General features: G+C 47.8%; 3 protein-coding genes and 1 long non-coding RNA gene across 14 annotated transcripts; 2 read left to right on the top strand and 2 right to left on the bottom strand.

Moving 5' to 3' along the window:
* Positions 1 to 14258: 14258 nt before the first annotated feature.
* On the top strand, positions 14259 to 34924 carry LOC106049245 (centromere protein J). The gene is given in 16 exon segments (XM_066993184.1): positions 14259 to 14292; positions 16915 to 17188; positions 18602 to 18806; positions 20681 to 20732; positions 20735 to 20821; positions 27263 to 27432; positions 28256 to 28367; positions 28832 to 28930; positions 29192 to 29238; positions 29240 to 29353; positions 30566 to 30634; positions 30636 to 30692; positions 32261 to 32398; positions 33128 to 33212; positions 33572 to 33696; positions 34505 to 34924. Coding segments are annotated over 16 exon segments (1854 nt in total). The 3' UTR covers positions 34691 to 34924.
* Positions 34925 to 37248: 2324 nt separating this feature from the next.
* Positions 37249 to 43605, bottom strand: TTLL2 (tubulin tyrosine ligase like 2). Of its 7 annotated transcripts, none has more exons than XM_066994126.1 (4): positions 42942 to 43605; positions 41889 to 42096; positions 41453 to 41497; positions 37249 to 39515 (listed from the first exon to the last, which is right to left on the bottom strand). In XM_066994126.1, exon 4 carries the CDS (start codon positions 39505 to 39507, stop codon positions 37849 to 37851), a length of 1659 nt encoding a protein of 552 aa, XP_066850227.1. In that variant the 5' UTR covers positions 39508 to 39515; positions 41453 to 41497; positions 41889 to 42096; positions 42942 to 43605; the 3' UTR covers positions 37249 to 37848. The 7 variants fall into 7 exon arrangements, with proteins under 7 accessions (XP_066850227.1, XP_047901882.2, XP_066850225.1 ...); XM_048045925.2 differs by lacking the exon at positions 42942 to 43605 and adding an exon at positions 42711 to 42864; XM_066994124.1 differs by lacking the exon at positions 42942 to 43605 and adding an exon at positions 42327 to 42683.
* Positions 43606 to 43979: 374 nt separating this feature from the next.
* Positions 43980 to 64617, bottom strand: UNC93A (unc-93 homolog A). 5 transcript variants are annotated; one of them, XM_013201449.3, is made up of 10 exons: positions 64352 to 64614; positions 63724 to 63783; positions 60933 to 61082; positions 58699 to 58880; positions 57881 to 58110; positions 54783 to 54908; positions 51998 to 52215; positions 50732 to 50867; positions 49086 to 49217; positions 43981 to 44520 (listed from the first exon to the last, which is right to left on the bottom strand). In XM_013201449.3, the coding sequence occupies exons 3-10, from the start codon at positions 61017 to 61019 to the stop codon at positions 44255 to 44257; spliced, it is 1377 nt and encodes a 458-aa protein (XP_013056903.1). In that variant the 5' UTR covers positions 61020 to 61082; positions 63724 to 63783; positions 64352 to 64614; the 3' UTR covers positions 43981 to 44254. The 5 variants fall into 5 exon arrangements, with proteins under 5 accessions (XP_047901888.1, XP_013056903.1, XP_047901890.1 ...); XM_048045933.2 differs by having other exon boundaries at positions 44437 to 44573; positions 64352 to 64617; XM_048045932.2 differs by lacking the exon at positions 43981 to 44520 and adding an exon at positions 46914 to 47184 and having other exon boundaries at positions 64352 to 64617.
* On the top strand, positions 56200 to 59763 carry LOC106049247 (uncharacterized). The gene is made up of 3 exons (XR_001214413.3): positions 56200 to 56592; positions 58431 to 58472; positions 59209 to 59763. It is a non-coding gene; the product is annotated as an uncharacterized lncRNA (long non-coding RNA).
* Positions 64618 to 69853: the final 5236 nt, after the last annotated feature.

Below are 69853 nucleotides of genomic sequence, written 5' to 3'. Positions count from 1 at the left end.
AGAGCGGCTCTGGTGCCCCCGACCAGAGCGGCTCTGGTGCCCCCGACCAGAGCGGCTCTGGTGCCCCCGACCAGAGCGGCTCTGGTGCCCCCCGACCAGAGCGGCTCTGGTGCCCCCGACCAGAGCGGCTCTGGTGCCCCCGACCAGAGCGGCTCTGGTGCCCCCGACCAGAGCGGCTCTGGTGCCCCCCGACCAGAGCGGCTCTGGTGCCCCCGACCAGAGCGGCTCTGGTGCCCCCGACCAGAGCGGCTCTGGTGCCCCCGACCAGAGCGGCTCTGGTGCCCCCCGACCAGAGCGGCTCTGGTGCCCCCCGACCAGAGCGGCTCTGGTGCCCCCGACCAGAGCGGCTCTGGTGCCCCCGACCAGAGCGGCTCTGGTGCCCCCGACCAGAGCGGCTCTGGTGCCCCCGACCAGAGCGGCTCTGGTGCCCCCGACCAGAGCGGCTCTGGTGCCCCCGACCAGAGCGGCTCTGGTGCCCCCCGACCAGAGCGGCTCTGGTGCCCCCGACCAGAGCGGCTCTGGTGCCCCCGACCAGAGCGGCTCTGGTGCCCCCGACCAGAGCGGCTCTGGTGCCCCCGACCAGAGCGGCTCTGGTGCCCCCGACCAGAGCGGCTCTGGTGCCCCCCGACCAGAGCGGCTCTGGTGCCCCCGACCAGAGCGGCTCTGGTGCCCCCCGACCAGAGCGGCTCTGGTGCCCCCGACCAGAGCGGCTCTGGTGCCCCCCGACCAGAGCGGCTCTGGTGCCCCCCGACCAGAGCGGCTCTGGTGCCCCCCGACCAGAGCGGCTCTGGTGCCCCCCGACCAGAGCGGCTCTGGTGCCCCCCGACCAGAGCGGCTCTGGTGCCCCCCGACCAGAGCGGCTCTGGTGCCCCCCGACCAGAGCGGCTCTGGTGCCCCCGACCAGAGCGGCTCTGGTGCCCCCGACCAGAGCGGCTCTGGTGCCCCCCGACCAGAGCGGCTCTGGTGCCCCCGACCAGAGCGGCTCTGGTGCCCCCCGACCAGAGCGGCTCTGGTGCCCCCGACCAGAGCGGCTCTGGTGCCCCCCGACCAGAGCGGCTCTGGTGCCCCCCGACCAGAGCGGCTCTGGTGCCCCCGACCAGAGCGGCTCTGGTGCCCCCGACCAGAGCGGCTCTGGTGCCCCCCGACCAGAGCGGCTCTGGTGCCCCCGACCAGAGCGGCTCTGGTGCCCCCCGACCAGAGCGGCTCTGGTGCCCCCGACCAGAGCGGCTCTGGTGCCCCCGACCAGAGCGGCTCTGGTGCCCCCCGACCAGAGCGGCTCTGGTGCCCCCCGACCAGAGCGGCTCTGGTGCCCCCGACCAGAGCGGCTCTGGTGCCCCCCGACCAGAGCGGCTCTGGTGCCCCCCGACCAGAGCGGCTCTGGTGCCCCCGACCAGAGCGGCTCTGGTGCCCCCCGACCAGAGCGGCTCTGGTGCCCCCCGACCAGAGCGGCTCTGGTGCCCCCGACCAGAGCGGCTCTGGTGCCCCCGACCAGAGCGGCTCTGGTGCCCCCCGACCAGAGCGGCTCTGGTGCCCCCCACCAGAGCGGCTCTGGTGCCCCCCGACCAGAGCGGCTCTGGTGCCCCCGACCAGAGCGGCTCTGGTGCCCCCCGACCAGAGCGGCTCTGGTGCCCCCCGACCAGAGCGGCTCTGGTGCCCCCCGACCAGAGCGGCTCTGGTGCCCCCCGACCAGAGCGGCTCTGGTGCCCCCGACCAGAGCGGCTCTGGTGCCCCCGACCAGAGCGGCTCTGGTGCCCCCGACCAGAGCGGCTCTGGTGCCCCCGACCAGAGCGGCTCTGGTGCCCCCCGACCAGAGCGGCTCTGGTGCCCCCGACCAGAGCGGCTCTGGTGCCCCCCGACCAGAGCGGCTCTGGTGCCCCCCGACCAGAGCGGCTCTGGTGCCCCCGACCAGAGCGGCTCTGGTGCCCCCGACCAGAGCGGCTCTGGTGCCCCCGACCAGAGCGGCTCTGGTGCCCCCGACCAGAGCGGCTCTGGTGCCCCCGACCAGAGCGGCTCTGGTGCCCCCCGACCAGAGCGGCTCTGGTGCCCCCCGACCAGAGCGGCTCTGGTGCCCCCCGACCAGAGCGGCTCTGGTGCCCCCGACCAGAGCGGCTCTGGTGCCCCCGACCAGAGCGGCTCTGGTGCCCCCGACCAGAGCGGCTCTGGTGCCCCCGACCAGAGCGGCTCTGGTGCCCCCGACCAGAGCGGCTCTGGTGCCCCCCGACCAGAGCGGCTCTGGTGCCCCCCGACCAGAGCGGCTCTGGTGCCCCCCGACCAGAGCGGCTCTGGTGCCCCCGACCAGAGCGGCTCTGGTGCCCCCCGACCAGAGCGGCTCTGGTGCCCCCGACCAGAGCGGCTCTGGTGCCCCCGACCAGAGCGGCTCTGGTGCCCCCCGACCAGAGCGGCTCTGGTGCCCCCGACCAGAGCGGCTCTGGTGCCCCCGACCAGAGCGGCTCTGGTGCCCCCGACCAGAGCGGCTCTGGTGCCCCCCGACCAGAGCGGCTCTGGTGCCCCCGACCAGAGCGGCTCTGGTGCCCCCGACCAGAGCGGCTCTGGTGCCCCCCGACCAGAGCGGCTCTGGTGCCCCCGACCAGAGCGGCTCTGGTGCCCCCGACCAGAGCGGCTCTGGTGCCCCCGACCAGAGCGGCTCTGGTGCCCCCGACCAGAGCGGCTCTGGTGCCCCCCGACCAGAGCGGCTCTGGTGCCCCCCGACCAGAGCGGCTCTGGTGCCCCCGACCAGAGCGGCTCTGGTGCCCCCGACCAGAGCGGCTCTGGTGCCCCCGACCAGAGCGGCTCTGGTGCCCCCGACCAGAGCGGCTCTGGTGCCCCCCGACCAGAGCGGCTCTGGTGCCCCCGACCAGAGCGGCTCTGGTGCCCCCCGACCAGAGCGGCTCTGGTGCCCCCGACCAGAGCGGCTCTGGTGCCCCCGACCAGAGCGGCTCTGGTGCCCCCGACCAGAGCGGCTCTGGTGCCCCCCGACCAGAGCGGCTCTGGTGCCCCCCGACCAGAGCGGCTCTGGTGCCCCCCGACCAGAGCGGCTCTGGTGCCCCCGACCAGAGCGGCTCTGGTGCCCCCGACCAGAGCGGCTCTGGTGCCCCCCGACCAGAGCGGCTCTGGTGCCCCCGACCAGAGCGGCTCTGGTGCCCCCGACCAGAGCGGCTCTGGTGCCCCCGACCAGAGCGGCTCTGGTGCCCCCGACCAGAGCGGCTCTGGTGCCCCCCGACCAGAGCGGCTCTGGTGCCCCCGACCAGAGCGGCTCTGGTGCCCCCCGACCAGAGCGGCTCTGGTGCCCCCGACCAGAGCGGCTCTGGTGCCCCCCGACCAGAGCGGCTCTGGTGCCCCCGACCAGAGCGGCTCTGGTGCCCCCCGACCAGAGCGGCTCTGGTGCCCCCGACCAGAGCGGCTCTGGTGCCCCCGACCAGAGCGGCTCTGGTGCCCCCGACCAGAGCGGCTCTGGTGCCCCCGACCAGAGCGGCTCTGGTGCCCCCGACCAGAGCGGCTCTGGTGCCCCCCGACCAGAGCGGCTCTGGTGCCCCCGACCAGAGCGGCTCTGGTGCCCCCCGACCAGAGCGGCTCTGGTGCCCCCGACCAGAGCGGCTCTGGTGCCCCCGACCAGAGCGGCTCTGGTGCCCCCGACCAGAGCGGCTCTGGTGCCCCCGACCAGAGCGGCTCTGGTGCCCCCGACCAGAGCGGCTCTGGTGCCCCCGACCAGAGCGGCTCTGGTGCCCCCGACCAGAGCGGCTCTGGTGCCCCCCGACCAGAGCGGCTCTGGTGCCCCCGACCAGAGCGGCTCTGGTGCCCCCGACCAGAGCGGCTCTGGTGCCCCCCGACCAGAGCGGCTCTGGTGCCCCCGACCAGAGCGGCTCTGGTGCCCCCGACCAGAGCGGCTCTGGTGCCCCCGACCAGAGCGGCTCTGGTGCCCCCGACCAGAGCGGCTCTGGTGCCCCCCGACCAGAGCGGCTCTGGTGCCCCCGACCAGAGCGGCTCTGGTGCCCCCCGACCAGAGCGGCTCTGGTGCCCCCCGACCAGAGCGGCTCTGGTGCCCCCGACCAGAGCGGCTCTGGTGCCCCCCGACCAGAGCGGCTCTGGTGCCCCCCGACCAGAGCGGCTCTGGTGCCCCCCGACCAGAGCGGCTCTGGTGCCCCCGACCAGAGCGGCTCTGGTGCCCCCGACCAGAGCGGCTCTGGTGCCCCCCGACCAGAGCGGCTCTGGTGCCCCCGACCAGAGCGGCTCTGGTGCCCCCCGACCAGAGCGGCTCTGGTGCCCCCCGACCAGAGCGGCTCTGGTGCCCCCGACCAGAGCGGCTCTGGTGCCCCCGACCAGAGCGGCTCTGGTGCCCCCGACCAGAGCGGCTCTGGTGCCCCCGACCAGAGCGGCTCTGGTGCCCCCGACCAGAGCGGCTCTGGTGCCCCCGACCAGAGCGGCTCTGGTGCCCCCGACCAGAGCGGCTCTGGTGCCCCCCGACCAGAGCGGCTCTGGTGCCCCCGACCAGAGCGGCTCTGGTGCCCCCCGACCAGAGCGGCTCTGGTGCCCCCGACCAGAGCGGCTCTGGTGCCCCCGACCAGAGCGGCTCTGGTGCCCCCCGACCAGAGCGGCTCTGGTGCCCCCGACCAGAGCGGCTCTGGTGCCCCCGACCAGAGCGGCTCTGGTGCCCCCCGACCAGAGCGGCTCTGGTGCCCCCCGACCAGAGCGGCTCTGGTGCCCCCGACCAGAGCGGCTCTGGTGCCCCCGACCAGAGCGGCTCTGGTGCCCCCGACCAGAGCGGCTCTGGTGCCCCCCGACCAGAGCGGCTCTGGTGCCCCCCGACCAGAGCGGCTCTGGTGCCCCCGACCAGAGCGGCTCTGGTGCCCCCCGACCAGAGCGGCTCTGGTGCCCCCGACCAGAGCGGCTCTGGTGCCCCCGACCAGAGCGGCTCTGGTGCCCCCGACCAGAGCGGCTCTGGTGCCCCCGACCAGAGCGGCTCTGGTGCCCCCGACCAGAGCGGCTCTGGTGCCCCCGACCAGAGCGGCTCTGGTGCCCCCGACCAGAGCGGCTCTGGTGCCCCCGACCAGAGCGGCTCTGGTGCCCCCGACCAGAGCGGCTCTGGTGCCCCCGACCAGAGCGGCTCTGGTGCCCCCGACCAGAGCGGCTCTGGTGCCCCCCGACCAGAGCGGCTCTGGTGCCCCCGACCAGAGCGGCTCTGGTGCCCCCGACCAGAGCGGCTCTGGTGCCCCCCGACCAGAGCGGCTCTGGTGCCCCCCGACCAGAGCGGCTCTGGTGCCCCCGACCAGAGCGGCTCTGGTGCCCCCCGACCAGAGCGGCTCTGGTGCCCCCGACCAGAGCGGCTCTGGTGCCCCCGACCAGAGCGGCTCTGGTGCCCCCGACCAGAGCGGCTCTGGTGCCCCCGACCAGAGCGGCTCTGGTGCCCCCCGACCAGAGCGGCTCTGGTGCCCCCGACCAGAGCGGCTCTGGTGCCCCCCGACCAGAGCGGCTCTGGTGCCCCCCGACCAGAGCGGCTCTGGTGCCCCCCGACCAGAGCGGCTCTGGTGCCCCCCGACCAGAGCGGCTCTGGTGCCCCCCGACCAGAGCGGCTCTGGTGCCCCCGACCAGAGCGGCTCTGGTGCCCCCGACCAGAGCGGCTCTGGTGCCCCCGACCAGAGCGGCTCTGGTGCCCCCGACCAGAGCGGCTCTGGTGCCCCCGACCAGAGCGGCTCTGGTGCCCCCGACCAGAGCGGCTCTGGTGCCCCCGACCAGAGCGGCTCTGGTGCCCCCCGACCAGAGCGGCTCTGGTGCCCCCGACCAGAGCGGCTCTGGTGCCCCCCGACCAGAGCGGCTCTGGTGCCCCCGACCAGAGCGGCTCTGGTGCCCCCGACCAGAGCGGCTCTGGTGCCCCCCGACCAGAGCGGCTCTGGTGCCCCCGACCAGAGCGGCTCTGGTGCCCCCGACCAGAGCGGCTCTGGTGCCCCCGACCAGAGCGGCTCTGGTGCCCCCGACCAGAGCGGCTCTGGTGCCCCCGACCAGAGCGGCTCTGGTGCCCCCGACCAGAGCGGCTCTGGTGCCCCCCGACCAGAGCGGCTCTGGTGCCCCCGACCAGAGCGGCTCTGGTGCCCCCGACCAGAGCGGCTCTGGTGCCCCCCGACCAGAGCGGCTCTGGTGCCCCCGACCAGAGCGGCTCTGGTGCCCCCGACCAGAGCGGCTCTGGTGCCCCCGACCAGAGCGGCTCTGGTGCCCCCGACCAGAGCGGCTCTGGTGCCCCCGACCAGAGCGGCTCTGGTGCCCCCGACCAGAGCGGCTCTGGTGCCCCCGACCAGAGCGGCTCTGGTGCCCCCGACCAGAGCGGCTCTGGTGCCCCCGACCAGAGCGGCTCTGGTGCCCCCCGACCAGAGCGGCTCTGGTGCCCCCGACCAGAGCGGCTCTGGTGCCCCCGACCAGAGCGGCTCTGGTGCCCCCGACCAGAGCGGCTCTGGTGCCCCCGACCAGAGCGGCTCTGGTGCCCCCGACCAGAGCGGCTCTGGTGCCCCCGACCAGAGCGGCTCTGGTGCCCCCGACCAGAGCGGCTCTGGTGCCCCCGACCAGAGCGGCTCTGGTGCCCCCCGACCAGAGCGGCTCTGGTGCCCCCGACCAGAGCGGCTCTGGTGCCCCCCGACCAGAGCGGCTCTGGTGCCCCCGACCAGAGCGGCTCTGGTGCCCCCGACCAGAGCGGCTCTGGTGCCCCCCGACCAGAGCGGCTCTGGTGCCCCCGACCAGAGCGGCTCTGGTGCCCCCGACCAGAGCGGCTCTGGTGCCCCCGACCAGAGCGGCTCTGGTGCCCCCGACCAGAGCGGCTCTGGTGCCCCCGACCAGAGCGGCTCTGGTGCCCCCGACCAGAGCGGCTCTGGTGCCCCCCGACCAGAGCGGCTCTGGTGCCCCCGACCAGAGCGGCTCTGGTGCCCCCGACCAGAGCGGCTCTGGTGCCCCCCGACCAGAGCGGCTCTGGTGCCCCCCGACCAGAGCGGCTCTGGTGCCCCCGACCAGAGCGGCTCTGGTGCCCCCGACCAGAGCGGCTCTGGTGCCCCCGACCAGAGCGGCTCTGGTGCCCCCGACCAGAGCGGCTCTGGTGCCCCCGACCAGAGCGGCTCTGGTGCCCCCCGACCAGAGCGGCTCTGGTGCCCCCGACCAGAGCGGCTCTGGTGCCCCCCGACCAGAGCGGCTCTGGTGCCCCCGACCAGAGCGGCTCTGGTGCCCCCCGACCAGAGCGGCTCTGGTGCCCCCCGACCAGAGCGGCTCTGGTGCCCCCGACCAGAGCGGCTCTGGTGCCCCCGACCAGAGCGGCTCTGGTGCCCCCGACCAGAGCGGCTCTGGTGCCCCCGACCAGAGCGGCTCTGGTGCCCCCGACCAGAGCGGCTCTGGTGCCCCCGACCAGAGCGGCTCTGGTGCCCCCGACCAGAGCGGCTCTGGTGCCCCCCGACCAGAGCGGCTCTGGTGCCCCCGACCAGAGCGGCTCTGGTGCCCCCGACCAGAGCGGCTCTGGTGCCCCCGACCAGAGCGGCTCTGGTGCCCCCGACCAGAGCGGCTCTGGTGCCCCCCGACCAGAGCGGCTCTGGTGCCCCCGACCAGAGCGGCTCTGGTGCCCCCGACCAGAGCGGCTCTGGTGCCCCCGACCAGAGCGGCTCTGGTGCCCCCGACCAGAGCGGCTCTGGTGCCCCCGACCAGAGCGGCTCTGGTGCCCCCCGACCAGAGCGGCTCTGGTGCCCCCCGACCAGAGCGGCTCTGGTGCCCCCGACCAGAGCGGCTCTGGTGCCCCCGACCAGAGCGGCTCTGGTGCCCCCTGACCAGAGCGGCTCTGGTGCCCCCCGACCAGAGCGGCTCTGGTGCCCCCGACCAGAGCGGCTCTGGTGCCCCCCGACCAGAGCGGCTCTGGTGCCCCCCGACCAGAGCGGCTCTGGTGCCCCCCGACCAGAGCGGCTCTGGTGCCCCCGACCAGAGCGGCTCTGGTGCCCCCGACCAGAGCGGCTCTGGTGCCCCCCGACCAGAGCGGCTCTGGTGCCCCCGACCAGAGCGGCTCTGGTGCCCCCCGACCAGAGCGGCTCTGGTGCCCCCCGACCAGAGCGGCTCTGGTGCCCCCGACCAGAGCGGCTCTGGTGCCCCCGACCAGAGCGGCTCTGGTGCCCCCGACCAGAGCGGCTCTGGTGCCCCCCGACCAGAGCGGCTCTGGTGCCCCCCGACCAGAGCGGCTCTGGTGCCCCCGACCAGAGCGGCTCTGGTGCCCCCCGACCAGAGCGGCTCTGGTGCCCCCGACCAGAGCGGCTCTGGTGCCCCCCGACCAGAGCGGCTCTGGTGCCCCCGACCAGAGCGGCTCTGGTGCCCCCGACCAGAGCGGCTCTGGTGCCCCCCGACCAGAGCGGCTCTGGTGCCCCCGACCAGAGCGGCTCTGGTGCCCCCCGACCAGAGCGGCTCTGGTGCCCCGACCAGAGCGGCTCTGGTGCCCCCCGACCAGGAGCGGCTCTGGTGCCCCCCGACCAGAGCGGCTCTGGTGCCCCCCGACCAGAGCGGCTCTGGTGCCCCCCGACCAGAGCGGCTCTGGTGCCCCCGACCAGAGCGGCTCTGGTGCCCCCCGACCAGAGCGGCTCTGGTGCCCCCGACCAGAGCGGCTCTGGTGCCCCCCGACCAGAGCGGCTCTGGTGCCCCCGACCAGAGCGGCTCTGGTGCCCCCCGACCAGAGCGGCTCTGGTGCCCCCGACCAGAGCGGCTCTGGTGCCCCCGACCAGAGCGGCTCTGGTGCCCCCGACCAGAGCGGCTCTGGTGCCCCCGACCAGAGCGGCTCTGGTGCCCCCGACCAGAGCGGCTCTGGTGCCCCCCGACCAGAGCGGCTCTGGTGCCCCGACCAGAGCGGCTCTGGTGCCCCCCGACCAGAGCGGCTCTGGTGCCCCCGACCAGAGCGGCTCTGGTGCCCCCGACCAGAGCGGCTCTGGTGCCCCCGACCAGAGCGGCTCTGGTGCCCCCGACCAGAGCGGCTCTGGTGCCCCCGACCAGAGCGGCTCTGGTGCCCCCCGACCAGAGCGGCTCTGGTGCCCCCGACCAGAGCGGCTCTGGTGCCCCCCGACCAGAGCGGCTCTGGTGCCCCCGACCAGAGCGGCTCTGGTGCCCCCGACCAGAGCGGCTCTGGTGCCCCCGACCAGAGCGGCTCTGGTGCCCCCCGACCAGAGCGGCTCTGGTGCCCCCCGACCAGAGCGGCTCTGGTGCCCCCCGACCAGAGCGGCTCTGGTGCCCCCCGACCAGAGCGGCTCTGGTGCCCCCGACCAGAGCGGCTCTGGTGCCCCCCGACCAGAGCGGCTCTGGTGCCCCCGACCAGAGCGGCTCTGGTGCCCCCGACCAGAGCGGCTCTGGTGCCCCCGACCAGAGCGGCTCTGGTGCCCCCCGACCAGAGCGGCTCTGGTGCCCCCGACCAGAGCGGCTCTGGTGCCCCCCGACCAGAGCGGCTCTGGTGCCCCCGACCAGAGCGGCTCTGGTGCCCCCCGACCAGAGCGGCTCTGGTGCCCCCGACCAGAGCGGCTCTGGTGCCCCCGACCAGAGCGGCTCTGGTGCCCCCCGACCAGAGCGGCTCTGGTGCCCCCGACCAGAGCGGCTCCTGGTGCCCCCCGACCAGAGCGGCTCTGGTGCCCCCGACTCAGAGCGGCTCTGGTGCCCCCCGACCAGAGCGGCTCTGGTGCCCCCCGACCAGAGCGGCTCTGGTGCCCCCCGACCAGAGCGGCTCTGGTGCCCCCCGACCAGAGCGGCTCTGGTGCCCCCGACCAGAGCGGCTCTGGTGCCCCCCGACCAGAGCGGCTCTGGTGCCCCCCGACCAGAGCGGCTCTGGTGCCCCCCGACCAGAGCGGCTCTGGTGCCCCCGACCAGAGCGGCTCTGGTGCCCCCGACCAGAGCGGCTCTGGTGCCCCCCGACCAGAGCGGCTCTGGTGCCCCCGACCAGAGCGGCTCTGGTGCCCCCGACCAGAGCGGCTCTGGTGCCCCCCGACCAGAGCGGCTCTGGTGCCCCCCGACCAGAGCGGCTCTGGTGCCCCGACCAGAGCGGCTCTGGTGCCCCCGACCAGAGCGGCTCTGGTGCCCCCCGACCAGAGCGGCTCTGGTGCCCCCCGACCAGAGCGGCTCTGGTGCCCCCGACCAGAGCGGCTCTGGTGCCCCCCGACCAGAGCGGCTCTGGTGCCCCCCGACCAGAGCGGCTCTGGTGCCCCCGACCAGAGCGGCTCTGGTGCCCCCCGACCAGAGCGGCTCTGGTGCCCCCCGACCAGAGCGGCTCTGGTGCCCCCCGACCAGAGCGGCTCTGGTGCCCCCCGACCAGAGCGGCTCTGGTGCCCCCGACCAGAGCGGCTCTGGTGCCCCCGACCAGAGCGGCTCTGGTGCCCCCGACCAGAGCGGCTCTGGTGCCCCCCGACCAGAGCGGCTCTGGTGCCCCCGACCAGAGCGGCTCTGGTGCCCCCCGACCAGAGCGGCTCTGGTGCCCCCGACCAGAGCGGCTCTGGTGCCCCCCGACCAGAGCGGCTCTGGTGCCCCCGACCAGAGCGGCTCTGGTGCCCCCGACCAGAGCGGCTCTGGTGCCCCCGACCAGAGCGGCTCTGGTGCCCCCCGACCAGAGCGGCTCTGGTGCCCCCCGACCAGAGCGGCTCTGGTGCCCCCGACCAGAGCGGCTCTGGTGCCCCCCGACCAGAGCGGCTCTGGTGCCCCCGACCAGAGCGGCTCTGGTGCCCCCGACCAGAGCGGCTCTGGTGCCCCCGACCAGAGCGGCTCTGGTGCCCCCGACCAGAGCGGCTCTGGTGCCCCCCGACCAGAGCGGCTCTGGTGCCCCCGACCAGAGCGGCTCTGGTGCCCCCGACCAGAGCGGCTCTGGTGCCCCCCGACCAGAGCGGCTCTGGTGCCCCCCGACCAGAGCGGCTCTGGTGCCCCCGACCAGAGCGGCTCTGGTGCCCCCGACCAGAGCGGCTCTGGTGCCCCCCGACCAGAGCGGCTCTGGTGCCCCCCGACCAGAGCGGCTCTGGTGCCCCCCGACCAGAGCGGCTCTGGTGCCCCCGACCAGAGCGGCTCTGGTGCCCCCCGACCAGAGCGGCTCTGGTGCCCCCCGACCAGAGCGGCTCTGGTGCCCCCCGACCAGAGCGGCTCTGGTGCCCCCCGACCAGAGCGGCTCTGGTGCCCCCCGACCAGAGCGGCTCTGGTGCCCCCGACCAGAGCGGCTCTGGTGCCCCCCGACCAGAGCGGCTCTGGTGCCCCCGACCAGAGCGGCTCTGGTGCCCCCCGACCAGAGCGGCTCTGGTGCCCCCGACCAGAGCGGCTCTGGTGCCCCCCGACCAGAGCGGCTCTGGTGCCCCCGACCAGAGCGGCTCTGGTGCCCCCCGACCAGAGCGGCTCTGGTGCCCCCCGACCAGAGCGGCTCTGGTGCCCCCCGACCAGAGCGCTCTGGTGCCCCCCGACCAGGAGCGGCTCTGGTGCCCCCGACCAGAGCGGCTCTGGTGCCCCCCGACCAGAGCGGCTCTGGTGCCCCCCGACCAGAGCGGCTCTGGTGCCCCCCGACCAGAGCGGCTCTGGTGCCCCCCGACCAGAGCGGCTCTGGTGCCCCCGACCAGAGCGGCTCTGGTGCCCCCCGACCAGAGCGGCTCTGGTGCCCCCGACCAGAGCGGCTCTGGTGCCCCCCGACCAGAGCGGCTCTGGTGCCCCCCGACCAGAGCGGCTCTGGTGCCCCCCGACCAGAGCGGCTCTGGTGCCCCCCGACCAGAGCGGCTCTGGTGCCCCCCGACCAGAGCGGCTCTGGTGCCCCCCGACCAGAGCGGCTCTGGTGCCCCCCGACCAGAGCGGCTCTGGTGCCCCCCGACCAGAGCGGCTCTGGTGCCCCCCGACCAGAGCGGCTCTGGTGCCCCCCGACCAGAGCGGCTCTGGTGCCCCCCGACCAGAGCGGCTCTGGTGCCCCCCGACCAGAGCGGCTCTGGTGCCCCCCGACCAGAGCGGCTCTGGTGCCCCCCGACCAGAGCGGCTCTGGTGCCCCCCGACCAGAGCGGCTCTGGTGCCCCCCGACCAGAGCGGCTCTGGTGCCCCCCCGACCAGAGCGGCTCTGGTGCCCCCCGACCAGAGCGGCTCTGGTGCCCCCCGACCAGAGCGGCTCTGGTGCCCCCCGACCAGAGCGGCTCTGGTGCCCCCCGACCAGAGCGGCTCTGGTGCCCCCCGACCAGAGCGGCTCTGGTGCCCCCCGACCAGAGCGGCTCTGGTGCCCCCCGACCAGAGCGGCTCTGGTGCCCCCCGACCAGAGCGGCTCTGGTGCCCCCCGACCAGAGCGGCTCTGGTGCCCCCCGACCAGAGCGGCTCTGGTGCCCCCCCAGACCAGAGCGGCTCTGGTGCCCCCCGACCAGAGCGGCTCTGGTGCCCCCCGACCAGAGCGGCTCTGGTGCCCCCCGACCAGAGCGGCTCTGGTGCCCCCCGACCAGAGCGGCTCTGGTGCCCCCCCGACCAGAGCGGCTCTGGTGCCCCCCGACCAGAGCGGCTCTGGTGCCCCCCGACCAGAGCGGCTCTGGTGCCCCCCGACCAGAGCGGCTCTGGTGCCCCCCGACCAGAGCGGCTCTGGTGCCCCCCGACCAGAGCGGCTCTGGTTCTGTCAGGAACACGATTCTTAAGAACAGTCAACTCTTTCTTTAGCTTTGAGGATGCTGAGATGGTCCAGGGCTTGAAAAGCACCGCTTCTTAGCCTGTCTTTAAAAATAGTTGCTTAGGTCTAAGTGTGCTTTTCCTTTCTGTTACGTGAACACCCACAGAGACTCATCTTCCCTTTTCAGTTGACTTTGGTGCTGCCTAGTCTGAAGATTTTTAGTACTCAGTCACGTAGCCCAGACTCATATTTTGAGAGGGATTGCACTCCCCTTACATTATGTGGGCATCCCATTTTCCTGGGTCAAGGGTGAGTGGTGTAAGGCACTTATAAATCATTGCAGATTGTGGTTGTTGTCAATTGCCATGTAAGTTAAGGCCATGCAAGTATCTTCTACTGTTTCGTCTTTCCTTTCAGTTGTTGTCTGATTACTGCTCAGTATTACGTATTCGGTGAAATGTCCTAAAAAAAATTACTTTTTAATTTTAACAACTTTTGTTTGTTCTTTCTCTAGCTCTGCCAGTAGCTGACAAGGTAGAAAGATGTGCTTTTCTCTTTCATTCTCGTGAAGTTAGAGGCAGTGCCAACTTAAACTGTGACTCAGGCTCTGCAATGGTGCAAGTCTATCTTACTACTTCAAATTCTGCATTGCAACCTGAGTTTCCATTAATTAACTTTCAAGGATTCAACGAATTTAAACCTTTTGGACAATTACACTTATTTGAAAACATTTCTACGGGTTTAGTTTTTTCATTTACATTTCTTTGCTATGTCCATCTCATTCAAAGCAGTCAGGACTGGTTTGCTTCTCTCTTCTCTGGAGATTTGCACTAGGGATCATTGTTAGAATCAGAATCCTGATCTAAGAGTAGGATGAAAGATGTTGCACTCCAAGTTGGAAATTGAAGAGGAACATATTCATGTATATGTAAGAATTGTACTCAAACAGCTGATCACACCTTTTCTTACACCTTTACAGATGCTTACACTTTTTGAGGGAAAACTTTAAACCTGAGAAGCAAGAGGTGGTTTTTACGTTTCCCTTGGGGATAGTGTACTCTTCTGTATTTTGCTTCTATACAAACAGTTCAAAATTTTAAAGTGATGTTGTCTGTCATACAACCAAGCAACCTTGCATGGCATTACATGTCCGTCCCCCTCCCCACTGCCCTCCCCCCCCCCGCAAAAAAAAAAAAAATAGATCAAGCCCTGAATGCAAGAGCAGAAGAGCATACAAGTAAATAATGCCAACATGTAAAACTAACTTGTAAATACCTTACTTGGTGGCATGTTTTTTGGCCCTTTGTGGGGCTTAACTGTTCTTCAGTGAGAAGAATGTCTTCTGGTGTGAACTGAAATTATACCTCTATGCCACACTGTCTCTTTTTTGGGGGGGAGTGGAGGGCATAATTCCTTGTGGACGCCTGAAGGAGTTGCAAAATAATAAAATTTAGGTGAAGGAAAAGTTCCTTCTCTTAATTTTTTTGTTGTTTTTTCTTTTCCATACGGATGCGTATCTGAAGGGGCAACTCTGGAAGTACTGGTTTAGTTTGGGTCTTAAAGCTGAGTAATGCTAAATGCTTTGTGTAAGTTGCGAAGCATCTTCAAATTACTCTGAAATCAGTAAGAGCTTAGGATATTCTGATTTATGGGGTCAGAGCTCTGATGGAGTAAAGGATCAATGTTGGAAGATGATCTCCAGCTGACTGTGATAGGTATTTCAGATGTGAATATCTGTGGGATTTGGCACTTAATAAAATTACTAATGCGACTAGGTGTTGCTTGTACTTTTACTGGTATAAACTTTTGCTGTGGGAGGATGCGTTGGTGCAGAACTACTGCAGTGAGCTCTCTGCCAGCACTGCGTACTCTGCCTGCTGATGGTGCTGCTTCACAGGTAACGTGGCTTTGTTTTTTTCCTAAAAGCGTAGGCTTTTAAGAGAGTTATCACTAGATTTATTCATGTCCTTAGCTATAGTAACCCCCTAATATTTTCACACACATGTTTATCCAAATATACATGCCTAATATTATATGTGCATCTCTTCATTTCCTTTTTCTAATTTGAGTCAAAACTAATTGCGAATGGCAGCTTATCCTCCTTTGCAGCATTGGCCCTGTGCAGATTTATGCAGTCTATTTGCTCTGTATTTTCAAACCAGTAAGCCTATCAGGAACACAAGGTGGCAACTACATCCATAGCATTTCACTTAATGCCATGCTGATGACTTGTGCTCGCTGGAAGCAATGAAAGCTCTTTTGAGAGCAACACAAGGTGCCTGGACCTGTCCAGCCCATCCATTCTTTCATTTCCAAGCACTTTGGTTTTAGACATTTGCAGACACAAATAATATCAGCAAGAAGGTGGAAACAGTTGGGGTGTAGCGTGTGGTGCATATCTAGTGCCTAATGGAGTCCGGAGAGCACTCCAGGCAACAGCCTGTGGCTCTACCACCGTACTGCTGAGGTGCTGCTGGCTCTTGGTGTCAGCCAGATGGTTCAGTGATGGTCTTTTCCTTCAACAAGCACAGCTTGCTTGCTGTTTTTAATATATACTTCCCTTGTGGTATTGAATCTGCACTGTTTTTGGTAGCCAGCAGTTGGTTTTTGTTTGCTTTGTTGTTGGTTGGTTGGGTTTGGTTTGGTATTTTTATTTTTTCTTGGAAAAAGACTTTTGCTCCATGTATGCTTTTTGCCTCACAGCCAATCTGCTGCGATGTGCCTCAGGCAGAGGTATGCTTGGGTCTCATGCAAGAATTTGAGTTGATGCTAAGTGCTTAGCCTTTTTTTATGTTTTATATCTGTGCAGCTAGCTTCTATTTGTAACTTATAGCTGAGGTATGAACATATTGCCTGAGGCTCCAAAGAAGTATTGTGTGTTTGCTCCAGGTGTTCTCAGTTATTAGATTTCTCCAGGCCAGGGTCTGTTTTCTAGTCTTTAGGCATAGAAGCATTCCATAACACCTCCATATGGCTAACCTGTCTTACCCTGCAGACCAGGGAGCTGTGTCCAAGCCACTGGCCAGACATGACCACTGGCTTGCACTGACCTCCAAACCTTGCCCATGCAGTGCTGGCTGGCGTATCCCAAGACTCGAGGTCATGCTAGTGGTATGGCACTGTGAATGACTGTACCCCTGGGTTCACGTTCCAGCTCTGATTAGTTTATTTGTACAGGTGCAACTCTCATGGAGTTCTGAAGAGGTTGAGATCAGCTGAGATTTGGGGGAGAATAGCTCACTGGCTTTTATTTTGCAGAAACTTGAGAAAGTATTGTTCAGTCTTCAGTGGAAGGTGGTATATATAGGTTGTGCATCTTGCTTTTGTTCTAGCATGTTGTATTTCAGGGCAACTGGTCTGGATTTGGAGCAGTGGCTACACATAATCACACAGCAAATATATATATATATATTTGCTAATTTAATCAGATTAATGTGAGAAGAATTAATACTTCCGTTGAATACTGCTGAAATATTTTTCTCATGCATTTAATGAGAATATTAAACAGGCTTATAGAACACAACCAAAAAAGAAAAATTAAGTAATGAATTGTAAAAAGCAGTGGGATATGGGGAGCTCATTTTTTATCTTACTGCTGTTGTGAGCTTTCATGTTTTGCTGTTGAAGTGCTGAACTCCATTACAGAGGGAAAAACATGAGGTCATGGCTGCCTCCTGTAGCTGCTGTTGCCTTTCAAGTGATGGCCAGATGGTGGCTGTAGGTCATGAAGTGAACTGAAGCAAGAAACTATTAAATAATTTGTCATCATATCAAAAACGAACTAAACAGCTGAATCATGGTCATATAAGTGTGCTCTGTTTGGGGCTACATAAAGATTTATTCTCTTCAGCTTCTTCTGAGTTTTTAAGTGCACTTCATACATTGGGTATGAAGAAAAAAAACGCCTTCTGGGTGCTGATCTCTCACATTTAACTCTTGTAGTTCGCTTACCTGTAAGTAAAGTACTTACCTCCCCCATGGCTGTTCTCATTTGTGGGAGTGCCTGGGCTGCTGGAAGTACAGCTCAGTGCCCAGCCTTGCATGATGGAGCACTTCATAGCTACGGTGCCAGGGAACAGGCTGTGCCTTCTGTAGGTCTGGCTTAGTTTAGCTTTTCCTGTACACAGAAAACATGTTTGAAAGCCTCTAAGTTCATAGTCATTGAATTGTCAGAAAATTTCCATTATAATTGCTTCTGTCTGCACAACAGAAAAATTTGCAGCTGGATGTGTATGTGAGTGCTCCAAGTGATGAAGGACCTGAGTTTTGAGAAGTGCTTATTCACAATATAATATTGCCACTCTCAGCAATAGGCGTTTATTTGTGTCATGCCCAAGCCCTCCAAAATTCATGCCCAAAGAAAGAGCATCTAGAGGCAGTCCTTTGTTACAGTCTTTATGACAGCTTCATACTCTGTTTACCCTCTGACGGAACACGAATGGACCAGCTGAAGTCTGCTGGGAGCCAGGACCTCACTCACCCTTTGGAATACAATAAGGAGCAAGTTCACACACTGCAGAAGGAAAAAGTTATGCATAGCAAATTCAAAGGAACAGCTAGAGTCACTGGAGAAAGCGTGAAATCAGAGGAAACACAAGTAAGCTGTCTTCTGTGAAATAAATATGCTGTTCTCTTCAATGAATATCTTTCTGTGCAGGCATCTTATGGTAATACCTGAATCCTTCCATTTGTCACAGGTGGATGATTATTCATGCTACTTCTGGAAGATGGTTGTGTGTACAGTAAAGATATTTTTGTGATAATAGAACATTGCTTTGGTCTGTGTTTTAAATGTACATCCTGCTATCTTTATATAAGAGAAAAAATATGTTGAAGTGCACGATCTATTTTGTACAGAAGGGAGCAAGGTCCCTCTATTCCTTGTACTTCTTTCTTTACACTGGCTTTTACAGCTCTGAGCTGACTCCTGAAATTTTTCTGTCTTCTGCCATAGCCTACTTTACATCTTTTTGATATCAAATGTCATAGTGACAGGGGCCATTACTCTCCATTCTCACCCCCAAGCTGAATTTTTTTTTCATTTAAAAAAAAAAGACAAACTATTCTGACCTTTGGTTTTGAGGTGCTTTGTTGATACCTCATAGGGTATCTAACAGTCTAATCTGTGTAATCACATACCTGATTAATTTATTGTGGTTTCTTCTAAATTCCTTTAGGGGAATTCCATCTGCTTCAATCCTTTATTTCATCTTTCTAAGTGAAAAGTAATCTCTGAATATCAGTGGCTACTGGCCCTAGCAAAAACAGCTATATATAATACGATTTTAAGTCATTTTCTAGAAGAATCACTGATAAAGAGAAGAAAAAGATGGTGAGCCCTGTGAGACAGTGATAAAGGAGATGGGGGCTCCTAAAAGCAATATCCTTATAGGATAAAACAGTAGACAATGATCATGCTCAGAAATGTCTGGAACTATGTTCTGCTGCAAAAGAATATCTACACCAAAGTGAAGGATATCTAAACAAACTAATGCACTTGACAGGCAATAGAAAATTTCAGTGATTTTTCTTGACCAGGAAAGTTTCTGAACAGCAAGAAATCCACCCCAAAATGCATCACATTTCATCACTTCCATGTGTCTGAACTCAGCTGAATATCCCCTGCTGTTTGTAAGGACCATTTAACTAATCATGTGACCTTGCCATGACACGAAGTTTTGATGAACTGCTATTCTTACCATTAAAACACACTTTGTCTTTGCCTTTTTTTTTTGGAAACATAGACATTTAATGGTGTTTCTTTGCATCATTAATTTGCATCTCCTGATTTTCCTTCACACAACAAGGACCTCTCACTGTTACCTTTGTAAGAGTTTGCTTTTTTTCTAAATATAGGAGTTCGCAATTTTTTTTAAGATTTTTTTCAAATGTGGTGTTTCTATATTGCAGACCTTTGAGCAGAACAAAAGACTTCATGGCTCCTTCTGCATGTGTAAGGTGGGAATGCCTAGTCTCGAGCAGGCAATGACATGACACTTTTTTTCCTTCTGGTAGATATTAAAGCAGTAGATTGCGGGGACTGCAGGAGGAGCTCAGGAGAAATGAGACCTGCTGGAACACTGCCTATGGCAAGCTAAGAGACCAGGCTGAAATGCTGACTAGACAGAACATGGAGCTTCGAGATAAGCACAGAGTTTCAGAACATCAGAGGCTGAAAGCAGAAACAAAATGAGCTGTGAATCTTGTGGACAGAAGACCGGAGTCTCCGGTACTGAAAGACACTGTGTGTTTAATACTATCTGAATAATTTAGGTTTAGCTTTTCTTTTGGGCAGGCATGCATGAATACCGTCACTCCACTCCTGCCATGCTTAGCCTGAAGGGGAGAAAAATCAGGTCTGTATTAAGCCATGTTTAAACACATTCTTTGCATGGTCCTCTTCCATTTGGCCTTAGCCATGAGGTGGGTACCTCTACAAGGCAATTCCAGTAGCCTGTCTCACACTTGCATAAGGGCAGATGGTGCCTGTCTCCCTCGTCTAACTATGGAGGGAATCTAGGTAACTAATGTACATTCAGCACATAACTCAGACAACTGACGTCTCCTAAAGTTAATTTTAATTTTCATGTATGTCATTTACCTTTTTATAAAACAGTTTTTTAACCAGATGCAGGCTGGTTTCTAGCAATAAATATGGTGGGACCTTTTAGTAAACCTCATTTCAGTTATTACTTAGTGCAGTAAACTTTCTAGGAAGAGAACACTGTCAGTGGCCTGCCCTGCAAAAGCACAAATTGGACTCCTGATTGGAAGTTACACTGGGCTGGAGCAGGAAAGACAATCAAGGTAGAAAACGTAACTGGCTAGTATAAATGTCTCTGCTCATCTCCTGAAATCAAAGATATTTAATCATTTTAACAGATTCTATTGTCCTTTCCTGTTAATATCTCATTTGTTTAATATACCTGTAGGGTTACTTGTTACCTTACTATGTAACTATGTAACTTCATTTCAGGGATTTAAAAGAAGGGAGAAGAATCCCATTACCCCCCCCACACACACACACACACACAGGAGACAAACATTTAGTTTCCCCAAGACTTGCTCAGACGAGAATCCAAAACACAGAGGTCTGGTTTGAGTGGACCATTTCATTTCCCTGTGTATTCAAGAGAAAAAATGTGCCTTTAACGAGGGATTAATTTCATCCTATGTGAGTTGAGGTGACTGGAACAGATAATTATCTTCTAAATAGTGCAGTGGTAAGATGAAACCTATTTTTCCACAGACAGCCTGCACCTAGGAGAAAATCAAGTTTAGCCCTTTAATCCTAGGTATTTCCCTAATTTGCAAATCTAATTTCTAGTAATGTATCTTTAAAAGATGTTAGGCACAGCAATTAGTCTGTCCCTTGCTTGATGGAGTGAAGACGTTTTGGTCTCTCTTTTTATTTGATTTTAACGCACTCATTAGTGAGATTTTCCACCTAACACTATTAAGTTCCTTTGAAAATGCCATTTCAAGTCATGTTTCACTTTATTTTTAATTTTCTCAAACATACGTGTTAGTATGACTCATTCTTTTACAGATAATGAGGGTCAGGAAAAAAAAAAGATCAGTCGTGCCGAATGAAAAGATTTTAAAGTTGCAATAAAAGTAAGGATAAGAAAAAGCTATTTGACTTCTGTTGCTAGCCAGAATCCTATATCATTTCTACTGCTTTGGCGCATTTGATATTGTAGAACTACTGCTCAAACCTCTGAAGATTTTTGTCGTGTGAGAGTAATATTAGGATGCTGTACGTAAAGATGCTAGGATGCTATATATAAGGATTGTTGTATCCGATGTTGGGGAGTTTCAGTCCTTAGCAGAATGAGACGTGGAATTTCATTCATCGTGCTGAAATATGTATGGTTTAGGTATCAATCCTGAGCCATGCTGGTCCTGGGATTTTCATACTGAGAGACTAGCACTCCGCATTGGTAAGTTACCTACTGCTCAGGTATAGCTGAGTAATGGCTATCATTGAACATAGATTACATTGTTTTTATTAAAACAGAAAACCTGTTGGTTTGAGAGTTATTTGATTGTACTAGCTGTGACTTGAGCTTAAAATTATATGTATAACAAATTCTCTGTTAGGTTGCAGAAGCTATTCTGCGAGAGTCAGCATCTTCATCCAAACAAGAAGATCACGGAGAGATAAACACAAGAGCCCCATCATCTCGCATGTGGGGACAAAGGTAGCTTTGCAGAAACACTCGTTCAAAGATGTAAATAGCAAACTATTCATTTCTACTGCCAGTAGGCACATTTCCACAGCTTCAAGTATTTATTTAAGGCAATGTTCTTTGGAATCAAAATTTGAAAGTGTCTGTATATGCATGTTTGGGTTTTCTTGTAGTGGTCTTGTGCTGTGATTCAGCATGACTTTGCTTCTGGTCTTGCAGTAGCAAGAGGCAAGTCTTGTTTTTCCGTTTCCAGATCTACTTGAATTGCCTGTTGTTTATGGATATGCTTTGAATTCATTGTACCTGCTACTTCAGAGATTGCTTTTACAGAGAACTGCAATACCTTGCCTTGACAAATCATAACTCCAGTATTTTGTCAGTTAAGTCCTTGACAATGAGGACCAGCGGCTTTCTGCCCGATAAAATCAGTGGGAAAATCACTAGTTTTTTCAAGCTGTGACAAGTTAACTCAGTATGTCAAGTGAAATTCTTGTTTCTGGTTGATATTTATGACTCCTCTTCCATAGCCAGCTTACAACATTGCTTAACACATCGTAATGTTTAGAGTATATAGATATCTACATATCTCACATTTTTCTTTTTCTTGGCTTCATATTTCATGCATTTCATTATGGGCATCTTGATTATTACAAGTCTTCCTTCTTCCTTTTGTTAACATTCAGCTGAAATCTGTGCTTTGTTCAAGTGAACACTTTCTCTGACTTCCCTCATATTTATTGGAAATTAGTCTTCTGCTTCCATTGGATAGAGCAAAAATTATCTCAGATCAGCCGATGCACTGCTCTCTCTACCTATTTATGGACAGAAATGAAATTTAAAATATGTCAGGTGAGAAAGGAGGCAACTATTCCACTCTAGTGATAATGAGAGTGTGTGGCTTGAAAGTCACCAGACAGACCAGGCTTTAGTGAATCCCGCATGGTACCAGATATGAAAAGATTCATGATGTATGAATCATGAGAACACTTTTAAGCTGAGTATGCTTAAGTGGGCAGAATCAGTTGTGTGAAATAGTAACTTCAGATATGATGCTGACATTAAGTGTCTGCCTTTAAGGCTGGCCCTATTTCTAAATAATATATGCTACTTATAAGTCACAAGTTGGAGAGTTTAACTGTAGGAAAATGTCTTATTTGTTCTGTACTGATGATGGATCTTCCCAGCCCCTTCTACAGCCAGGATCTCTCCATTGCCTAGTGCTGCAGTGGGCAGTTATAAACCAGCCAAGTGCTGTAGGATAGACTATCTGCAGCTAAGGTGGGCAATAAAGTCAAAAAGCTTTGGTAGCTTTCCCTAGAAGCTTTCAAAGTATGAAAGTATATTTCATCTGAACATCTCAAGCACTCTTGCGAAATGAGTTAAATCCTGAAATGTTTATTTTATACAGGGACTCACTGTGATCTATTGAGTTAGTTTCTCTCCTGTGGCACTCAGCCATGTGCAAAAAGAAAACGGGGCTTCAAATGGGGAGAATGGGGAAGCTGAGGACAGCAGGCTCCTGGGCTTGTCATTATCTGGGCTTTCACCATCCAACCAGCATTGGATCCAATCCAACTGGAATCCAGCACAAGCATGAGCTAGACTGGTGGGCATACTGCCCAGACATCCTGAGTGAACTCTGAAATGTCTGACAGAGACACGTGTTCTCTTTCTGATCTGATGGCAGAGGAAGGCCTTGCAGTGAACTATGTGAATGAAGAATTGGAGGCTCAGGGAAATGGATGGAGCATTAAACAGGAGCCCCAAATCTATGGCATAGTGATAGATCTGAACATGGTGACTGCTGTCTTGTTAGCAGATGGATGTTTTCAATGAGAGATCCTGTAAATTTGGACAGCTCTAAACAGCTCTAAATTTTGGATATAGATGAAACAAACATTCATGCTGTTTTTCTGTGTAGAATTGAGATACCGTGCATGAGAGAAAAACAAAATAGATGGGATCACCCTGACTAACTGAAGCAGAGATATATGCCACAGAGACGTGTGGCAAGCTTTGTAAGATACTTAAGGAGAATCCCCTAGCTAGGGATAGTGAGTTTCCTCAGATGTAACCAAAAAGGCAAAACAACACTTAACATCTGATGTATTTCTGTCAAAGCTAATAGAATTTAAGGATATGTATAGAAATGTTTGGGGAGCAAGTCTGAATAATGACTGGTACAGGTTAAAGAACCAGATTTTGGGAGGGCATGATATTATGAAAAAAAAAAACATATCTGAGAGAAGTATGCCACTTGCTCTACATCTCTGAAAAAGGTATATTCTGTTTGCCTATAATTCTTTTACTAACAATGAATCCTGTTTGTACTGTAGTGTGATCTAATTGGTGAGGAAATGGCCACTTCAAGCCAATCAAGCCAAACTTCAGAGAGACAAGAAAAATGTCCATTTTAACTGCATGTCATTAATGATTCTTTCAGAATGAGGCTTGAATGATGTATAGGTTGGCTAAAATGGTGAACACTTGGAATTCTCTCCGAATTTCTGAATGCATCACATTAAAAATTTGGCAGAAACAAGTTGCTAGTTTCCTGCCAGACACGCAGCTATAGGTGAACGTTAGTGACTTCAAAGAGAAAGCAGTTATTCATTTGTACAGGGGAGAGTTTTACTGAAAGGTGTACCAATATCACTTTTTAAAGGTCCTGTTGGAAAAGTGTCAACTAAGGTCTAATGTTCTTACTTCCAATCCTACTAGATGAACTTGCTGTCTAATTTTGTCATGGATTTTGATGACCTTTGAACATATTAATTCCTTGTCTATGAATATTCTTCCTGAGAACTGACTAATTATGAGGCAGGGAAGTATGACTTCTGAGAACATGTAGACAGCCTTTTGTAGCTTTTGAGTTTTCACTGCTTTATTCATGAGGATTTGTTGATTTCTCACACTTTTTTGATCTGTTAGTCAAGGTCTGGGAATGAAAATTCCACACGACACAAATTGTGATATTTGGAGGTTATGGAAGATCTTTCTTTATGGGATTTGACAGTGAGAGCTTCCTGGGACAATTTGGTTTGTATCACAGAATTATAGGTATTGACATCTTGAGGGAAAAACTCATTAGAAAATTTAAAGGATTACTGTTGTGCATGGGGATCCAGGAGAACATCATATTTTTAAAGTTTGTCTTCTGTACAACGACCCTGAGTAACAGCATCTCCTGCTCTCTGCTGCCTTCCTCACAGCATAGATGTACAGGACTAGAACAAAGCTCCGGAGGTCACCTGGTCCTTCCTTTTGCTGACAGCAGGATCAGTGTCACTGACAGTTATTTAATCTGTGCTTCACCAGCTCCCATGAGAATGATCCAAAATGAGCTGGCATCTTCTGCTGCCTAGCTATTCTTTAAGTTAGAAAATTCATAGCTAAACTCCCATTTCCTTTGTTGTCACAGCTGATTAATTTTCATTCTGTTTTCAATGGAAATAGGAAATAACCGATGTATTTTGTGCATGCTGGAGGGCTGTTTCCTTCTTCAGTCCCTGCAAACTGTTTGTATCATTTACTGGTGATCCCTGTGTTTAAAAAGAAGAAAAATGACATTACTTATTTAGATAATTTGATGATTTTTCTTGTGAAAAGTGGTGGAGTTGAGAGACTCTTTACGAAGAAACTGATCACAAGTACTTGTCTCTTAAAAAGTGTAAAGCTGAATTGCAGTGGTTGCTTGAGTTATGGTGATTGTTATGATTTATGAAATGTTCTCTGAGACTGACATCCAGTTTTATGAGAAAGACCACAGGTAACTCACTAAGCCTGTCCTGATTCCTCTGACGTTCTTGTTTTAAAAACAGGTATGCTAGTATATAACTTAAAAATTTGCAATCTATCCTATGCATAAAAAAAAACAAAACGAAATCAACAGTTTTTACAATGACATACATAGCAATGTGGAGTACTTTTACTAACACTGTTCTGAATAGAAGCTCTCTCTACAGAACTGGTTGTTGTTTAGATACATAGTGTACAAAACTCACCGTGTTCATGGAAATCTCTCTTCCTTCTCTCTGACTTCATCTTACTCATTCACTTCTTCAGTCCAATAGTTCATCCTACTTCATGAGCTCATTAGTTCTGTAAGTTTAAAAACAGTGAGCAAGTGCTGCTCTTATATTTTAAGCTAGAATATTTGTCCCTTGGCTAAGGAACATCATCCATTGCATTGCATCAGTAAATGTTTGATTTCTGAACAAAGGACACTTTTAAGTAGCTCATGAGGCTTTGTATTCTAAAACAGACTTCCTAGACAACTCTGTGTTAAAATCTTGCCATAAAGTATTTTCTATTTACCACTCTTATGAAGGTAGTTCTTTTAAAGCTCCAATTACTGTAGTCTTTCTATAATACACCACAGCAAAGCAAAGAAAAAAACTGCTGCCACATATTAGTGTCTGGCGGAAGCTGATGAAAATTTGAGCTGCTGTGACCCTGTTGACACTTTCTGATGATGGGTGAGATGATTCAAAACTAACCAGGCAGAAGAAAGCAGCTCATTTTTTGCCTGACTCTACTTACTGAACCAGCTCAGTCCTACTCTTTGGTTCCTGGTGCAGTACAAGGGAGGGGCTGGAAATGTGCAGCTGGGGATAGAGGGAGAGGAGTGAGACTTAAGCAATCTGGGCTGAGGTTGGCTTGAGCTGCTGTGAAACTGCACCCTTGGGTTTTCAAGTTCTGTTCAATCTGTAAAAGTTTCAGTCTTAATATTTTTAGCAATAAAATGATGGCTTAGATCTTTCCTTCTTGCAGTCTGCAATTTCTGAATTATATCTCTTCATCAAAAATAGCTTTGAATGTCTTTAGTACTAAAGTCATTTGTCTTGAGCTGAAGGCCCAATCATATTTTGACACTGCCTATTCACTTGTAATTAAAATCATGTTTATATTTGGAGAATTCACGCATATTCACAGAATGTCTGCAAAAACATCTCCAAGTTTAAAATAGAAATCATATTCCTTTAGCAGTGAGTTCTATTCATTCCTGTATCTTTTAGCATTGTTGTCTGAAAGAGCTGATCAGTGGCCTATTTCCTGCTCAGAGCTGTTTTATGCTTGGGGGAAAAGATTTGGCCACTTACAATTCTCCAGCTTTCTGTTGTACAGACAGGTCCTCTTTATTTGTTCTTTCCTTGCACGTATATCCATTAAATTGTAATGTCATTTATTAATATAAATATGGTGAGATCACCATCCACAACAACAAATTTCCTGGATTTTATTGATCCAATAGAGAAAATTTTGCAGCCATCATGGAAAAATGGACATAGTGACCGTTTTTGGAGAAGGAATTGTATTGTCTCTCTGTTTGCAACTTTGCTAGTGCTACATCCCTTGAACAGTCATTCACGGAGCTGGGCAAATTAAGCTGATGGCAAATGTGTTTTTTCCATGGACTACTTAACACTCATCTTCCCAAGCAGCCACTGTCCAGTGTGTAACATTTCAAATTGAGAGGCCACGTAGGCTAAGTCATTGATTTAGATAACTCTTTGATCACTGTTTGCTTCTTCCCTCATATACATTCTAAACCTCGTGCCCTGTCCACATTTATCTGAATGTTTTTGTTTCTGACCATCACCTGCCCACTCCTTTAGTTATTCAATGGCTCAGTACTTTAGAGATTCTTCTGCTATCTGTTCTGATAGGCGCACACATCTTCCCTTGCCATTCCTGGGACTGCTTTAGGAATGTGAACATTGTGACCATACTGTCTGTACTGGCAGGAATCTCTGTGTTAGGCGCAGGACTTTCAAAGGTCTGACTTGAGAGTGCAACCTCAGTTTTCCTGTTATGCCAACATAATGCTTACTTTGCAGGTCTTGGCCCCTGGCAATTGTTCTGTCAATCCAATATCTCTTATGCTGGTTATGCCAGGAATATTTTATGTTTCCTGTGTGATCTGATTTAATGTCTCTGAGAAAAACTGGGGAAGTGATGTTGTGTAATTGGGATCTTCCTAGTCAACTATCTGCTATCGTATGTTTGAAACTCTTGACTTCTCTTTTCCCTTCAGTGGCTTACATCTGTTTTAGGGTCCTATGGGGCTTGCATCAGCCTTGATTGATGGGAAGATAATGAGAGCAAGATTAAAAAGGGTGGCCATCTGGCAAGTAAAAATGAACTCTCACGTAATTTACTGGATCAGCTCAGTCATGGTATCCCAGGGAAGGATATATTTGTCTGTGATTGGCAGGGTGTTGGACTGAGGGACAGGAGCCTGAAAGCAGCTGTTGGTTTTGCGATGTGCCCTGTGCATTATCATTAACTTGCACCACTGTCCAAGTAGAGAGAACTGTGGGAAGCAAGCTAAGAGCCCAAATAGAGAATTATGTATAAAATATGCATGTGTATACCCACACACACAAATATACATTTTCCTAAAAGTTTAAAAATTTAATGAGCCACCTGCTGTAAAAGGATTTTAATGCTATGTTTATATCAACTTAATGCAAATGTATTTAAATCTTTTAGGCAACAAAAAACTCTGTGCAAAAGGCTGATCCTTTGAGATTTGTAACAAAGGAACATCAAGAAAAGAAACCATCTAACTGCTCCCTTGGCAGAAGCACAGCACCAACTGGCAGGAGAACACCTCACCAGGGAAGAATGACACCTTTTGAATCAGAAAAAAGTCAGTCAGTGGCAAGGTGTATTTAGGCAGCCTCTATTTTCTGTTCACAGTATTGTTCAGAAGGTGGATTGGGATCATATTTCTCACAAAGCTGCTGCCTAGTCTTCTTGCCCTGGTATTGCACTGGTTTTGCCAGAAATGATCTTAGGGACTGCTCATACATTAATTTATTTGCGCACCTTCAGGCCAGAGTGTGGGTGAACAATTTGAAACCTGCCCCCCTTGCCCTCAGAAAATGTTCACGGCACCAGGCCTCAGGGCACTGCAGGGGTGAGTGGCTCCTGGGGCCTAGGGGCTGGGAGCAGCAGGGGCTCCCCATGGGGCCTGGCAGGGCAGGACCCCAGCTGCCTGGGCCCATCCCGCCACCCGAGCCAGGGAGCAGGGCTGGCTGGGGATAGGAGTCAGAGCCAGGCCAGAATCCCAATTGTACAAGTCCATAGTGATGAGGCAGGTCATGCCAGGAAGTCAGCCTGCTGGTCAGGGTAGGGGTTTGTAGTGATGATGTGCATGGCCAGACACGGGCGTGCCTGTGATATATGGTGTGCCTTGTTGTGACATGGCAACCTAATGAGCACCAAGAGCAAGAGCCACAGCTGAAATGCGGCTCCTAAGAGGAGGAGGGAGGGAGCCCTGTCTGGGGCCTCTTCCAGCTCTTTCACCCAGGCCTTGTTTTTCACAAAAGCCTGAACCAAGACCAAACACAGGCATTGTATCAGTGATCTGGTTTGCGCACAGACAGCTAAACTGCTAAAAAGGAGGAGCACTCTCCGTCTGTGTCACTGATAGCTCCCAAACACAACAGTGTGTCAGAACTTCTCCATGTTATTTCAGGTTGTACGTCAGCCCTCACCTACTGGGAGGAGAACGGATGATAGGAAATCACCTGGAGCTGGCTCATGTCTGAGTATCTTTAAGGGGCCTAGATCATCTTCTTACGTCAAAGGTAAGATCTGTGGGAACTTCCTGTCTGCTTAGAGTCATCTGCAAATGACTTGATCCCCAACCCTTGGCTAGTAGGCAATATGTTGTCACTAAAATTCTCCTGTGACATGTAAAAAAAAAAAAAGTGACAAGTAAAAAAAAAAAAAAAACGTGTATTTGACAAGAGAGGGAGAATAGATTGCACTGTTGTCTGTGATTACATGCTGAATTTGTTGTCCTGGAAGCCCAGAAGGTAGGAGAATGGAGGTGGTCTGCCCTTCTCTTTGGTCCAGGACAAAGCACCTTCAGAGAGGATGGTGCAAGCAAAAAGCATCGGTATAACAAGCAATATGTTGCAAGAATCTGAGAGCTAGCATCTTCCAAAAACAGACAAACAAACAAAAAGCCTTCTGTGGTAGGTGTGGAAACATGATTGGCAATTTTCTTATCCTTTCAATGATCCCTTTTACTTTGCTTTTTCCATAGGCAAGCCTTTGTCCATTTCAGATAGCTCAGGAGACATGCCCCTCTCAAATAAGCACAGCAATAACACTTGCAGCTTTGCACTCTGCAGTAACAGTGAAGAAACACTGGTATAACACTAAGAAACTGTATAAAATAATTCACTGTCTGTGATCTTGGTTTTCATATACAGCATGCTAACTCTGATTTAGCTGGCAACAGTACTCTCCTGGCTTTATTTTCTTGCCTCTACCCATGATGAGCAGAGTCTTTAAAATAATATTGCAATCACTTACAAATAACATAGTAGATTTCTTTATCAAGATATTCCTGCATGAACACTTGACATTAATAGATTTATGTTGCTAGTTAACATTTTAATTTTGGCTCGGGAAGAAGAGACTCTTAATCTTAAAAAGACAGAAAAAAATGCTAGAATCTCAGAATGAAGTGGCTTTTGTGACCATACAGAGAAAAAGTGGTATAACTGCTTATGACAACAACGTACCTACAGGCAATTCTGCTTTTCTGGATGATGAAGCAAAGGTTTGACCAACTTACAGTTCTAGCTCTTATATGATCAGCAACTGTTTTCTTTCCATTTGTGAAATCAAATGGAACACAGTAAGAAAATCTTCCATTCCCATTTCCTTCATGTCCACTATAAAATTCAGAACCTTTAATCTGAGACTAATGCTGGGTTATAATCTCCTGGGGAAAAGAAACAAAAACAAAGAAACACCACCACTAACAACAACAAAAACCTACACCTTCTGTTTTCTAATGAAATTGAAAATGTTTTTATTATGGAGGCTGAAGGAATACTGCATCTGCAAGTGCCTGTCTCCAGCACAAAGCTGAAATAAGCAGGATGACATTTGATTTTTATTTTTTATTTTTTGCTAGTGTTCAAGTGTCATTGCTGACTTCAGAGTCCTCATATCTGTGGCTTTTCCGTCTGTTGCTGGGCATTGCTAGCGTGCTCTGGAGGCAGCACTGTGAAAGTATGCTCTGTCCTTTGGACATACCTTGATATACAGAGGCAAGCAGCAGATACTTCAAACTGCCTTGGCCTATGCATATGAAGTCTGTATTAGAAAGGGAACAGAGAACTGAAGAAAGTTATATTTAGAGGGAAAAGAGACCACTGTGGAAAACACTGAGAATGCTATGCAACGAACACAGAGCTTTGGGGATGGATCTGGCAACTTAAGAGCACAGTGTTTACAGCTTCTTATTGGAGCATATCATTGCCCTGAGGGGAGCAGTACTCCCAGTTTCTTTGGATCCCACAGGTTAAAACATGCCACATCTTCAGACTGTAATTAACATTAATTAGTAACTGTTCTGGATGCCATGTGCCAGTTGTCAATTAACTTAAGGCTCCTTTACGCTGCCAGACAGTGCAAAGACAACTCATTGTAACAGTAAATTGGAGGTGCAGCATCCTGAATAGCCTTTAGTTGCATAGTTAGCATTACATACAGCTAAGAACCATGTAATTTGTTTAGGAAGAGTGGATCTAACTAATACACACACCTCTCTTTGCAAATCAGTAACCCAGTATTAAGAGAATTTTGTTCAATTGTTCATTCTCTATACTTCCTACAGTGCAGTTTCCCCAGAATACACTCTTATTCCCTGATTTTTCGACTTTCTGTATGCTACCTTTTGCTTTTCTAACTGAAGTTAATTGGAGCTAACATGCAGCACTTCTAGTTATGACTAAAAGCTGTTATGACTGTGATGTTTTCATAGATATTGCCTCCAAAATCAATATTATCTAGAAGGTCAATGTTACATCAAAAAAAGAAAAGAAAAGAAAAAAGAAAGAAGAAAATGTGAGGAAGAGGTGAAGGAAAAAATACAGTATTGTGATGGAAAGGTGAGATAAATTAGGGTGCTTGAAGAGCTGCAATCGGTAGGAATCAGTTTCAAGTAGTCACAGAGAACTAAGTCTCAAAAGAAGAGTCCTTTCCTGAAAGTAGAGCTCAAGTGTAAAGTTCACACTATGAATGTCAAGAAATAAATCATATTGACAGGCTGGAAATCAAGTAAACAAATTCTCTCATCTCCCACCTGGATTTGCTCTATGACTTTCACTGAGGCATTTTTGTTTCAGCTGCCTCCTGGAAAATGTTCTAGTAGGGTAGTGATGGTGTTTAGTAATGTAAGATTTAAGGCCGTTCCTTTCTTTCCTTGAAAGTGAATCTAATGTCAGTGAGCTGTGCCAGCTGGACACCACCTGTGGGAGAAGTCTTTTGTTACACACAGCTGGCCACACCTGGAGTAGCTCTAATGCTGAGATGGGCTCTGTGAAAGTTTCTACCAACCACAGTTCCTTCTCAGAGAAGTAGAAAATACAGTATCTGTTGTTTTGATCCTTGAAAGAAACATAATTAAGAAAAAAGTTCATTCTGACTTTTTTACCACTGGATTTGATTCTTAAAATTGATGGGTGGACTAGACTTGTGCAACTAGAGAGAAGTCAAAATGGGGACTGAGTCATTAACTCTCATTTAAACTAAGTGGAATTTGTGTAGCAGTGCCTTTTGTTTTAAGTAAACCCAAAAGTTTAGACCATGTGACTAAGTGCACAGTGCAATTGCTTCTTAAATTCAGACAGGCTTGGTGCAGTGACTACGTCCCTGGGGAGCCTGTTCCAGTGTGCGACCACCCTCTCGGTGAAGAACCTCTTCCTGATGTCCAGCCTAAACCTCCCCTGCCTCAGCTTAACACCGTTCCCACGGGTCCTATCACTGGTGATTGAGGAGAATAGGTCACCTGCCTTTCCACTCCCCCTCGTGAGGAAGTTGTAGACTGCAATGAGGTCTCCCCTCATTTCTTGTTTGTAGAACAGATACTGATGCCATTAATGCCACTCATTTAATAAGTCTTGATCAGTTTTGTAGGGGATCTCTGCATGCAATCACATTCAATTCTGTAGTACTGATTGTCCATATGGGCTTATGTTACTTGGAATAAAATGGTTCTTAATGTATGTCAGCTGTCTGTATTCATACACCAAGTTCGGTCATTTTGGTTCACACAATTCAGAACCTATGTCTGCTGGGTGACTTTTGTGGGATGTGTACTAGCATATATGAAATTGGTAGAGACAGTAACTAACTGAAGTCAGTCGAGGAACAACCTATATGGCTTCACTATTGCCACATGGCTGTATGCCTTGTCTTGCTTAACAGAAAAGAAGGTGATGGGGTGGGAATTTGATCCAAATGCTTGAAGTTAGATCCTTTTGTAAAAAGATAATGTCAGATTTTGATCTCTTTTACACACAAATGAGGCAAAAAATGTACCTGTGCTACACAGAGAGCTTTTGAAATACAAAGGTATAGAGTGGGTTCACTTCAAGCTCCATTTTCATTGGAAGGCAGGGCAGTGTTACCCATTCCCTTTGACTTCATTTACCTTACATGCTCTATGTTTTTGAAGGTAAAAGAGGTGCTTACTGATGGACGTCACATCATCACTTTCCGTAATGGTACTAAAAAAGAGATCAGTGCTGATAAAAGGATGACAATGATTAGATTTTTCAATGGAGATGTAAAGATCATGCCAGATCAGAGAGTGGTGAGTAGCGTTTTTTTGTTGTTGTTGTTTTGTTTGTTTTTAAGGAAAATTAGATGATTAAGTGATTTTTCAAACAAGTTTGTATCATTTATCTTGATATATCATTTCTGGGAGAAATTGGTGAGGAAGGGAGTTGGGTTCGCAACACTGAACAGGGAGGCTGCTCCATCTACAAGGACAAGAATGGGAAGAGGTGAAGGTAACAGTCATAAAGGGACAATAGGGTAGTTGGCCAAGCAGATCAAAGGAAACTGAAGGAAGGCAAAGTGCAGGGGCAGCCTTCTGAAGGAACGACAGTTTACATTTTAGGGTAGGTAGCACAGGGGGTTCTTCACTCTTGGCATTATGTATATATAAATAGTTAATAAGTGTGAGCTAGAGTGGAGATGAGTAAGGTCTTGGCAGCTATGTGAACATTTTAAATTAATAGTGCATGGATTGGAGCTAGAGCTCCCATCCATGGGGAGGTGGGAAGATCACTCTCATGCGTGCACTGTTCTGATGTGTGCTACCAGAGGAAAGTAGCAACTTCTAGACACAGTCAAAAGGAGGGGGTGAACAACAGGAAAAAATTGAAACGCAAACATAACTATTTATAGGTATGGCAGATATGGAAAATGATCTTGAAATGACTTTTTCAAGTTGGCTTATTTTTAAGCACATTGTTATGGTTGAATCTGCTTATGCAAATATTGTGAGCATGCCGCAAACAGTTCACTCTTCTTCCAGATTTATTATTATACAGATGCACAGACAACTCACACTGCTTATCCAGATGACCTGGAGGTGCTGCAGTTCCCTAATAACCAGATAGGTATGCAAAAGCTCATAAATGTGAACTATATGTACAGGAAGATTTTTATTATGAAAGTGGTGTATGAGTCCAACTCCAGAAGATTGTTTTTTTCTTAATTTGCTTTGCCTTTGCATTTGACTTTCAGTACAGTCCATCACTTTACTCTTTTTTTCTCCTACAAAGAAAGATAATGAAGTGTAAATGCATTTCTTCTATTTTTTACCATCTGATTATTTGATTCTTTAATTTCTTTAGCAGTATCGTTTCCACCCTAAATGTCTAAATACATTCCAATGTCTAAAGAAAATTGGATCTAGTTCTGCGTAAAGCATTGTGAAAGAATTCTAAACAGATTTTTTACATCTTGTTTTCCACAGAAAAACATTATCCTGATGGCGCATAAGAAATAGTGATCCCAGATCACACAGTGAAATGCCTCTGTAGTGATGGATTCGAGGAAACTTTTTTCCCAGATGGTACAGTAGCAAAAGTAGAAAAGTAAGTCTCCTGTTAAAGACAAGAACTATGCACTGGGCATGGGTTCAATGATACCAACATGTAAAACTGGTTAATTCTGCATGACTGGGAAATTCACAGATGAAAGGAGAAGGGATTTGGAAGATAACGAGGGTTTTGTTACAATGAGGCACTGAAAATTATTCACTTCCACCTTGAATCACAGGTGACCATTTATCATTGAGGAAGTGACAGTGAAATATTCCTCATTTAGTTCCATGTAACTTTGCATTTACTCTGTACATCTGGCCAGTGCTGCAGAGTAACTTGCAAGAAAAAGGAGAGCCAGTTGTCTGTGTGAACAGTGTAGGTATTGAAGGACTCGGGATGAGGACTCCTGGGCTCTATTCCTAGATTTTTAGCTCACTTTCTGTTCTTGGGCAAGATATTTCAAATATTGTCTCTCTATTCCTCCTTGTAAAATAAAGACAAATAACAATAGGACAGATTTACACATGCCTCTTCTGTGTTTAGGGAACATACTGTTGTGAAAGGGGTTTCCTGTCTGCAAAATGGCTTAAGATCCCTGCATGAAGAATTCATATAAAACGCAGATCTCATCATCCATAGGGTGGATAATACCATTAGGTATTATCCTATGTACAAAAGCACCTTTGTATTGGAATCATATTGTGATAATTGATCTCCAATGATACACCATGTTAATTCTGAAGTGAATTGTAACCTGTGGAAATTTCCACTTTCATTGTGTCATATTAGGCAGCAGCTTAGTAAGACAGATTAATAACAGACAATGCCTTCTGATCGATTTACTTGTGGCTATTGCTTTCAAGAACGGAGATAGAACAGTGGTATTCAGTAACGGCCAGAAGGAGATTCACACTGCGCAGTTCAAGAGGAGGGAGTACCCAGGTGGAACTGTAAAGACCATGTACTGCAATGGCAGACAGGAAACCAAGTACTCCTCTGGATGGATTTGAATCAAAGATGAGGAGGGTAATAACCTAGATAAGAAGTGATTCCTCCCCTCTAAGGGCTGCACTGTACATAAGTGGTTCAACCCATTTTCTCTGGGGTATTTAATCTTTCTCCTCTAAACATGTATTTCAGTTTATAAGACTCTTTCCTTATGCCTCTGATGTTTTTCTGTTCCTGTTAATTAAGATTAGAACACGTGCAATAGTGAAAACCACTATTTCTATTGAAATAAACTAAGGATAGTACTCCTAAACTGTGTTCTATATGAATTACTATCATATGCCACCAATAAAAATATATAAATAGCTTAACAGCTGGAGACTAACTTATCTCTGTGTCCTGGGGTTATGGAGGAAGAGGAAGGATTAGAAGGGCCATGACAATGATCAAGAGACTAAAGTAGCTGTAATATCAGGAGAGGCAAGAAAGCTGGGGCTCTCAGACCTAGAGAAGGCTCAGTGGGTCTTATCAATGTGTATAAATACCTGATGGGAGGGAATAAAGAAGATGATCCTCAGCAATTCTGTGATTAAAAGGCTGAACATAAGGTTATTGTGCCTAGATATAAAGCTTGTGAAAATGTGTGGAATCTGTACAGTTGAAATTTAATTTGGCTCAGTGACTGGTGCTTATTTTGGAAATAACCTTACCTGGATGAAATGTCTCCTGAGCAAGACTTGAAAGAAATGCAGCCATGCTGTCTTTTTGCAACATTAAAATAAATGCCCATAGTACCTCTCATCAAAGTGTTTGTTTCATGATACTGATCACACTTTCCCTTGATTTCCTGTTAGTTACAGAAGTGACTTCAAGTAGGGATCACAACATAAGAACCTCCACTACAAAGCTTCTTTGGAGTAAAACATTCCAGTATGCATCAAACCTTAGCAGGAGCTGTGTGTTAGGCCAAAACCCGAGCAGTTAAGTGAACAGTCATCCCTCTAGATCTCCCTCCCAACCTAAATTATTGAGTAATGATACGATCCTAATTTAAGAATTCTGCCTAGCACACTTGAAAACAAATTGTAATGTTTATTCCATCCTGGTCATTATTCCAGATGAAACAGATGCTGCTTCTTTCTCTAGAAGTCTTTCCTCAGACCTCCTTTGTGTTGCTTTGTTTTTTAATTAACCTCTCCCACTACTGCCTCTATTTTTCCAGTAGAGTAAAAATATTTCTGGTCAGTGAATCTCTACAGCTTCAAGGCTCTTTGGATTAAACTTAATTCCTAGGGGGATTAATCATTTATCAGATGCCGCTTTCAACTGCCTTCCCAGTAGACTGCCTGTCCATCATCTGTCTTGAATTCTTACAAAGCACTGAAGCATTGCCCCTGTAGAGCTCAGCTCATTACCTGCCCAGTGACTGAGAAGACCAATTATCTCCTCATGCCCTTCAAATTCCTGCAGCAACAAAAACACTTTCAAAGCATGCTGCTTTAGCCTCTTCTCATAGCTATAGTGCAAAATAATTGCAAGATTATGGAGTTGCTCTTTTTTCTCTTCAGTTTCCAGTGGACCAGACTACCAGCAAATCACCATTCAAACTATAGATCATCTTTGGAAGAAATAGATTGAACAGAGAAAGCAGTGTTGTTAGTACTGATCATACACATGCTGTAGTTTAGGAATTATGATGTTTTAAACTTCCATGTAGTTTGATGTCAGCTGGTGTTATAATGAAATTGCAGTTTTTCCTTTACTCCTTTATAACAAAGGAGCAATTATAAACTTGTGCTTTTTACTGCTGAAACATTCATTTTGTGTTTTGTAAAAGGAAAGACTTAAAAAATCCAAGAGATCATTCTTCTCTGTGTTTCACCATGAATTTTAGTTCAGTGCTGCTTTATTCTGACTAAAAAAATACACATTTTTGTGTTTTGTCTTTTCTTTCTCAATTAACAATCATGAAAACAGTGAATGTGATTAATGTTTTCAGATTGGTTGGGAAAATACATGTTTCTAAAGGACAAGTGCTTTTATTCCCAGGAATTTCTTTTAACAAAAGATCCCTGTTCTCCACTTAATATTGCTGACGTCCTCTTTGTTTCTATAGTAGTACAAAAACTTGCCTTGTTATTTGCCTACTGTTGTTTGTTTTACACTTGCCTACTTCACAAAAGCCAGCTTACTATGATTTTTGTTCTGGAAGGTGTATAGTGAGCACACTTTTATGAAACCTTCAGGAAGATGGAACACGGTTGGGAAACCCCACTTCTCTCCATAGGTTTTCTGTCATTAGATGAAGCATGCTATAGCCACTATTTGGCCTCAGTTTTGAGACAAATTTATAATATACTGTAGGTAACTTCTGAACAGAGTTACTTTCCTTTCAGACAGCTGGGGGCAGCAAAGGTGTACAAGGGAAGCATAGTAATTTGACAATTTCAAATGCTTCAGTTCAGTGTTAGTATTTTCCATGCTCAGTTGAAAAGTTTTATTGCAAGCAAAACAAAGCAGCCTAACTGCTGTACCCCTCAAGTGGCTAATTCTGAGTCTGTGAGACAGAGATTTGATCCGGATCTCTAAACAGTATACTTGCAGTTTATATCCTGCCCTCCATTATCAGATTTCTGTCTTACATTGGGAAGCCTATTTTTTTTCTTACTCACGCAGTCTACAAGGCCTTGTTTATCAAGAGTTTATCCGAAAAAAATACTGGAGCACTATATATTTAAACTTACTTTCCGTAAGAATTTCTACAGAGTCCTACAGGTCATAAAATGAAAGTTGTTTCATACAATACAAAATTAACCTGTGGAAATGAATGTCCTCACTGGGTTTTCAAAAATGTGATAGTTTTGTGTCAGTCATATCACCTGCACCTTTGTAAACTGAGGGCATGTTGAATGCCCCCCCCCCCCCGTGTAAGCTGACCAGCTTTTTCAAATTGTAAGGCCCTCTTAGCCAAGAAAAGAAAAGAAGCAAAGATCTCTAATATAATAATAAACAAAGACTGGCGTCTCTGAGGATGTTTTGAGAAATGCAATTCTCCATTTTTATTTGTGGATTACTTTAAAGAATTATTCAGTGCTTTCATTTTCAAAAATAATCTCTGATGGTAATTGCTAAATTACAATTTTTGGATTGTGTATGGTTTTGAGATCTCTCTCTTTCTAAAACAATTTCAGTATATATCAACCTCCTTCAAGCTAACGATGTCATTTATGGTATGTCTATATAACCTAATGTCATGAAATTAAACAGAAGTTAAATAGCCTACCCCCTTCTTTGTATTCTGCTGTTTTGACAGCAACTGTTTGCTCACTAATTTGTTTATTTCCTTTATGATGCTCTTTACATCTGTTCCATCCCTGGAAGCTTGAAGTGCAGCTTCATTGAAAGGAAAAATAAGGACAAAGTCTCCTACCCGGCGGATAGGCCTCTGGTCTTTATCTGAGAGGAAATAGGGATGTGTGCTTATCTTGCAGTTGTGGAAATTAGGTGTAGGTAACCAGTGACTGAGCTGGGCAGAACTGCATGGGTAATGTACAGCTGGGAGTTTGTTTTTATCTTCAGTTTTTGCTTGTGAGGATGTTTTTGGCCTGTTCATCTTTTCCCGCAGCTGGGAAGTCAGTGTTTTCCTTGGATGTGCTCTGACAGTTTTCTTGGTCAGGGAAGCCACCTTATGAATTGATCCTCTTGCAGCCTGCAGGGCAGGTTGTACTGGAGAAGCAGAACTAGATGTAGCCACTTTCCAGCAAGTGAGTAAGCCAGGATCCTCCTCTGGGGTGCTCAGACCAGCTGTTCTCCAGGGCACCCGCCTTCTGACAGCTTTTGACCCAGTCATTTCATTCTGCCTGAGAGTGTCAATCTCCTTGTAGTTCAGCAGTTCAACAATATCATGAAGAAGTCGTCTTTTCACAGTGTCATCAATGGAACAGTCTAAGCACAAGGCCGGATTGTAGTTGACTTCTAAAAGCCACGGCTTGAATTCGTCATCAATCAGGATGTCAAAGCCAAAGAGCTCAAAGCAATTGGAAGCCACTGGTAAAGGGGTTACAGCAAGCAAGGTGAGAATCACTATGTTATTGATCTTCTGCCACAGAAGCAGGTCATCGACCCCAAAAATTCGAAGGTAAGAACGAAATTTGCTGAATGTCCATTTGCAGCCACAGCCAATCCCTTCTTTATATTTTTTATAGGAAGCTCCATATTTGTTGATGCTGGTGTTCGTTAGGTGGGCATAGACATTGTCCAGAGAACCGAGGTCAAACTTCTCAGTCGCAAACCTCACCAGTCCTTCTTCGTAAGTGTAAATGGTAAGGGGACAAAAACTGGTGACACACACATAGAGGCGAAGATCCAATTTATAACCTGAAATGAGTAAGGGGTTGCTAATGTACTTCTGCACAATGACTGTACAGTCATATACCAAGTCTTTAATGTCTTGGAAAATGAGTATGCCCCTTCCACGGGAGAGATCCACAGGCTTGCAAATCCAGTAGCTAGGTCTTCTGCCTACTGACTGTCTCTCCTTGCTGTATTCAGCTATAAATTTGACATAGTCATTGGGCATAATGAATGCCACTGGACTAAATTCATACAGAGCTGATCCGTATGCTCCTTTCATACGTTTCAGATGCCTTGCCAAATAGTCTTTTCTGGTTATTCTGACAGCTTCTGGGTAGTGGTTGAGTCTCTGCCACGGTTTGATGCTGTGGTGGTCTGTCATACGAAAAGGTGAGTTCCGCCAGTACAAGTTCCAGTCTGTGTCATCTTGCTCTTTTTGATCAAATTCAGTCCAGCCACGTTCCAGTAAAACCTCACGGACTATTGCAGGGGCATTCTCATGGAGACGGAACACGAGAGGCTTCAAGATATCTCGTCTATCATAGACATCTGCCATCACTTCCATCTTACTAGCTGAAAGAAAACAGAATTGTCAGGAAGCAAGCAATGCCACAGATTGTGCTAGCAGTCATCAGCCTCACTGTATTCTTAATGCACGTCACTCTGTGTGTTCTCAAAGCATGTTACCCCTGTGTTTCCACGGTCCACTAATGAGAAGTCAGCTGTGTTTAAGCTGAAACATATATTAGAAGGGTATCAATTCCATATAGCTGGTAAGAGAGCGCAAAGCACTGACTGCTGAAAAGTTGTATGTCTCCACTCTTGTATTTACTCCTTCTTAGAGGTAGCCTACTACAGTAGTAGTTGTCCTAAAACTGTTGTAATTCATGGATGGTTTCTTTTTTTTTTTCAACTGCCTTCAGTCTAATGGCCATAACTATGCCTAGCAAGACTTGTTTTGCACTGCTGCATTGCTGAACCTTCCTACTAATGCATCACATTGCCCTGAACAAGCTTCCCTTCGTAAGGATTACAAAGCCAAATGCAAACTATCAGGAAGCAGTAGGGAAAACTTCCTTCAAATGCTTCAAACTTCCTTCAAATGCTTCAAACTTCAAATGCTTTTTTTCCCTCTTTTGGAATATGCAGATCTAACTTGCTGATAACCTTCTGCTATTCCTACAGAGAGGTGCTCCCCAGTTCCTGAAGACCTGGTCCTATGGACCTGTAGATTTGAGTGTTGCTGGTTTAATTTCCTGAAACCCTACTAAGCTGCTCCCTAAAGATTAGCCTCTACGTTTGAAGAGGAGGATGTCTTGGATAACAGCAGAGTGTTTGTGTTGAGAACCATTCTGGCACAGCATTAACATACTGACCTTTCCCTTCACTCAGAAAGTAGCAAGCAACAGAAATACCAAATCAGTGGGACATATCCTAAACAAAGCTCCTTCACATCATATTATCAGGGGTGACATCCGTACTCTTTCTTTTCAGGTTGAGAATCTTCAGCCTGGAGATCTAGACTCCAGAAAGAAAATATCCTCTGCCTTCCAAACCACTACAGAAACTAAGGGCACATGTCACACCTGGAAGTATTCAATGCAATATACAGCTGAGTTGGCCATGGATGCTTTTCCTGTGGAAAATTTTCAATTTGTCAAAACTGAGAGCTTTTTCCCTCGGAAGAAAAGTAATCTTTGCCAGATATATATAGAGATATAGATATATATAATCTGAATTTTCTTTCAAGTTGTCAGAATATCTCATTTCCATTTTTTAAAAAGCCCGATTTGAGAGTTCTGGGCAGACCATAGTCAAATTTTTAGTCAGAGCTTTCCTTGGGTGAGGTGTTTGTAGAGAACAGGAAAGTAAAACATGGTAAGTACTGCAGTGCAGTCACAATGCAACAGAACTTACATAAAATATCACAAAAGGAAAAGTAGTCTTGCTGCGTCTCTTACAGTCAGTGCTTTGTTTCAGATCCCACAAAGTTGTGGGTTTGCTGCTAAGCTTGCACACAAACCTAATGAGGTGTCACGGTGGTCCCAGGAAAACTTTGCTGTCTTTACTTTCAGTTTCTTTCCTGGGTGATTTCTTTGCTTCCTGCTTATTATACAGCAGTATGTTACATACTAAATGTGTGTATATATATATATATACACACACATATATATATGCAAAACTAAGCAAGTTTTCTACTAGTTGGTTCAAATCATTCGGAAAAGGTTATTAAATTAAAAAAAAATATGTAACTGAAAGTAGTCGTGTTAAGCATTTGGATGAGTCAGCTTAGGACTGCAGTTAGCTTTGTCTTCTCTGCATTGCTAAGTGTTGCTATTAGCAGTGTTTCAGTGAAAGATACTGTTGTATATGAATCCAGTACGAGGTAAACTGTGCTATCCTGGTCTGTGCCAGGTAATTATAAATTAGGCTGTTAGCAGTGTCTGAACAACAAAACCTTCTTTGGTGATTTTTCATGTCAGCTTGTATTAATGGCACATCTTACATACCTCTGGTGTTCAGGGAGTAGTTTACCGGAAATTGTCTCACCAAGCCTGGATATAACAAGCATAAGCCTCAGATTTCCAGGTAATTAAGTACAAAGAAAACAAGATATTTTAACCAACAAAGAACATTTATCTGCCTTTAAAAAAGTTGTATCACTTATAAACAGAAGCTCTTGAAGTGATATTATAAAATTAACTCTAAGATTACGCATTGATCGAAATGAACAAATGCAAACTTCACTCCTGTGCTCTATACAGACGTGTGCCTGGATGAACACCCGTCTCTTCATTCAGTGGAGCTCTGCCTGTATTCCCAGAGGGCTCTATTTTTGGCCCAGTCTTTAATAACTTGGAAATCCACCTGTGTGTTTGCAGACGTTCTTCCAGAGAGCAGATATTGCTGCAGCTGCCTGTGGCCACACCAAAGTTTAATACCTACCTAGTGCTGTTGCAGAGGGGCACCCAGGAATGACGATGCTCCCCTCAGAACCAGGGTTCGCCGCTGTGACCTCACCGTTCCAGCAGAGGCGTGTGGTGGCCCCGGCGCTGCAGGGCAGCCCCAGTACACACACGTGTATAAACCAAGGCTTCGTGTTCGCCCTGGCTGCTTCCAACCATTTATGTGTCACCGTTGCTCATCTTTATACCTATGGGAGGCAGATTTTTTGGAAACATGATCCTTAATGGTTAGGCATTAAAACTGTTTGTTTGCGGAGTTAATGTGGAACGTCTCTGCGTAATTAAGCTCAGCAGACTGCGCAGCATTAAAGGCTGTATTAAAGTCTTTGAACCCTCAGGGTCACAGACCGTAACATAGGCCTGGGAGCTGCCTGCCTTAGGCTTTCGATTCGGAAACAACCATTATAATTATTCTTACTGGTCACAGTTTTTCGTAAGCAGCCATGTATTTCCAGGCCAGAAAGGATGCCAGCCCTTCCAACTTCATCCTGTCCGACCCTAGCTACGCATCTCATCCCTTTACAGACCACAAGCGTCGGGCTGCCAAGGTCATGTTCCCTACACCCAGGCACCCTGATGGCACAAAGTCTGCCAGCGGTGATCCCACCGTCGGTGCACAGGCACACGACAGAGGGGCACACACCACGCCTGGCTACATCGCTGTAATATTTAAAGCCGTGGGCTCTGCTGAGCGCCCGGGGGTGCGGCAGCGCTCCCTGCCAGCCTCGCCTCGCCTCTCCCCGCGGCCGGCCGGGCCCGGGTCCCGGGGCTCCCCGCCCTCCGCCCGGAGCTGCTCACCCACCTCGGCCGGCTCCGGCCGTCCCGGGGCCCCTCCCTGCCTCCCTGCCGCTCCGTGGCGGCGGGGCCGGGGCAGGAAGGGCCGGCGGGCGGCTGCGGCCGTTGCTTGGCAATGGGGAAGGGCGGAGAGGCGCCCCGCGGCCATGTCGGGATCCTGGCGCAGCCATGTCCTCCCGCCCGCCCCCGGCTTTTGTCCCGGCGCGAGGAAACCAATTAATGTATCAATATTAATTACTTGAATCTGACTGTCTTAGGTGCCAGGTGGTGCCGTAAGGCATGGGTTGCCCAACACCTGCCTCCTCAGCAGATGTTGGGGTGTGACCCAGCCTCAGGCTGTGGCTCTGTGGGAGGAATGGCCAGGCTCGGCTGTCTGTTCTCCAGACCTTGTCACCTGTCTGGTCCCTCACTCCATGTCCTCATTGTCCCATTGACTCTCCTCCTACACCTCTAGGGAACCACACTTCGGACTGGGGGCACCGGGGAGCACCTTCAGGAGATGGCCATCACCGGCCTTCGTCACCCCTTGCCAGCTGTAGAGCTCCTGAAGGTTTCAGCCACGTGGCTGGGGAGGGACCCGCCTTGGAGCAGCTTCAAACCCCAGTGCCCATGTCCACTGAGTTGGCTACACCTGCTGCCACTAGCCTCACACAGCCAGAGCCAGACAGTTAAAAGCTATTGCTTCATTACGGGCTGAACACCGCTGTGGCTGTGGGAGAGATCAGAGCATGTGTGGCAGTGCAACGTGGGGTGAAGAAACGTGAATCCACCTGTGCCCTGCTTGGGGCTCAGGCAGGCCCCCTGAGCCGGGAAGGCAGAGGCCTCACGCCCCCACAACCTTGACCATCATTTTGTGTCTGGCGTTCCAGTGTAGAGGTGTTCCTAGCTGAACTTGTGCCTGAAGTTGGTTTGGAACACTATGCAGCAAAATCCCTATGGCAGGTTTTTTTCTGTGATACACTGCTAAACTTTTACTGCAGACACAACTAAGACAAGCTGATGAACTTCGTGCATTTTGTGGTGTTCAGATAAAAACTGTAGATATATCCAGCTTATAGCATAATGCTATTTACAGCAAGTGTTTACAAAACACAGGATGAGAACAATACACATCTTTATAAATAGTGGTTCCATGATCACAGATCATAGATATTATGATATTATACATGTTCTTTGCAATCAGCTGAGCAACTCCAGGTGCTGTCATCTTCTGATGCTGCATGTGGGATTTGCAGGTTTGGTTATAAACCTGTGGTACCAGGTCCAATCCACAAATACAAAAACATGAAGACTTCAAGAGTCTTGTTTACGTTTATTAAGACTTTATTAATTTAAAAAAAAAAAAAAGACATTTAGTTGGTCACCTGTATGAAAGGATGAAGTCAGATAATCCTCCTTTATAAGGCTGAAATGTCAAAAAAAAAAAAAAAGACGACATTTGTAGTATACTGGCTTTGACATCTGCTCCTTAATCCTCTTTCCAACAGTACCTGTTGGAACATCCATGGAGACATGCCTGTAGATGACCTCGATTACTCTGATGCCATTGGGTTACATAGTTGTTTCCTGGGTGTGAGGTCCTACATTTTCCTTTTTTGTAGCAGTAGGTGTCCCAGGGGAGCTCTTAACTTCCATGTATTCAACCACTCCATATGTGACCATAGACAACACAAGCACAGCCAGTAAAATGTATAGTTTGATGTAGACTTGCAATGTGGTGCTGTAACCAAAGGCAATAACAAATCCACATGATTCCCACAGACGGTAATTTGCAAAGGCAGCCTCCTTGTTTTTCTCAAATAAAACGCCGTAGAGGCCTGAAATCAAGGAGATGACGCTTGTGAAGGTTAAATTTGAAATAAGGTATTTTCTGCAACAGAGATAAATAGGCCATGAGAGGGAAAATAGACCCTCCCTCAGGGATGTCAGAAGAAGGAAAATAGAGGCTTTGTCTTGGAACATTTTTTTCACTCATATGAAATGTAATAAGTGAAAGAGCAAAAATGATAAAGTAGCAAAAATCAGAGAAAAGGGTGAAAGAAAATGAGAGGAAGGAAGAAAGGATGTGTGCTATTGAAGTGAGGTAGCAGGAAGTTTATTTTTCAAATCATCAGCCAGAAAAGGGAAGGTTCGCAGACCAAGTCTTTCATATTCCCTGGAAGGCTTCCACTGAGCTCGGTCAGCCGCACACCCGCAGCTGGGATTCAGGCAGGGGTTCCCGCCTCCAGATCTGACTGGTCAGGCACCCAGGGAAGGGGAGAGGACTTGTTTTCCTCTGGGTGCTGAGCTAGCATCACTGGTGATAAAGAAGCAAGCAATTCCACTGACTCAGCTGTGGTGAGCAGGGAGGAATATGATGAACCTTGACTCTTCTCATCCACTTCTGTATCTAACAACACATATGTTTGAAATATGCACATTCAGCCAAAAGACAAAGAGTACAAAGTTCTCTAGAATTCTGGGTAGGCTTAACTAACCTTTCGGCTTTGCTACCCTGGGGGAGACATCATCTGTATGCAAAAAACTCACCGCTTCCTGATGGCTACAAGATAACATTAACTGATTGTTTCAATTTACATGTGATGGAAAAGTTGGATAAGTGCATCATAAGAGGTACTTAGTTCATTAAACTGTCTGTGAATTATTTGATAATCCTTCATAGTTCTGCCTAATAAATGAGCAAGTACAAGTTGTTCATGTAACAGAGACTTTGCAAATATATCCTGTGTTTTCTTCTGAAAAGGGATTTATGCATACATGAAAACGGCAGATTAGTGACAAGGGTTTAATATAGGAATGTTTCTGGTACCATGACATTTCTACGTGTATTCTGGGTTTCAGCTGGCACCTCTTTTCCCTTCTTATGAAGCCTTCATTTTGGATCAAAGCAATGGGAGAACTGAGTGGGAAGCTATAGTCTGAAGTTCAACTGTGGGAAGTGTCGACTTGGCAGGAAGGTTCTAGTTTCCACGATGTATATAAGCTATCAGCTAGCAGTTATCAAGGAGCACAACGGTGTTTTTTCTTGAACCTAAACATTTATGTGTATCACAAACGCTGCTGAGGGCAGCATGGCACGAGTTGCCTGGCTGAAGCTGTGGAAGGACCTGCTGGGCTGGCTGAGTGCAGAGGCTGCTAGGTCTGAATTCTTGCTGGCAGCCACAGGCCCCTATTTTCATGGAAATATCCATCCTGCTTGCTACTGCCTGCTTTCCCACTCCTACAGCGTCTTCCCCTTCCTCTGGTACTGGTAGGCATGGATATGTAAGAGGACTGCTGGAAATCATTTGAGTCCAGGTTTATAAACTTTCCAGACTGATTCACATCCTTTCTAAAGGCACGCATCAGGCTGGAGAGTTTTATTTTTCTGTGGTCTACCTGATAGCTCTGCACTGCACAGTTGTTTGTGCCCACAGTGCAGTTACTGCCAGGAAGGTGATAATAGCAGCTGTGTTCAGTTTAGATAAGAGAGGGCACTACACACTCTGAAACGAAGCAGCTTTCACTGGAAATAAATGAGTGCACACACGTACACAAACATATTAGGAAACCTTTACAAGATAGTGACTCATCTATTGTTTGCCTATATATCCTCTAGGGGGAACTCCAGCATTAACTATGCACAGCAGGCCAAAGTAAACCATCTCTGATTACCATAAAATGCCCAAAGTATGCAGCACAATGCCATTGTATGTATTCAGTGATTAATCTGCTGAGATGGAAGGGGCATTCATGGGATCTTGCCTAAGGAAGCACCACAGATCTTAGTCCCTAATGCTATTTTAGGTCTTAGTCTCGCCTTTGGAGTCACAAATTTCTCATATGATGTTAATGCTGTTTTCCCTGTATAAAACTAATGAAGGGGCAAAGAGATTTTGTCCTAAATGGGCATGTCAAACTGCAGATCCTGTTCTGGCATGCAGCATAATGCAGTACTGTCACTGCACGGTCTGCTGTCATCACTGTGACAACGCAAACCTTGTGCACTTTTGTTACTAGAAACTGCAGGATATGTGAGGAAGGTAAAACAAAACAAAACAATACAAAAAAAAATGTGCAAACATAAGTTTTTTTTTTCCCCAGTTAGCGACAAGTGTGAAATTTTTGTAAGCATCCAGCAGAAATCTGGGAATGTAGATGACCTATCACAGTGCTGTAATAGGGGTCAGACTTGTCTCAGCACTGCAGAGCTCACTAGCAATGAAGAGTCGTCCACCATTTGTGCCATGTCCGGGGGTTGGGAACTGCAGCCATCTCCTAGCCTTGGTCTCCAACACTGAGGTCCTCTGCACTACCTCTTTTCCTAGTGAGGGCACCAGGTGCCCCCTCCTCAGGCATACAGAGGTGTCCTTACTGAGGTGTCCTCAAGGGAGTCAAGTGTCTGAGGGCAAGGCTGTCTGGGAAGATCCCTTATCACAGTGGCAGACAAAATTCTGGTTCTCAGGAGTGTTGGGAAGGAGATAGATGAACAGCCAGGGAGACTGTGGGCAGAAGCAGCAGGAAATGAATGAACAGCTTTTCTTCAGAGAGGGCAGATGATAACTGACGCTCTCTTTTCATGAACCTAAATAATGAGAGCACTGATTTTGAAGTCAAAGGCACAAGGATGTGGGTTGAGATAAGAGAAGCTGGGAGGGTGTCAGTTGATTCGTGTACCAGCTCTGCTCCAAGGAATATGACCTGGAGCTGCTGGAAAGACAGGGAAGAAGTCAGACTGGTCAGTTCCTTGTTTGCTACACACACTGGGAAGGAGATTGCTGTAAGTGCCAGGCAAAGGGCTGTGGTGATTTCCCTCTGGCTCTGTAGGAGGAACATACTGATTTATCCAGTGAGCAAAATCATCTCATCATCTACTGAAGCAGCCAGAGGGAGGGAGGCCCAGACACACGTGCTGATGTGGGCCCAAGCAAGTTAGTTCTGTCACATGCGTATTCCTACGGTATCTGCCAAATACGAATCTGAGGTGGAGGAAAATAATACTCATGAATAAAGAATCAAAATATGGGAGCAGGTGGGAGAGGATTTAACTGTATCTTGCGGACACAAGCTACGGCATTGACTTAAAAAGACTGTGACTGACAGTCATTAGCAGGCTGTCCTTCAAGGCATCAGAGACTATGGCTCTTTCTTGCCCCCTCCAGAATTTTGTAGTCTTTCTTCAGTCTCTAGAAGAGCACTTCCTCTAGTTTTGGTGAGGGATAAGTTCAAAGGATCCCTTACAGAAGTGAGTTTGTATCAGCTCAGTATCTGAACTGTCAGTGTATAATAATTTCACTGTATCACAAAGCAGAACACGAAGATTATAAGGACAACTGCTATGTATCAGACAAGAAGTCCAACCATAGCCTTCCAGTAACAGACTCCGAGGGTAAGAAATGAGGCAAGCACAGAATGATCTTTCCCCTCTGATGCTCTCCTGACTCTGGCAATCAAAGGCAAAGGAACTTTCTGTGTTGGAGGTTTCCTCTGGATCACCAGGCTTAGTAACCCCCAAGAGCATTTTCCCCTGAAATGATGTAATTCCAGCCTAAAACCGTTTACATTTTGGGACTTTTGTAAATCCTTTGTCAATGAATACCACAGTTCAATTATGTAATGTGTGAATAAAAGCATTTCCTTCATTTTTTATGAAGGCTGCTGCAGGATAACTTTATTTGTTAACACTTTCTCTGTTATTGAGTGAAATACTGAATAAATCATTTTTTTCTAACCACTTTTTCTATACTATTCATAACCTAACTGGCTGCTTTCCATACTTATCACTTGTCTGGGCTGAAGCATTCTAGTTTATTAGTCTTCCTTTATATGGAAGTCTCCCAAGGCTCTGCTCCTTTTTGTTGCCTTCTTGTACCTTATCACATTTGATTATGATTTTTAAATGGAACAAATCAGAACTGCATGAATGATGGATTTACATGGTTGCATAATATTGCTCTGTGTGGTTTTCTCCCTTTTTTTTTTTTTCGAATAACTCCTAACAGCCAATTTGCTGCTTCTTTTGTTGATGATCTTTGAGTTGATCTTTTTTTCAGTGCTCTCCTTTATTACAAAAGACAGACTAAATATATCATTTTTCTGAATTTTCTAATTTTCTGTGAAAAACTTGCACTCATCCAGAATATTTATTCTAAATATCTGTTATTATCTTCTGCAATGTTCTTCTGTCTTCATTTTGGAAAAAAAAATGTTTATTGAGTATTCTACTTTCTTATTCCTAACTTGTTCTTATTTCTTCAGGTCTCCAAAGAGCTAACGTATTTCTTTCAGATGTTGTCTTAGTCCCATCATAATTATTATGCACGTTCTAAACCAGATTGTTTATAAATACAAATGTGAATTTTTATATCTCAGGAGAATTCATTTCATTGTCACCAGGACTTACCATTAGTTTGTGTCTGCCAAATGGCATCAGATATGCCCCAAAGAGCAGGGAATATGAAGAACACAACAAGCTGGTTAGGATGAGGTTTCCACAGCAGTAGTGCTATTATGCAGGCAATGTTTGTAACTGTGGCTGTCAATTTAGAAAGAAAGAAGTGAAATATAAATGTTATTATAAGCAGGACAGATAGTGGTAGATGCGCTTTAAAATTCTACTCCCAACTAAAGCACAAGGCAATCTTAAAATCTTTCTGGTTCATTGAGATTTGCGCTGACTGGGTTGATATCACATGAAACACAAGACAATGCGATCCCTTTGCAGTCTTCAGTTAATAATTCTGAGCAGTGTCCTAAACTGAGATCCTGGAAGCTGGTGTGGCTTATATCCCAGAGGATGAGAACTGCCACTCAGCAGCAGAAGGGGCTGCTGAAAGCCCTGCAATCCAAATGCGATGCATGTGGCACGGGAGAGGAAGCACTGGTCGCCTCTCCTTAGGTAGCCCTTAAACACAGATTTTGTTTCAGGTCTAAAGGAGGCAATTAAGGATGTCTAGAGTGACTGCTGCCTTTCTGTCTTTCTTTTTAAAAGCAGCACGTAAATGAGTAACTGGCTGTTCTCTGTCACGGGCACACATTTAGAGTCTGAGTACAAAGACTATTAAACAGAACTGAGAGGTTAGAGGTCTTGCATTACTAATGCTATTTTTTTTTAATTTATTTTAATTTGCTTTTTTTTTTTTACATCTAAAATTAGTTTCACAGAATGAAATGCATGTAGAACAATCACTGAATAGTGACAGTAATATAAAGGACACTAAATTTCTTCTTCCTTGCCCAGGTTTAAAAATTCCTGTGGAGGTCTCTAATAATGTGGAAGTCTGTGTAATGGAAGTAAAGTATCAATACACCTCAGCGTAGATACTTCAGTGGATACTAGGACAGAAATTAAACATTTCTTGGTGTTCTTCTGCCTCCATTATTTCCTGTAACAGCATTCTCTGGAGATGGAGAGGTTCTTAAATATACAAATCTCTTCTCATGGCAATCTGAACATTGCTGTTCCATATACAGGCCCTCAAGTTATTTTAGCCTGACACGTTATCATATGACCCTTTCCTTTATTTTTCACCCTTTAGAACAAGCAGTGAAAAGTACACTAGGCCACTCTTTTAAATTTTTCCTAAAATTTCTAGATTGGTTATTGACAGTTCTTGGTTCACCACCCCCTGAGACTCAAATCAGCAGTGTATCCTACTAGGTTCTCGGTGGCTTTCGCTCCGTAAAGGTGAGGAAGTTTCACCCCAATGGAGAAGTCCTTCTCAGGTATAGTGTAGACCTCAACTTCTGCATTGTAAGATCATTTATCGCCGGTTGCATTAGAGCTATAAAGCATCAATTCTGAGCTCATCATTCTGAGTAGATAAAAGCAGGGTTAACTACACCAGCAAAGTGGTGTAAGGCAGTGACTTGAACACACTGGTTGGCTGTGCTGCTTCTCTTCTCATGAGTTAAGTTTTCCCCCCAACTGACTTTGGTTTTAACTGAGAGCTGACAGGGAGCTCTCCCTTTGTAGTGCACACAAAGGGGGGAGCACTGGATTTGATATTTTACATGAGGTGATCAGTCCTTCAAGTGACCTTTACATACCTAATGCAAAAAGGAGTTTTCTACCCGTGAACTGAGAGATCTTTCCAAAGAGCAGAGAGCAGAGGGAATTCACAGCTGAAAAGCAGATCATCACGTAACCAACATAGTGTATCCCCAGGGCACAGGTCACATATGTCTGCAAGAGAAGAGACAGTGGTGACACATTGGCTTCAGGGAAAATATGCAGCTAAGGTTCAAGGGTCTTAGCCTGTGTATTTAGTAAATAGCCAGCACAGACAAGGTCAAAGGAGCACAGCTACGGAGTTTGCTGACAGGTCTCTGGAGTACTGACATAGTTGGCCTTCAGCAGTGATATCCCTAACCCGGTTCCCAGTCAGACCTATGCTATGCAAACAGAGCAGTAACAAGCAGGGGAAAGCACTGGGGCACTGCTCACTATGCAAATAAAACTCCTGGCAGTGGCACTAGGAGTTTTCTGCCCTTTCCTTTGTACCTCAGGATCTGAAGATCAACAATCGGCACTATGATTATCACTGAGCACCTCCTGGGAAATGAGGAGGACCTCACCTGCAAGAGCATGCAGCCTCTGGACGTGGCCATGGAGTGCCCCTCTCAATGCATTCAAACACAGCAGCAGGTGCACTCTTCCATCTGCTTATATGCAAGGTTTGATAGCTTAAATTTCAAATAAGCAGCTCAGGAAGTTTGCCCCCTTTCTTTGGAGGCTTTCTCAACAAATGTGTGGAGAGCACACCTACTACGTGTCCAGGTTTGGAGAGGAATTGGAGGAGCAGAGGAGGTTTTGATCATTTCGATGTCAGGGTTTGGACATGCTGCACTAGCGACTGGTAAGGGCTTTCAGCCAGCAATGTTGATGGCTTGCCCTCATACTGTAAAGGTTCATAAAATAAAATATGTGGTATGTGTGCTGACTTGCACTTACAGAAACTCTAGGGAAACCAGAAGGAAGGAAGATACAAAAGCTTTGCAGACTTCTGGCTTTTCTCCCAGTTTGTTATTTACAACAAGCCAAAGAGTTTGAACCTGTAGCTCTCTTCTGTGGCCTCCACTGATGAGTTAAGCTCTCCTCTGTGCTCTTTTTAAGGCTGTTCCAAGGGACATGTTTACGGCTGGCCTATTCTGTTTGAAGATGTCAAGAGTCACTCAAGTAGAAGTAAGAGTAACTAGGCACAAATCACCATTGAGAACATCTTCAAACAAGTAAATATAGATCAGATGCAACAGTAAGTCACAAAGGCAAAAAAAAACAATCAGACAGAAATAGATTTGCATTGTCATCCACACCTTTGTGTAGTCACCAGCAAGAAATCCCTGTTCAAGCCCACTGTACACTGTCAGAGGGATTAGAAGGCATTGTCTTTTATCTTTAAGGTGCTGGAAAGTTGCTAGGAACGTAGACCAAAGGGATGGTGTCTTTTGTATTTCTTTCTCAGTCTCTGCTTGGTCAGATTTGATCTGGTCCAGAAATATAACAATCAGCAACACAGCTAGCACACCACTAGCTGCAAAAACAAAACAAAAAGTTCATGAAAAAAATGAGGAACGCTGGAAGAAGGATGGGAAATCGCTTGTTGCTGTTATTGTTCTGACTTAGTGCTTAGCTCTCTATGGGATGTTTTGGCAGATGAATATGATTCCGCTTCAGTGTAAAGGCCATTTCTGTGTAAACAAGGAGGCCTGATCTACATTTGCATCTTCAGCATACAGCTGTGCACCTCGCAAATCCCCTCTGCTTAGCTGTGACTCGCCTGTTGTGACAGCCGCCAGGCCAGCTGCACGGCCACTGAGGGTGATGGCTCACCCTTCCAGGGCAGGCCAGGGGTCGCGGGGCTGGGGAGCTGGCCAGAAAGAGCTCCCTTTGGATCTATCAAAAGGCTTTAAATCAACACAAGCAAGGAATATTCACTTTCAGTGCCAAGGCATTCATGGTTGGGGGCGGATCTTCCTTCAACTACACGGAAAGAAAAATAAAGCACTAGGAGTAGAACCGCTGCCTTGGATCCCAGTACATGTAGCCCTTTTATTTGGTTAGCTATTTGGTCAGCTCTGAGCATGACTTTGAGTACAGAATATGTGCTGTTTTAAAGATGACAGTGAACAGCTGTGGGTGACTTGAAGAAGACACAGGTTACAGCTTTGAACCTATAATTTCCTAGCAGAAGCAGCATATAAAAGAATACATAGCGTAGTTAATTAAAAAATGATTGTGTATGTATCAGTCTACATTTGTTGCCTGTGGAGTGAATCAATACGATTTTGCTCATGTTATCAGGAAGATAATTGTAGCTAATAATATACACGAAGCCACAGACTGGCAACTGATTGCTTTATGACAGATACAAGGCATGACTGTGTTTCCTCTCTTACTGATGTAGCTTAGAAATCCATCCATGCAAACAAGTGGAGTTAGAGAATAAGAGGAGAACCAGGCCCCTCTTCTCATCCACGTGGCTTGTTTAATGTCCTCCTATGTTACTATATTTGTGCTACTTTCTGACGACTTTTACTGTCCAAATACATTAGCAGATTTATATTAAATTGCCTCAATTTCTAATTGTTTATTATTTCTCACCAATGTCTTCTAGAATGAAAATATATTCTCCAGCGTACTGTTTCTCCACTGTGGCTGGACTGTAAACCATTAAGAGGTGTGTATTCTGCCAGGGTGTTCATTAGTGTGTATGGGCTGATGGCAGGACTTAAATGGATGAGAGCAGGACGTGCACATTTACAGAACAAATATTCTAACAAATATGTCAAATGAACCAAGAGCGACTACAGGAGATAAGTAACTGCATGGCTTAATAGTGATTGGTATGAACATAAATAGAAACATGCACAAAATAAACAACAGGAGACTTACCCATTATTGGCTCTACCCAAGCTGGCAAAATACGTATTCAGCAACCAAACAGGGGAGATGTTTTAAAAATGTCTCTAAATGAAATATCTAGCTATATGGCTTTTCTTGAGGTAGGAAAAGACGTATCTTTTATTAAAAGCTTAAAAGAAAAATGAAACCCTACTGACGCAAGGTCAGTAGACAGCGGGGTTGCATTCATTTTGCATGAGCAAAGCCTAAGGGAGTGCTGTGTATGTTAGTCGTCAAATTTAAATTTGAACTTGCGAGCCAAACCTGCCTTTAACAGAAAGGCATCAGCTCCAGCACACTCTGTAAGGGAAATTGGGGAATACTCTTTGCGTTTTCTCACCGATAAGGAATGGAGGCTTGGGAAGGAGAGAGGATTTGCTGTGATGGACTCGCCTGGTGAGTGCTGGCTCTGACTGGGTTGCATACGCTCTGTGTGAGCATATGACAAATGCTATCCATCTGTCCCAGAATAGCGAGCATATATGTGTGCAGAGACTGTGAAGATATTTTAACAGAGGTAAGGTGACATATTGCCTTGCTAGATACTTCCCCGTTATCTAGAGATGAACCTGTTCTGAGCCAGATGCATTTTGAACTTCCTTCATTGCTACAAGATGTCACTGTATGAATCTTTACATATCTATTTTTGTCATTCCAGTTTTTGATGGCATCAACCTTCCCTGTCTTTGATTTCTTTCTAGCCTTATGCAAGGAAGGTCTATTGGAGCTGTCGTTACTAAATGAGAGACGTGCCAATTCGCCTAGCGCTGCTTTTTATCTTCGCCTTTCGCACAAATGTATTATAATTCAAGCATCACAGCTGAGAATTGACTGAAGCTGTAAAATCTCAGCAGGGATCCAAAAGCCTCCCCCCTAAATGACTGAATGTTCTGGGAGCCATGGTACAGATCCACCTCTAATTACAGTACAGTCCTATGGGGGTCACCATACCGGGCTACAGCTTTACTCCAGGTGAAAAGTGGCTTGCTCCTTTAGGCAAAAACGATGTGGCACCGGTACACAGCATTTGAAACTCTTCAGGAAGGAGTTGTTTACAGCTCTCACATATCATATTTCTTTTTAGCAAACTGGGTTGAAGGAGGAAGTTGGAAACTTAATCTGTAAAATGATGCTTGGTTTCACAAATAGTGGGTTCCTCATCAGCGATATTCATTAAAGATTGCGTGGATTACTTACCGGTGTAGATCCCTAGCAGAGTGTATTTTAAGGACTCGGAGGGTCCTGCTGACGCAGTGGCGTTAGTGGTCTCGCTCATGCAATCATGTGCTCCGCAGCACGCTAGGCTTTCTTCTGAGATTTCCACTATTTCGGTAAGAACCAAAAGAAAGGCAGGACAGAGAAGACATGAGGTGAGTGCACACTGGATATAAGGACATAATGAGAAGGGAATCCAGCACTCAGTGATTAGTCATGGTTTCAAATCCTTCCCAATTAGAGGCGTTTAACTTCAGAATCCAAGCTTAACACACAAAAATTTGGTTTAACGGAAACAGTTGCTCAAGACAGAGCATTGAATTGGCAGTTATTTGGAGATGTGGACTAAAGCCAGAGGCTTAAATCTGAATCCCATCTCAGATTGCAGCATTTAAAGTTCCAGCGTGTATCAGTACCTCTTAATCATAATACACCACTGGAAAGGTCCCTCAGTTCACAACAGCATCGAACGGCTGGGCCTCAGCTCTTACAGCCAGAACATACTGCCCCTCTCCAGGTAATTTCTGTATAAGTTATAGCAATGGAAACCACCTTGAGACATCTTCCTACTTTATTAATTCAGATTATGATTGCCCGTTAATGCAGTCTTCCAAGAATCCGGCTTTTCCTGGCTTTGTTACGAGCTTTATTACTATTTGAGAACATACTTGAAACCAGACCAGCTTGGCAGAGTTTGGAGTAAGACCTTTGCTTTGTTTAATCCCTTCAGCCTTGTGCTGGGCACGTGCCAAAGCGGCACACGTGCGCACACTCACACACCCTGTGCGTCCCCGTGACACTGTGCCCACTTCCTCCAGGACCCTGTCTGTAAAGGCAAAATACTGACCCTAAGCATCGTCCCAAATAATCTGCGCAGTGGGAATTGATGATCAAAACCCCATAATTTCAGTACTTTTGTTGTAGAATTTGTCATTGGCCCAAGCATAATAAAGGGCAATATGGTGTACCTTGGCTGGTTCCTCAAACAGGGCCTGATCTGTAATTTTTCAGTCGAGTTACTGAGTAACTACTTTTAGTGTGCTTTCCCCCATTGCTTCCAATCAGTTCTGCTGTGATGTGAAGCAGCTGTTCACCAGTTTCATAAACAGCTTTAGATTCAATACCAGATTAAACTTAATAACATAAAATAATTATTATTGCCAATGGCTACTTCTACGTGGTTTTGGACAAACAGATCCTCAGCCAAGTGATGATATGCAGAAAGTGACTCACACTAGTAAAGCATGGAAGAGCATAAAACAAGTATTTTATCTGTACATATATCATCTGAAGATGAAGTTGTAATTAGAGGTATAGAAGGTGCCAGGCTGGGCATGCTCTGTTCTTTGGAAATAAGGCTACAATATCAATGAATGAGAGACGATGACTCTTGCAACTTACATTGATTGCTGTCTCCCGATGTAGCATTGCATCACAAAGCAGCTTGCCTTGCTGAGTCTGGATGCAGTGATGCAGGCAATATGTCAACACATTCTGATTCTGCGGGTGCATACTGTATCTTTCTTACTGCTCAATGAATTTTTAAGCACATTTGAAGTGGGCAGTATAGGTAGGTGCCTTTGCTGCACTGTCAGAGGAGAGGCAAAGAACTGGATGCCTGGAGACCCTTACTCCAGCCAGAAGTTCTCTCTAGATTAAAGCCGAGTCACGCTGACAAGGCACGGTTGGGAAGTATGACTTGTAGCATGGCTGCTCATCACTGAGATGTGCTGGTCATTGCACACCTCTCAGGAGCACAGCCTTCCCTGAAATCCCATGTAGCTGACAAAAAGTAAGTAAAATTTAGAGTTTCTTTGGACTTTAAGGAACATCCCTGGATGTAAAACTAGGAGGGGATTTCCAAGACAGACAGCATTTTAATCCTCATTTTAACATCACTTAATGTGACGCGTACTGTGAGGCAAGGAAGAGTAAAATGTTTTGCAGACCCCACAGCTGCACCAAATCCTCTGGCCTGCAAATGAAATCAGAGCATCTGGTCCCTCCTGAGATATCGTGTGGCTCAGTAATCAGGTCAGCAAGGCTCTGTTGCAAGTGATAAAGTCCTTCAGCATTCTGCTTTGATGGTGTTTGGGTTTAAAGGAAGCCTGATTCTCCATAAGTGTCACAACTACCTTGCCATATAGCCAAGGATTCAAAGATTAAATCCTGATGCCAACTCCTGACATTTAGGTTCAACCTAATCCCTATGTGAATACCCCCCAGAGGATGTACAGTTTAACTGAGCCAGGGAAGAGAGGTAACTTCTTGCTATTCGTAGCAGCAGTGGATATGGAAAGCTCCTTCCGTGTGCATCCTGTTCTGACTTTGACAAAACAGGGAAAGCCTGGGAGACTGCAATAATTATAATACACCATAGCACTTTGAATCTCTAAGGTGGTGTCCAAGTATTAATTTATCTTCACAACTGCCCATTTAAAGCTTATGCCAATTACAAGCTTGGGAAATGAGGGCAGTGCTGGTGAGTGATTTCTTCAAGCTACATCAACATCTGCTGCCTGAACCTGAAACATGCTGGAGGAGCCCTGGCATGCAGACTCCTGCCAATAACTACTTCTGTTTCTTCTTGACATTTCTGAAAAGCACTAATTTTCAGTAAGCACCAACATCAGCTTGACTAACCATGAATGTTTAGCAGCAAATTAATTCAATACTACAAGCTTTGCGAAAAGGCTGCTCCAGTGCCTTTTGTTTTAATCCACTTTAAATAGAAGTCAGATCCGAAAGACTGTCACTGCCAGCAGCCTATCTGTGCTTTACAAGACAGGGGTGGAATTCAAAAGGAACTCAATAGACGTCTATTTTTGAGCTAGTTGTCTGAACTCTGTTTATAGCTGATGAAGAGTTGATAGAAAATAGACAATTCCAGAGAGCAATTTAGCCAATCTACTTCAGACATCTGCCTTCAGATGAGCTAACTCACACCTGAAGTGTTTGTTTTCACTGCCTAGGATGAGAATTGAGGGTCAGTAGCTCAACTACAGAAATCTATCTTTTACTATCTAAAACTAGCTGATGTATATAGTAGAAAGAAGCGCCAAGAATTTAAATTATTTTACCTTTGTTGGAAGACTGGCTAAATATCAGGGATGAGATAAGATTTCCCCAGATTCCAGAGGACTGAAATATCAGAAAGAAGACCCCAAAGTATTGGTTGATAATGTCTTTCCCATTTTTTCCTGCTTTCTCAGCGTACGAATTGCCAGCAATGGTGAGGTAAGTGCATTTGGCAGACCAGAGTGGTGCTCCTCCTAAGCCCAGGATCACAGAGGTAGGGATTAGTGTGTACCTGCCAAAGAACACTTTATTTAGCATGGTTATCATCCATTAGCGTAATAATCATTTGCCCAAAGTTCCAGAGGCAAAAATAGACATCAAAGAAATAGATTTATCCTGTGTGTGATTCAACAAATCTATGATGTGAAACCAAGAAAGGGCCAGTCTTCTGAATCTTAGGACCTGGAAGTTTCAGGACCTGAAACCATGTGGTGGTCCTCTGCTCACAGAGCCGCTGACTAGAAAACAGCTTTCCCTTCAGTACTTCCAAAAATAGTCCAAACAGTCATTTGGATTTTCAATTAACCTTTTTTTTTTTTTTTTTTTTTTAAGGGAAATCTCTGCTACATGTATGAGCTAGAGAAGCAGCATCAGGTGGGTAGATGGATGCATTCATTCTGGCTTTTTTCAGCTTTTCACTTCTGCTCCAGCTGTTACTGGATTTATTTATCCCTACTCCTTGCAGGCAATACCTTTGGCATTTAACTTTTACATCCACAACATGGAGCTAGGGTAGGGGTTGAGGTGAAAGAGAGTTTTGCCCTAACTGTTATCTAGTCCAGAGACAGTAGAGAGGGTTCAAGTACTTGAGCACTAGTACCAGCTAGCATAGAAGTTCCCCAAGGAGAAGGCAATGTAGCAGCACATAGAGCCTGCGATGGTCCACTTGCAACCCAGCTTCTTGATGAGGATTGGAGGGAGAAACATGGACGAGATGATAAGAGCAGCATAGAGAACACTTAGGGAAGCAACACCCAGGCCTTCCTCTGAGTTGAGACTGCTCTGCAAGGACAAAAACAGCGGGTGAGACAGGTGTATGCTGCTATGGTGTACAGAGGGTGGCTTCAGGCAGATATATCCAGCCCTAGCTTCCCCCGTCTCCAACTCCTTTCCCCAGAGCATTTTGCTTGTGCATTAATGCTTATTTTCTCACAGTGATAGCCCTTTTGTGAAAATACAGTACTGAACCACGTGAGGATTGCTCAGATCCAAAGCGTTGGTCAGTACTGTCTTAGATTATTTAATGTAATTTGTTTGAGTTTCTTGTTGAAAGCAAGCTGAATGAAGGATAATCTTTTTTTTTTTTTTGTCCTTCTCTCTTTGCCCCAAGCAAGAATATCCTTAGCTCTGCATTGCAAGAGCTGACTTCGCCACAGTGAAAGATGCTTTACTTCAAACTGGAGGTCTGATACTGTCTGAATTCTTCAGCCATCGGGACAAGGAGCTGAGGAGGGGATTTCCTCTGCTGAGCAGTGTCAGTGCATTTGGGGACTGGAAGAGTTGTTTTGCCAACAGGCAAAGAGACTCCCTGATCACAGAGGTCTCATTTCTAACACATCAAGTGTCTGCTTTTGTCAGCTACAACTTCCCAAAATTAGGAGCCAGGCTTTCAAAATCATATGGTTAGCTTAGTTTTTAAGAGGGTTTGTTGTGTGGTTTGTTTTTTTTTTTTTGGGGGGGGGGGGGGGCGGGGAGAAACATTGAAATAAATAGTGCCTGTTTTTAATACCTATCCTGCAGGCTACAAATCAATAAAATAACCTACTTTTGATTGTGTCTCAACAAGTTGTCTTTAACCACCAAGATAAAATGGAGGGAGAAGAGGTCTACTTTGTAAGTCGGCACCACTCCGTGCTGCAGGAAAGGGAACATCCGTGTTCCAGCACTTCACCTGAACATGCATGGCTTCAGATGAGTTTCTTGACTGTGATGTCTTGTGTTTATCATTGCCCCTCTCATTAGTCTGCCCAGCTCGTAACATCTCCATCCATTTTGGGACTGTTTTTGCAGAACTTTCTTGGGCTTGGAATTTGAGTGTTAGCAAATATAAACTGATCTCGGAGAGAAGAGACAGGTGTGCAGAGCTAGGGGGGACCTCCCCTGAGATGAGATGAGCTCCTTGTTACTGCAAACAACTGTATCGTATTATATATGTATCATATTATACAGAAAAGAAGCCTTAATAAACATATCAAGCTCCACCTTTAAAGCATAGAGATTCCTACACCAGTTGGAAAATCCTTCAAGAACCTAATTGCTCAGGGATATCTTTTAATATCCTGCCTAAACCTGGTCATGGATGGCTTATATACATTTGTTTGTCATTAGACCAGCAGTCTTCTAGTCTGGAAAACTCCTTGCATTTATCTAACATGAAGTATTCATAGAAAGCAATGGTATCCCCTCTGCGTTTTATTTTTCTTTACTATACTAAACCAGCCAGCTCTGAGGTATGCTATGCTGAGTGTTCAAGTCGTTTACAAACCTCTGTACTGTGTTTTAGGATGTTAATGTAAATACAACCTGGGGCTGCCTTTGATATAAAATAAGATTTTTTTATTACAATGTTACATCATGAAACTATATTATTTTATGTTCAGATTATTTAATAAGGTGGGCATATATTTTTATTATTTAACATCACTGTATTATAATAATATTGAAATTATAGGAATTTAGAAGTATTCATAAGAAACCCTTTCCAGAAAAGGAATTTGTTTTCAATTTTGCAATATATTCTGAGAAATATCTCAGAGAAATTTAGTTTTCATTCAGACAGCTTATATGGATCAAACAAAGTACTCTGATGCAAGCATTCAATCTATTTGAGAAGTATTAGAATCATCTATTTAGTAGATGCTATGGGTCTGGGTGAGGGATTCTAACCTGTGCCAAGCTGATGTCCTACCCTATGTAATTTAGGAAAAAAAAAAAAAAAAGTGCATACCTTCCTCACAAAAGCCATGGAAAGACTGAGGGATTTCACACCACCAGCTGGGCTGGTGCGCTTCCAGGCCAGCGGTCCTGCCAGCTAATGGGAGATGCTCCACTTACCTGCAGACTCTGGAGCCCTCCATAAGCAGTGAAGAGAAGTAAAAATCCAAAAGAAATGACCAAAACGTTCTTAAGATTCCTTTCCATGTTGATTCAAACAAGACAAAGTTCTCCCAGATCACAGAATCGATCCAATTATTCCAGGGGATGCTTTGAAATGGAGAAAAACAGATTATATTTTGTTGGAAAATATCACTTCTCACTGTATTTGTAAAGGAAAGAGTTGTTAATTATTTGAGGATCGGCCAATGAACTTTACTTTTTCCGATACTGAAAAGTCCTCATGGAGCTGTTACTCATTCACCTGTTGTGCCTGTGAGGCAATAAGGAGTGTTCCCAACTGACATCTATCAGGTTTTATTAGATTTGTGTTTGATACTCAGCTATATAAGTCATTTGTGATACTCAGACTGATTTTAATATTGCAGCCATACGCGATATATCTCTCCGTTATCACTAGCACGGGAGAAAAAAATGGCAAGCAGTTAAATGCCTGTCTGGCATAATGATACACCAATCCATAAAGGGCAAAGATTAAAAGATCACATGGAAACCTATATTAGGCCTATTGCTTAACTAAGGTTAGAGAAGAGTACTAGGAAATGAGATTGTTTGTGTTAAAGTCTCATCTGCATACAGCAGCTCCATTGCTGTGCAGTGTATCAAAACACGTTGCTGGCTGCCTGGCAAATGGCAGCTCCTTCATCCACAGGGGAACCACATCACGTGGCTTTGATGTTTCAAATTTACCAAGTTGTAGTCATTAAAATCATTTTTTTTTCTCATCTTTCCCATCAACAAGAAGAAACATAGACCTAGCAAATAAATTAAAAAGCAATTTACCTTCCCCTTCTCTGGCCCCTGGAAAAAAAGCATCCGTTTTGGGATGTATTTTACCTTCCCAGTGCTGCCTGGTTCAAGAGGCGAGAAGTTCCTCCCTCTCCAGCCTGTCCTGCTGTGTTTGCCCCTGTTTTTCCCTATTCTCCCTATTTTCTGTTTGTTAGTGACACACTGGATACTCTGGCCACTTTTTGGATACTCCCCTTCTGAACACACCAGGTTCCCCTGCCCCTAAGCCAGGCAGGGTGAGCAGACCCCCTCCAAATGCTTCCTGCAGCTTTAGCAGGGGAGGGATTTGAACCTAGGAGCAAAATGGGATCCAAGACCCATGCCGTACCACGAACATGTTCAAGCGGAGGTGGTAGGACACGGGTCCATAGTGTCCAGCGAGAATACACAGTTCAACTGGCTTGTTCCAAATCCCACTAGATGGCACAATTTTGCTTCCCAGAGGGACACTCGAGGGTGAGGGGAGGAAGTTGTAATGCATTAATTCATTTAAATACATTAAAGAGGTCACGGCTAGTTTCGCCTTTGGAGAAAATTCCAGTATATGCCTTTTCATTTTCTTCTTTTGTCTTATAATCTTCTGGAATGAAATAATGCAGAAAACATAATCTTTTAATTCTCTTTTGTTAATGGTACTTCTACATTGCAAGTCTAGAAAGTGAAATACTGGCTTTTTATTTTACAGACGGCCATGCTCAGCATGCAAAGAGTTTCAATTAGATCACAATGTGACTCCTGTTTTGCAGTGGTTTTAATCCTCTATAAAGCTTATAAACCAAACTGGTGCTACTTTGGCCTCCTGTTTTCCCATCTTTTTAGGTTTATGGACCCTTGCAATCTTCCAATCCAGATGCCTGCATAATAAATTTACACCCGGTGATGTTTCTTTTGTTTCTTTTTTGGACACCTTAGAAATACTCTGCAAAATTCTAGGGAGCTGAGGTCACATTCCCTGAAAAAGTGAATGAGAAAATGCAAGAACAACAGTTATCCTAAGCTAAAGCATAGTTATAACCTGCTCCTGCAGATATGAGAACCAAGGATAGTGCAAAGCACACTCAGTTCTAAAAGCCTTTATTTTCACTGCTCTTTCCTGGCATTAGCAATAATGACAGCACAGCTTAAAAAAAAAAAAAAAAAAAAAAGCAAAAACAAACATTAACTTGACAATATTTTTAAAATGCTTTGTTGGATAGATTATCTGATCAGCACTTCTCTGGTGGAGGAATTCTGAACTCCTAGCTCTGTCACGTCCTCTTAGCAGCACCATGTTGAAGAGCTTATGGGGGATGGTGGGTTTGGGTTTTCTTTTTTCCCTTTTCAAGTGATCAAAGACATTTATTCCTGTTCCATCTCCCTTGCCCAGAGCTTTGGGCTACCCAGCTGCCTGCTCCTGAGCCTCTCCCTAGGAATGCACAGTCTCTACCACAGAAATCTGATAAGGCTGAGGAGCTCTTCCTAGGTACCAGGCAGCAGTGTCTCCAGCAGGCCTGCTGTGCATCACCCTTGACACCTCTTTCATTCTTTCTGTCAGTCTAACCAAGATTAAGTGAGCCTCGGGAGCTGTGTGCTGCACTTTGGGCTTAGCTTTCGCATGGCAGACTGCAGTCACCAAACTGAAACGTCCCACAGAGCACGATCACAAACACAGAGATAGAAGAGGCTAGTTAAATTCATGGCTCTGTCCCACAGCCCGTCATGTTTATTTTCCTGTGTTTATTTTCTGAGTGTAAATGAGTGCAGGCTTTGCTTAAAAGATCATATCAGCAGAAGGTAATCTTTATGTTGTTTTTGGTTTTGTCTTTTTTGTAATTTATGAATATCTTCATTTTTACCTTCATAATTATTTTTCATTTCCCTATTTCATCTCTTTGCTGGTTAGATATATTGTTGAAGCAATTATTTTAACCACCACAACAACTCCCAAACCCAGAATACTCACCGTAGGAATCTCTGTCTTGGGAGGCTGTTAATTGATTAGCTCCTAGTCCCTTGAGTCTATCTGCAGAAAGGATGAATATATATATATATATATTTTTATGCTGCCTGGACAATGGTTTGGCCACCCCTGTAATTGGGCAAGTGTTGCAAGAGCTGCTCTCAGCTGGCCGTAATTGGCACTGGTCTCTGAGGAGCTGGTGCCGAGGACGAGTGCTTGCCCGTGGATGTCTCCAAACACAAGGGTGGGGAGAGGGGTGAGAGGAGACAGCCGGCATATTCCCACCTGGAGAAAGGAAGCTGATTCCTGCCCTTTTTCCATGGTGAAGGCATTGCAGATGCACTGGAGGGAATCCCCAGGACAGAGCCTGTTGTCCTGAGCTGTAGCATTACTGCAAAGCCCTTAGTATATTGGCTTGTGCTGGAGATATTAAGGGTGGCACAGCCAGCAGATTGCATGGTCCTACTTGGCAGGTTACAGAGAGCTACCTGGATAACATTCCTAGCAGGCTGAACCCGTGCTGCTGCTATTTAATCCAGTCTGGTAGACACAAGAGCCTCTCTACCTAGAAACTTCTGTGGGGCAGTCAGGACCCTCCTTTGACTAAGCTACCGCCACCCCAAACACTCACCTGAGGCTGTCAGGCAGAAGACACTCTTCATGGACTGTAGCAGTGTGAGTGTCTTGAGGAAAGAAATTACTCCTCCAGAGAGCGGGGTACCTGTGAATCATAAGGCCGACGCATGGGGCAACATTAAGTGATCCAGGTAGGAGAAGTCTTTCACAGTTTTCAGCTGGCATAGGAGAGCATTGCTGATTCCTAGGAGATGCCCATGCAAGTCTAATTGCAGCAACCAGTCCTTTTTCCAGAGCCCTGCTCTCCTAGGAAATGAGCCTGTCCTGAAATGCCTGCGGTCTTCCCACCCACCCACCAGACCAATGTCCCAAGTTCTCCATTCAGAAGAAAAGGGGCTGATTAAAATTCAGGGCTGCTTGGCCCAGGCTGCCTGCACAGCGTTTCCTTTCTTGCTGTGAAAGGCTAGCCATGTTGCTCTGTTCTCCCCTCCTCCTTCACCTCCTTTGGTGTCCTGCTGATTTTGGAGCTGAGACAGGACCGGCTGCACACAAGGTGCATGCCTTGTGAAGCCCAGCCATTTCTGGCCTGGGGGGTCTTGATTTTAGGTGTTTACCTCCCCGAGGGTTAAGCTCACTCTCCGTGTTTGTGAGGCTCTACCATGAGGGTGAGCGCTGGCTGGGAGCTAGAAAGGCTGAGGTGGTCGGAGGCCTTTGAAAACACAGGCTGTTAAATGCTGAGAGAGAGTCACAGCTCAGAGGTGAGATTCGTAATACTGAGCTGACCAATCGAGACATAAAAGCTGTTTCCTCCCAGAGGTAGGACTGAAGGGGGCTGCCAGTCAGTGAACTCATTTTGCCCACCAAGTCAGGGGAATATGATTTTTCTGGCACCAAAGGTGCCAGCAGTATGAGTTGCTCCTGTGCTCTTCCAAAGGCCCAAACATCCCCCCCCAACCCCCAAGATTTCAGTTCTCATGTCCAAATTTCCTGCATTTTCCTTCTTTCCCTTCAGATCCTTTTCCACCATGCAATGTATCCACAGATATTGGCTTTTATCTGTTCTCCCAAGCCCCTGCTACGTGCATGGCTGCATAGGCATCAGCATACCTATTCTGTCTGAATCCTACCTGATGATGTCCTCTGTCTTTCTCTGGAGATGCCAAACTGTCTACCTCAATCTTCCCTTCTGTCCTTGGCGTATCCTGTTCTGCTTTACTGCTTTGGTGTTCCCTGACCATCACCCCACCTTAATGTCCCTGCTTTTCCCTCCTTACCTCACCCCCTGAGTGCCATCAGACTTTCTGCTTCTTAAGGGAGTCACCTGAAAATTACTGGTTGTTACACTCATTTTAGGCTTTAAGGTCGCTTTCCCTCCTCCCTCAAAACTGTTCTCAATAACTCACTAGGACCCTGTGCAATTTGAATATCGCTTCATCAAGGAAGAGGAGGAGATATGTCTTGTCTTCTGCACTGGGAGCCAACTCATGATAAAATAGGGAGGAGAAACAGAAAAAGAGCAGAGAGGATGCAGGCCATAGGCTTCAATGCTGTTAAACATTTCTATCAGTAGGACTCTGGAGGAGCCCTTCCTCATGGGACACTTGTCTGCACTGTCGAATCCAGCTGCCAAAACACCAGTATTGTCTCTGTAGTATAGGCAGGAGTCAGTTTGGGATAGGACGATGTGATGACAGCCCAGGCTCACTGATCCATTTTTATAAGCTGGAGAAACAGTTCCTTTAAGTTTTCAACCTAATAGATGTTACCAGCCTCCTGAGATTTTCATCCCTCTTGGCTGGAGCTTTCAATGCATCAACAAGTCTATGAGGGCATTCACAGATACCAGTCCTCGCCCAGGGAGAGATTCAGGCATTTTGAAGTTGAGCCCCTGCCCCGTGCAGCAGCCGATCTCTCTGCAGAGGACAGCTAGGGAGGGAGATCAGCCCCTCCAGGCTAGCAGTTGCCAGCGGACAGCCCCTGTTTCTCTACTGGAACCATCTTGTGCTCATTCTCATATATATAAAGGCGCTGTCATCTGATTCAGACTGGCACATATAACCTTCTTAAAACTGTTGCCTGAGCACTGACAACATACATGTGCCTTGCTCTGCATTTGGCATGTTTTGGAATAGCCAGGGTAAACCTGTTTCTAATCCTAAACCAGTGGCTGTGACTCAGTTGGTAGGACTTAACACCCTGCTAAGATAAACATGCCACTGTTGTGATCTGTGCTTTTCTAATGAACGGTAGGGAGGCAGATCCCGCATATGAACAATAGACTTTTGTATGGCAGCGGCTCTAAAGTCTTAAGAGCCATTTACCGGAAAGTGCTCAACTGCACATTAGCTGCTCATAGGAGCATGCATCAGAAATTCCCTGCACACACCCATGGAGCAGGCTGGGAGGACGGGACGCTGTCAGCAGCCCAGACCATTTGCCAGGCATGTACTTTTGGCTTTCCTTTTGGTTCACGTGGCCGCTCATATTGTTAATGTTAATAACTACCATGTTATTAAAAGTCCATTAATGGCTAGCAAAAAAAAAATAATAATAATAATAAAAAAATGTACCACCTATTTACAACCCACTTGCCATCAATGTAAATACCCTTGTTAGATAAAAAGTGTAAGTAGCATGAGTCTCTTCCTCTGACGGTTTGGCTGCCACTCGCCTGTGCTTTCTGTAGCTGGATGTAGTATAACCACACACAGGAGCAGGAGCTACCAAGCTGCAGAAATGCAGGCAGGGGCTCCTGAGAGCGAAACATTAAAAAAGGGCTGTTCTGTACAGGCTGATGTAGAGTTAGGCATTATAGAAAGCAGTTGTTATAGGCAAATAATCACATCTGATAGAATTAATCAGAATAGGTGATTTTGTTGTTTTCTTTCCTGCAGTGAATTCTGATGATACAACTTCTTCCCTTTCCCAGTAGATATCACCATAGGATGTACCTGTCCTTTTCTGTGACACAAAACACAGAGAAGGTCCATAACCTTCCCCTGGGGTGACAGAGCGTCTCCCAGCCCTCAGCAGCAGGGTCCTTCCCTTGTACCATTATTAGTAAATTATGCAGCCATCCAGCACAGCTGGTTCCCTACCAGCCATCCCTGACCCTTTTCTTGCCCTCTGCAGTCTTGCCTTCTCCCACACATGTTCCTCTAACCGCAGGCTTATTAGTCTGTGGCTCCTTGTGTTCAGTCAAATCAAATTACCTTTTCAAACAGCTTCCTGTGTACATTCAAATTATGAAGCTATGATAGATACCTCTCTGGAAACAGGTACCGGAGTCCAGCTGGGAATGTCTTGATGGTTGATCCTCTGAACAAGCTCCACATCTCCTGTGTCTTTTATGGAGATCAGGAAGCCTTCTGTGTCTCTCTAACCTTCTATAGATCTTCCCAGAAACAGCCCCATAAGGGTTGCAAAACTCCTATCCCATGCTTTCCTGGAAATTTCTCTTCATTTTGTCAGCTACTGATGTGAGACTTCAACTAAGAAGCAAAGAGTATATTTAGGAAGATAGGGCACATACAACTCCACCTCTTGCTTATCATCTGAAATGAGTAGTTACTATTCTGCTTGCATTCTTGATTGCATATTCATTTCTTAAGAACTGCTAATATTCCACAGAAGTTCTCCTGCCTCCAGAGAAGTGCAGAGACTGCTCATCATGATCACTCTGTCCCTTCACAGAGGCTGTTCAGTGACTGTGGATGGAGGGAATTAGCAGTTGCTCCCCACACAATATGGAGAGTGCTTAATGGGGACCTGAAGGTGAAAAGTGTCAGTCTACTACCACCAGTTCCTTAATCATTCAGCAGTACCCCAGGAATGGTCACCGCATACAAATAGTTTCAGCCTGGATTGTATCTCTGGAAAACCATCCTTGTTTTTTTTCTATTAAGAGTCACTCACAGAGTCTGTTCCAGGACCCACAGCAATGCTGACCTTGGTGTCAGTACCTTCAGTCCTTCGTGTGCCTGTGGATGGATACCCTTGGCTTTCCCACATGAGAGAGTTAAAGCTTGGTGATGTCAGTCTAAGCAGGAGGCTAAAGACTTCCGAGCATTGTAGGACAAGTCAGGAGAAATGTGTTGGAAAAACTGTCAGAGCAGCAGGCAGGAAATCTAGAAGCAAAATCTAGTTCCTAACAGGCTACTGGCTTCAATAGACTCTCTGTGAGAAAAGGTATTTCTTTTCTGTTTGCTAGATTCCCTAAGGCCAACAAGCAGACCACAATGGAACAAATAAGTCTGTAGGTACTTTAAAAAGACATCTCGATATACTTAAATGTCAGAAATTATAAAAATGATGCTAAACATGGATTCCTCCCTGCCAGCCCTCTGGAGGTATGGTAGCTTTAATTATTCATCATTAAAGACTGAATTAATTGAGTTTTTTCTTAAACATCCTCTTCCAGAGGTAGCTTTTTAAGTGACTGAGAGTGTTTTTCTTAGACCAATAGAAATAAATCCAGAGTATACTACAGAAAACCTTGGCGTCTTTTCATTGTGAGATTTCTGCTCTGCAAGGCAGGAGAAGAAAATTAAGGAGTAAAGCCACATCACATGGAGGAGTGCCAGGGAGTTTACTGGAGCAGTTAGGGACCAGAAGACAGACTGGTGACCCGTTTTCCTGATTACCAGACCCTTAAACAATCCAACTCTCCACATCTTCCTTTAATGATCAGAGGCAGAAGGCAGACATGCACAGCTCTCTGTCCGTTTAAGGAGCAGAACACGCGTGACGAGGTTTTCAATGACCATATAAAACCCATGCTACAAAAACCTGTAATGAACGGTAATTAATTTTGATTTTCAGCACAAATGATTCTGGCTTTGTGTGTAAATACACCCACTTCCCTCTGGCCTGTCTTTTTCACTGGCCAAATCTGGCCGTGACTCAGGACTGCTGTCCCCTGAGGTACTTACTGCGAATGCAAGGTGGGGCTGCAGCCCTCTTGGAAATCGCACCTGTTTCTTATACACTGGACTGGAGACCCTTGGCTTTTATCTTCCCCAGCACTGTACAAACTGACTGAACGCTGTTAATAACACAAGCTGAGCCCTTTTTGTATATGTGGGCCTGCAGAAAGCAGCAGCCAAAGCAGCACCAGGCTTCCTGGTGCTCACCTAGGAGGGTTAGACATCCCAGCGGGACTGTCTCTGTCTGTCCTTCTGCTGGTATCAAGGGTGTTGCAGCACTAAGAACTGGCATCTAGGACCTACACGGTGAGGTCAGTTTAGATAAGCGACTTACAAGAAGGCTCCTAAGGCCTTGTAAAGGGCTCAGCCTTTTACCTGGAGATTCCCAAAGGAGGCATGAAGGGCCAAAGCTCTCTTCTTGCAGGCAATTTATGCTGATCGTGCAGGACGGTGCTGGAAGGGCCAGGAAGCTCCTGCACTTGATGCCAAGGGGTTGCACTGAGCAGGCTGCCACAGGGAAAGCTGTGGAGCTGGGATCTCGCTGGTGAATCTGTGTGAATGTGCTTGGTGTGGCTAGCAGAGCTGTGTGCGTTTGGAGAGCAGGGAACTGGCAGCACCAGATTTGTCACGTA

This window comes from Anser cygnoides, chromosome 3 (genome assembly GCF_040182565.1).
Source record: "Anser cygnoides isolate HZ-2024a breed goose chromosome 3, Taihu_goose_T2T_genome, whole genome shotgun sequence".
NCBI lineage: Eukaryota > Metazoa > Chordata > Aves > Anseriformes > Anatidae > Anser > Anser cygnoides.
This window is presented reverse-complemented; position numbering and strand designations above follow the sequence as displayed.

Excerpts from the sequence above, each read along its gene's own strand:
- TTLL2 (XM_066994126.1), bottom strand. The coding sequence starts at position 39,507 with ATGGAAGTGATGGCAGATGTCTATGATAGACGAGATATCTTGAAGCCT.
- UNC93A (XM_048045931.2), bottom strand. The coding sequence starts at position 61,019 with ATGGAAAGGAATCTTAAGAACGTTTTGGTCATTTCTTTTGGATTTTTA. Across the intron at positions 52,216-54,782 it reads TCTGCTAGGGATCTACACCG|CTAGTGGTGTGCTAGCTGTG; the intron begins GTAAGTAATCCA and ends TTGTTTTTGCAG. Across the intron at positions 49,218-50,731 it reads AAAACTCCTTTTTGCATTAG|CCACAGTTACAAACATTGCC; the intron begins GTATGTAAAGGT and ends CTAAATTGACAG.